Source organism: Vombatus ursinus, unplaced genomic scaffold, assembly GCF_900497805.2.
Source record: "Vombatus ursinus unplaced genomic scaffold, bare-nosed wombat genome assembly UNPS02014769.1, whole genome shotgun sequence".
NCBI lineage: Eukaryota > Metazoa > Chordata > Mammalia > Diprotodontia > Vombatidae > Vombatus > Vombatus ursinus.
The window spans coordinates 2,475,408-2,538,902 of record NW_020954547.1 but is presented as its reverse complement, the minus strand read 5'-3'; the positions used below and the strand labels follow the sequence as shown (position 1 = coordinate 2,538,902).

The 63,495-nt window shown below is 39.5% G+C and overlaps 1 protein-coding gene across 1 annotated transcript; it reads right to left on the bottom strand.

The window, feature by feature from the left end:
- Positions 1–3,324: 3,324 nt before the first annotated feature.
- On the bottom strand, positions 3,325–17,362 carry F3 (coagulation factor III, tissue factor). The gene is made up of 6 exons (XM_027862627.1): positions 17,053–17,362; positions 15,254–15,365; positions 10,418–10,608; positions 7,845–8,023; positions 6,581–6,740; positions 3,325–4,505 (listed from the first exon to the last, which is right to left on the bottom strand). Exons 1-6 carry the CDS (start codon positions 17,150–17,152, stop codon positions 4,369–4,371), a joined length of 879 nt encoding a protein of 292 aa, XP_027718428.1. The 5' UTR covers positions 17,153–17,362; the 3' UTR covers positions 3,325–4,368.
- Positions 17,363–63,495: the final 46,133 nt, after the last annotated feature.

Genomic DNA, 63,495 nt, shown 5'->3' with positions numbered 1-63,495 from the left:
CTGAGAACCACTATAATAGTTTTAGGAAGCTAGGTGGTACTGTGGATAGGGTGCTGGACTTGGAGTCATCAGGACCTGGGTTCAAATCTGGCCTCAGACCCTTATTAACTGTGTGTCCTTGGACAAGTCACTTAATCCCTATTTGGTTTAATTCCTCATCAGTAAAATGGGGACACACTGGATAAGGAAATGGCAACCCACTCTAGTATCTTTGCCAAGAAAACCTCCAGGACATGGAGTCAAGAAGAGTCAGACACAAAGGGAGGTAGTATGTCCAAATTCATACAGTTAATGAGGAGCAGAGTTAAGATTTGAACCCATCCCCTTGACTCTAAATCCAACTTTCTTTCAACTATACCAACAATTATATTTGGTCCTGCAAATAGAGATCCATTTAAATGCATTGGACAGCACAGAAAAAATTACTTCCTGTATTTTCATCCAAAGCTGTCACTTACAGGTTCAGTTGCTCCTTTGTTGGGGGCAGTTAGATGACACAATGGATAGAGTGCTGGGCTGAGGACATCAATTCAAATCTGGCCTCAGACCCTTATTAACTGTGTGACCCTGGGCAAGTGATTTAACCCTCTATGCCTCAGTTTCCTCATCTGTAAAATGAGCTGGAGAAGAAAATGGCAAACCACTCCTGCATCTTTGCCAAGAAAACCCCAGATGGGGTCATGCAGAGCCAGACATGACTGAAATGACTCAACAACAAAAAAAAACCTCCTTTGTTCCTGTTGACTGACTAAACGCTAACAAATCCTACTGAAGGGCTCTGCCCCATTTTTAATCTCTACCGAGGCTTTGTTACCCTTTCTTCATCTCTGAGGCCTAGGGCTCTCCAGCACTGGAGCAAAATTGTCTTTATCAACTTTTCACAAATACAATTGTCTACAAAACCTGTCACATTTTAAGATTGGTTTTATTGTGTTAATAAAGTTATACTACAAAAAAAAGAATGACATTATTAGGCAGGCTTTTACACGGACGGACAATATGCCCATAGTAGCATTTGTTATGCCAGATGTTTTCTTTAATAGGATTTACTGTAACCTGACTAATCAAAATGCTGTTACTGTGGATCATCTCCAGGAACACGGAAATAATTTATCACATATAGAAATCATGATAAGTTTTTTTTTTAATGATTCTACTTAAAGATACAAAATAAAATTCATATCTATTATATGTATTTGAGTCAATAGGGACAGGCTGGACCTGTGATTTTATTGGTGTGAGGAGCTCTCTGGTGAGGAAATTCCTTCTGCCAATATAAGTCAGAGCCTTCTCTGCAACTTAAAAATCTTAGAAAGAGTTGCCTAGAGATCTGAGGTGTTAAATGACTCTCCCAAGGCCACAGAACTTCAACCCAGGTTGTCCTGGCTTTAGGGCCCACGATATCATGCTGCCTCTATTTGAGTCAAATAGCTTGAGAGAATTTTGTAGTAGTTATGTAGCCCTGAAATTCTTCAGAAGGTCCTTAAGATGTAAACTGAAAGGGCAATGGAAAAGATTCAGAGGGTTCAAGTCTTACCTCTGGTACCTATTACCTGGGTGACCCTGGATAAGTCACTGAACTTTCCTGGGTCTTAGTTTCCTCATCTGTAAAATGAAAAGGTTGAGGGGGCAGCTAGGCAGTGCAGTGGATAGCGCACTGGCCCTGGAGTCAGAAGGATCTGAATTCAAATCCGGCCTCAGACACATAACACATACTAGGTGTGTGACTCTGGGCAAGTCACTTAATTCCAACTACCTTGAAAAAAAAATAAACAAAAATAAATTTTAAAAAATGGAAAGGTTGAACTATTTGACCTCTGGGGGTCAATCCAGTTCTGGATCTATGATCCTAGAAGTGAGCACCAAGAGATTTTGATTCTGTTTCTAACATGGCTCTTGGCTCACTGGATACCTCAAATATACTGTTCCTCATTACAAGAAAATGTGTATCAGATTTACACTTCATGGAATGGGTGAACTGAGAGTATGTGCAACGTATCAGAATATCTTAGGAGTTTTTGTTGTTCGGTTGTATCCAGCTCTTTATGACTTCATTTTTTTGGCAAAGATACTGGAGTAGTTTGCCATTTCCTTCTTCAGCTCATTTTATAGATGAGGAAACTGAGGCAAACAGGGTTAAGTGACTCTCTCAGGGTCACACAGCTAGTGTCTGAGGCTGGATTTGAAACCAGGTCTTCCTAACTCCAGGTCAGGCACTCTATCTACTGTACCACCTAGCTGCTCATCTTAAGGGTATCATGTTGCGTTAGTATCTTATGTGACCTTTTTACCCTACTTCCCTTCAAAACCAAAGTTTATTGAGCACAGGTTCTAAGGTTCTTTCCTGCTTTAAATCTATGATTCTGTAGAGGGATGGGATAGTGTACTACAAAGATGTCAAATGCTGGCCATGGGAACTAGATTAAAACGGAATCGGGAAATATTTAACAAAACATAAAAATGCAATTAAACATAGATAATGTTAACATGTGGTTTTCTAAGTTAGTATGTGATACCCCTCCCTCTCTCCCGGGATCCTTTTGTACATACAGCTTAGCGGCCCCCGTGTCTATCTGAGTTTGAAACCACTGCTGTAGTGGATACATGACCAAACTTGGAATCAGCTAAAGCTAGATTCAAGTCCTGACGCCAATAAATGTTGGTCGTGTGGCACTGGCAATGCTTTGAAACCTTTCAATACCCCCAGACAATTCTCTAAGGTTACAAATGGCAGAGCTGTTGCCAATCTGCATTGGTAAGGGAAGATCCTTGCCTGGAATTCTCTGTGCTGATGAAATCAGAGGGTGCTTAATCAATAATTATTTATTCAATGCCTACTAAAAGGTGTCTCGCCCTATGCTAGGTGCTACTGTTTGTCAGATTGGATTGAATAACCCAGAGAATAAAAGAAGGCAGGGCTTGGGATAGATGTAGTGCTAAAAGATGGTCAACAAAATTTAGTACAACCATCATTTGACAAATGAGGAAATTGAGGCCCAAAGTGAAGGGGGAAAGGGAATAAGTATTTATTCAGCACTTACCGTGTGCCAGGCATTTTATAAATATTATCTGATTTTTATCCTTCTAACAACCTGGGCAGGTAGGTGCTATAAAAATCCTCCCTTTATAGTTGAGGAAAGGATACAAACAGAGGTTAAGTGACTCGCCCAGAATCACACAGCTAATAAGCGTCTGAGGCTAGATTGGAGCTCAGGTCTTCCTGACTGCAGGCCCTATGCCATTGAGCCACTAGCTGCCTCTGGCGACCTCTGTCTTTAAGCATCCCCTTTCTCGAGACTGATCATAAATGACTGAAAAGCAAAATCACCTTTTACTTTCATCCCATTCACCTTTATTTATATAAAAGCATATTAAATAAATTACTGCAATATATACAAATATATATTATAGACATAAATAGAAATCCCCAAATCCGAAACCTTTCCATAAACACAGACAATAAATATAGTAGACGCTGACCCTGAGGGCCTAAAGTACCTCTAATCATAACTGAGACGGTTCATTTACACAGTAGTCTTATTACAAAAATAGAATATCTGTCAAGTGTTTAAGCAACATTATTTAGGTCTGTTAAAGTGCTAAACCTTACGGCATGTTAGAATGGTGCCCAACACTCAGGTTTTAAAGTGTCCGTAACAAACATGTTCACGTCAGTCTGGTCCATATGCAGCATTTGCAGTAGTCAAGAGTTGTGCTGATGCTTCCTTTAAGGCTTATGGAGAGTTTTCCTTCCCCTTGTGTCTAACTTTTCCTTTCCTGTACTTAGAGTAGCAGAGATAGGAAAAGGAAGAATGTGACCATCACAAACGCCACAAGTCTTACTGTTAAAATGCAGCTCTGAAAACCTCTGCCTTTCCAAACTTGCAGGATGGGATGCAGAAATCAAGATTGACATGTGATAGAAACAGATCTACCCACGGCACAGCATGCCTTCTTGCAACGGTTTCAAGTCAGCTTCTCACTGACGCTTCCAAATTCTACCCAGCGCTTCAAAGGCCTGGAGATCGGATTTCAACTTGCAAGAAGATTATAGAGTCTAAAAATCTGACAAGTTCAGGAGTGATAGTGTTAAAAAAAATAAAATAAAATAAAGTAAAATTTGAGGCGCTGGCTGTACCATTCACCAATTTCCAAAGCGAGTTAGGGAGATACCTAAACAGGAATGATGAGTGCAGTAAGAAACAGAGAAACAGGATTTTTCTCCCTTTGAACTAGAAGGCTACTTTCCTAAGCTCCACCATAGCAATTCTCCCCAAAGTAGTGTTGTCTTCCAAGTACCACCAGCTTTCCCATCACAGTAAGATGCAGCTTCTGCAGGAGTGAATAGTGGTAGTAATGGTGCCTCTGTCACGCAATGTTAAGTGGTGAGTTTTCCTTCCTGTTCCGTTTAGCTCTTGCTTTTGAGCATTTGTATAGTGTCACAGAGAGGATAATGATAAGGATGATGATGACAAAAAGCACAGCTCCAACTATGAAAAACAATTCTGAAAAGAAAAGAAGAATATTACTTGCCTAGAATCATAGTCAGCTTAGAGAAGACTTTTTTTTAAAATTCTGAATTTAAACACCAAATAGAAAAATATTTCCATATATGTATATATATATACACACATACACATGTACACACATATGAATATATATACACACATATAGTATGTATGTATATTGTATATGTGTGTATATTTACATATATATACATACATATATTCAGAACAAAAAAGACTATATAAAACCATGGATTTCTATTATGTAAAACTTACTTAAAAAACACACATATATATACACACATGTATATGGACGTGTTATATATGTACACACACATATATAATAAATTCAGTATATAACTTTCAAGTCTTGCTTGCCTGATTCCTTCTAGACTGTCTTCTTTCTCTTCTATACATTAAGAAAAGATACTTTAAATTCTTTCCTTCTTTCTTTTTCTTCTTCCTTTCTTTCCTTCCCTATCTCTATCTTGCCTTCCTCTCACTTACCACCCCTTTTTCCCAAACTGAAAAAAAAAAAAAACAAACAAAAAGAAACTTGGAATAGGCTTTCCCTGACACTGTCTATTCATGGCTGCAGCTGAGGACAGAGCTCAAAATTACCCCATTCTCCTCATGCCCAACCCAAACTTTCTCCCCTCATTTCGAAATACTTGATTTACGATGAGGTCTGACCCCACTGGGAAAAAACTAGGATAAATTACAGTGGCTACAATGGCGAAAAACCTTGAATGGGATCTTGTGATTCATTGTAAGGCATCTTGTATCTAGAAAGGATTTTTTTTTTAAACAATATTGTGGGAAGGAAGAGGAACAATGTTACTCAGGATCCTAGGTCTGGGTCATTTTGCAGATGAGGAACTGAAGCCAAGTGACTTGCCCAAGGTCACAAAGTTAAGGAGTGGCTGAGTCAGGACATGAATCCAGGTCCTTGGATTCTCCATTCAGCACACTACTACCTAAGTCTCTGGACTTCATCCCTCTGCCGTAGGCAGTTAGTAACTGTGGAAAGAGTAGTCTAAGAATCTGTTGTAAAGGTTTAGTTCTTAAAGTCAGCCTCTCCAAGTTTCATCTCCTCCATGAAACCTGCCATCTTGGCCCACCAATTCTAAACTCTCCCTCCAAGTTTCCTGAATATGTTGAATTTACTTTCTCCTTTATTCGGCATTTTAAAAATATTTGCTCTAAGCCACATTTCCTCGGCTAGGCTGTAAGCCTTCCACTGCAGGGACAGGACCTGCCTTACACATCTTCACTTTCTTCTGGTACTAATCAGCTTTTAATGAAGGCTGTAGTTGCAGAGAGTTATAGTTTCTTATGCTTAGTTCTAAACTTAACTGGAGAAAATACTCAGAGAATGCTCTGGTACCTGCCCCCAAATACAGGCACATATATGCAAAGAAACCTAGGCTAATGTTAATCCATCAACCAACAAGCATGTATTAAGTGATTACTATGTGCCAGGTTCTGGGAATACAGACACAATAAATTGGGAGTCCTTAAACTAGGGTCTATAGATAAATTGCAGGGAGTTGGTTAATTAAAATATTTTATGTATTTCAATGAATTTGATGAACTTTGTAATCCTACATATTTTATTTTATGCAAAGTCAGCTAGGTAGTTCAATGGATAGAGGGCTGTGCCTGAAGCCGGGAAGACCTGAGTACAAATTTAGCCTCAGACACTTAGTAGCTATGTGACCCTGGCCAAATCACTTAACCTCTGTCTGCCTCAGTTTCTTCATCTGTAAATTGGGGAACCTAATTCATAGGGTTGTTGTGAGGATTAAATAAGATAATATATGTAAAGTGCTCAGCACTGTGAGTGGCACATAGTAGGTGTTTAATATATAGTTGTTCCCTTCCCCTGCTTCACCAGACTGCTTGGATGGGTTATTGACATAATAAAAGCTCAAGAATCCCAGCAATAACAGTCTCGCAAGGAGATTCACTGGGGCCACAGAGGTAAAATTGAACTATGGAAATCATCCCTCTCTAAGTAGTGAACAAAGGCACCTCTTATACCGAACCTAGCTCCAATTTCAGAGCACACTCACCTTTAAACACAACTTTGTCTTGGCTGGTACAATGGATTGCACTTTCTGGACTCCTCTGCTTTGCTCTCCGAGATGGAATGACTGCCTGAACATTGAAGCAATAACTTTCTCCTTTGTCCACTTCAACCAAAAATTCATTTGTGTCTGTATTTACTGATTTCTATTAAAAGAGACAGATCATAGGACCATAAATTTAGAGCTGAAAGATCATCTAGTCTAACTGCCTTCATCTTACAGATGAAGAAACTGAGGTTTAGAGATAGGGAGTCATTAGTGCAAGATCCCACAAGGAGAAAGTAGATAAGCCAGAGTTCTCACTTAATTTTGTGGAAGCTTTTATTTCAGACAGACTAGTGTAAAGTGGTGATTAAAATTTGATCTCTTGTTACAGGTCTTAATTTTCTTCCTTTACTAAGGCTAGTGCGGGATGACTAGAATTTATTTGATACTCTTGGTCCAGGGGCTGGCTCATCTCTAGGCATCCTTGGACTTTCAACAAAAGATTAAAGTACTGAAGTGTGGAGGTAACCCATTCCAGGCTTTGGTACCAAAGTGCCAAAGGGATTATATCCAACTGAGGTCCTTGAAACCCCATTCTGAACCCCAAAAGGCTTTTCTAATAGAAAAACTTGTTCTGGGCTTTTAAATATGAACAAGAATTTTCCAGAGGTTGAATAAAATGGGAAGGATCAATCTGTGGAATCTTCAGTGTGGGCAAGAATTCAAATTTTAGACCTTTGGACAAAGGAACTTTTGACATGATCTAGTTTTAGTCTAGCCCTCTACTTTTACAGATAAAGAAACCAAAGCTAAGAGAGTTTAAAGGATCTTGCTCATGATCATATAGCTAAAAGGGGGTAGAACTGGCAATAGAACTCATGTACCCCGACTTCGTCCATTACTTTGTCTTCTATATACCATGTTGTTCCTTAACCAGTCTCCATTTTGCTCTCCCTCAAAGGAGATAAGTTGACAATCTAGGAAGCTAGGTGGCACAGTGGTTAGAGTGCCAGACCTAGAGTCAGGAAGACCCAAATTCAAATCCTGTCACTTAAAGTCATTTAACCTTTGTTTCCTCATCTGTAAAATAAGAATAATATTAGCCTCCATGTTTGTGAGGCCAAAATGATATAATGCTTGTAAACCATTTGCAAGCCTTAAAACACTATATAAATGCCAGCTATTACTAATATTTATTATTAATTTGCAATTTAAAAAGTCCTAACGGGCTCCAAAGTGAAGGGGGAAAGGGGAAGAAACTCACCTTTCCAGTACTTGAAGCCTTCCAGTAATAAAGTGTATAAGTTAGATCCTGGTGAAAAATCTGACGGAGGGTTTGGAAGGTCCCATCATGTCTTAATGATGTAATGGAATCTTGAACTGTCACTTTCAACTTTGTATCATCTTGTTCAAAACTTTGAATTCTTGGCTTGCCGAGGTTTGCTGAGACAAAGAAGACAAGAATGGTAGGAACCAGGGAATTTCAGTCAAAGTAAAAACCTGATCAGCTATCATTTGACTTTTAATCGTCCCTCCTCCCTGCAAAATATAGCCCCTTGCTGGTAAGGTAGGTAGGGCATTGGGGTAGGGAGGTCACAGTCAGGTAGGTACTTGACGACTACTTGACCAAAACCCTACCTTTTCCCACAGTATTAAGGCTCTTTGGTGAGGGCAGATAGGGGATAATAAGAAAGGGAATCAATAGGGAATGGATCTGACATGGCTAAATCCCACATATGCCTTATGTTTTTATGGCAACAGAGCCAATAGGCACTTAGGGGATCAGTGACTTTCTTTATTATTGTACCTCTGGAGACAGTTCAGTTCAGTTTTGGACAACTGTTAGTTCTATTTACACCCAGCACTGTATTCTGAACCAGAAAACTACACTAGGCATGAGATTTGAGTATGAACATATAACAACTCACTTTTAGGGGAAAGGGAAAAGGTTTTCCCCTCACTTTCTAAAATTCCCATAAATCTTTTTCTCTACCTCTTTTTATCTTGGCCACTTTTTATTAAAAAAATAAAGTAAAAAACTTTATTTGGTTCTGTACCACACTTTATCATGGTCTAGATAGCTCTCATCCACACCACACGAAACAATCACAGAATTTGGGAGTCATAAGGGATTTCAGTGACCTCTTAGTCTAACCCACACTTGAAAAGAATCTCCATTTTAATAACATTCCCAACAAGTGGTTTACTTCAATCTTTAGCCATCCCTTGAAGTGTTCTAGGGAGAAGAACCCACTAAGCCCATTCCACTTTGGGACAGATTGGAAAGTTAGCAAAGTTTTCTTGACATTACGTCTAAATTTGCTAAGTTTTCATCTGTTATTACACTTGTTATTCTTGTTTCTTCCACTTGGGGAAGAATGTCTCTTCCACATTCCTCCTTTTTGTGTATGTCACAACTGATTCTGTGACGGAGTGAGGTGGGCCACTGGAGGATTGGTGCAAGGAACTGAGGATGCCAAGTCTGTGGATAAGAAGGCTCAGTGGGGATAGAACTGTCTTTAAGGATTCCAGGGCCTGTCATGTGGAAGAGAGCCAAGTCTTGTTCTGCTTGGCCCCAAGGGTCAAGAGGGAAGAAGAAGAAGAATAGGAGTAGTCGCAAAGAGGCGAGTTTAAATTTGGACTTGATGGAAGAAGGAAAAAAAAAAAAACCTCGCTACCAAACTTCCTTAAAATTAGACCTATCCACTACCTTTGGGAGGTAGTGGGCTCTACCATCACTGGAAATCTTTGAGCAAAGGCTAAAGGACCACCTACTATGTGTGTGGTACAGTGGATTCTTTTTCAGATGTGATTTGGACTAGACAGTTTCTGAGATCCCTTTCAGATGTAAGATTCTATGACTGTCTTAATCTTTATTTCCTTTTACTGACTACATGTTTGTTCAGGATGAAAAAGCTAAGGTTGTGCTTTTTTTTTTTTTAATATCACACTTCCAGCTGAGTTGTAGATACTTAACACAATAAGTAAAGGTAAGGTAAAAAAAAAAAACCAAAAATCAGAGGGAAGCTGCAGCCCATTCATATAATAGATCTAGCTTCATTTTTCCTTAAAATATTTTTCATTATTCTTTTTTAAATTCAATTTTATTTTTTCCAAGTTTTTTTTAATTCTTCAACTAAAGCCTCCCATGACTCTTCATCACAGTATAGAGGTGACCTCGTACTTCTGGAGGCAGCTATGCCAGGGGAGCCCTGGCAGGCCACAGCAAGCTGGAAATCCTCCAAGAACAATCACCTAATAGATTGTGTATGCCTGTTGTCCAAGAACTTAATGGGGCAGTAGGGGGAGGGTCGAGGTTAGGAGGGAGACAGGAAATAGTACCTATGATTTTACAGGGGAACTCTCACTTTGGAAATTCCCTCCACCAAGGTGGATCAGTGACCTGTTGATAATTTATAGGCTTAGAGAATTGCCTGGAGGGGTGGGGCTGGGGATGAGAGATTAAGCTACTTGCCCAGGGTCCCAGACTTAGTATAGGACTAGATTTAGCAAGTCCTCCTGATGCCAAAGGTAGCTCTCTATCTGCTAGACCATGCTGCCTCTTCCAAGGACCAGCCCTGGTAAATTTGGAAAGGTTGATCACCAGAGGGCTGGCCTTGGAAAGCATGATTTTTTTTCTGTCACAGTAACTCATGACAGCTGCATCTAGAGTCATTGAAGGGTCAAAATTTCCATCAAGGGTGGAAGTACCTTCCACCTTCATATCATAGTGATATGAACCCAAGAAAAACCTTATTTATGGGGTTGCTCACTGGAGCTCCTAGGTATTTAACTAGAATTAAGGTAATAAATCCAGCCCCACTCTCCCTTACTTACTGTCTAAGTAAGGTGTGAAGTAAGGTGCATTAGCATGCAGGGGTTCTTCGGGATCTCCATCTGACTTTATGGGTTTTTCAGAAAGGATTCGAGCAATGTACGTTTCCCTTACATTTTTCATCTCCTCTGTGAGATCACATTCTGTTTTATTTGTTTGAAAACATTTCTTTTTCCAGTCTCCCCATCTGGTGCTAAAAAAAGAAAGAAAGAAAAGTAGTGATAAGAGAGAGAACATTGCTTGTTTGCTTCCAAAAAGATACGTGTGTGTGTGTGTGTGTGTGTGTGTGTTAGTTGCCATGTTGTGAAATTGGGCTGCTAATAGCTACAAAGGAAAAGAGCTATTTTCTATAACAACCCAGTTGGATTACCTCTATAATCCCATCTATTTCAGTCAAAATTGGGACTAAAGGCAGACTACCTAAGGCACAACAAAGGACCTTTTAAATATTCCATTTTAAAAATGCATATACAATAGTTTTAATTGTACAACATTCCTCTCTCTATATCCTCTTACAGGTCTTGACCTTTGCTAATTTGAGGTATGTGTGATAACACAGGGCACAAAACCAATTCTGGACCCATAGTGTGTGTGTGTGTGTGTGTGTGTGTGAGTGCGTGTGTGTGTGTGTGTGTGTGTGTGTGTATGTGTATGAGTGTGTGTGTGTGCACTCTTGCTCACGAACAATTCTTCAACTGTGCTTGGGGCATACAATCGACAAGTACAGAATGTTAAGGGGAATGGGAAAATCCCAGACATTTTCCAGTGCTGTCCTCCTAATGTTATAGAAGAGGAATTGCTAAGAAGAGAGGCTAGTGATAAGCAGAAGTCATCTAGTTCATCCAGCTAATAAATGGTAGGGCCAGAATTTGAACCCAGGTGTTTTGACTCCAGTGAAATGCCTTCTCTTGGCTCTGATGACAATCAAGGCTTCTTGGCCATCATTCACGACCCTCAAGCTCCCAAACTAGTTGGCATTGTTCTTAGTGTATTTAATTCTATTCTTTAGAAATGGGACAGTCTTTTCTAATATTACATCTCATTAGAAAAAATACAGCCGGAGCAGTTAGGTGCTGCAGTGGATACAGCACTGACCCTGAAGTCAGGAGGACCTGAGTTCAAATCCGGTCTCAGACCAGCACTTGACACTTACTAGCTGTGTGACCCTGGGCAAGTCACTTAACCCCAATTGCCTAAAAAGAAAAAAAAAAGAAAAAATACAGCCCATGTCTCTTATTCTTTCTTTTACATACATAGGGTGAGGGTGTTCTCTTGTTAAAAAATGCTTGCCAATGAGAATATAAGTGATATATTACTAACAAAGCCCAAGACCCTAGAAGGCTACTAGACAAATCATCTTAACGTGCATGAATGGAGGGTGAGAATGGTAGAGTTCCTATTGAAATGGAAAATCTTACCGTCTTTGTACATAGTCAATTACAATTCAGACATAATTCATAGATGTGATATTGAGGGGGGGGTTTGTTTTGTTTTCTACTCAGAAGTCCAATCACATGCTGAATAACTATTACAATGTTAATGTGTTTTCAGAAAACAACATCAGGTAGCTAGATTTAGTTTACTAAACCTTGGCATAAAGACAACATATAACACATTCCCTTAGAGCTGAGCCAAACAGGATATGGGGAACTAATTTAGTCAGTTTCATTTACAACTATCCCAAAATAGGCTGGTTTAGAAACATCTCTTTGTTCTTTGTATCTTTTTATGGGATCATAGATTTAGAGATAAAGGAAACCTCAGAGATCACTGAGTCCAAGCCCTCCTTTTAAAAAGGAGAAAACTGAGGCAGAGAAAAGTAAGTAACATACCCAAGGTCACAAAGGTGGTAAGTCCCAAGTCAGAATTCAAACCTGGATCCTCTGACCCCAAATCTACCATTCTTTCTACTGCAGGATATGCCCTCCCCTTAACTGCCTATGTTGCAACTCAACAAGATTTTTTCAACCAAACCAGAATGGTGAAAATGTATGTAAGCAGTGAAATCTTGCTAATTATTTAAATTAGGAGAAAGACTCATCTGAAGGAGTAGAACTTCTAAACAGGATACTAATTTACAACCAACTTTTCATTTGTAAGTCCTGTGGACCTCAGAACGCCCTTTCCCTTAGAAACAATGTTCTAGTTTGCTAGGCTAGCTCATTAAAGTCTGTTTAACTCATAAGGTACCTGACAAATAGCAATAATACCTTTCTGGAAACCACCATGTCTGATCATGTTTCTGTGGAGGAAAATCTGTCCTCAATTGTTACTTGAACACAAAATCACAGAATTAGAAGGTTGGGAGCGACTTCATTGCCCCAATCCACACACTAAAGGAAACTCCACTTTAACATGCTGAATGGATGGCCACACATTTAGCCGCTATTGCAATAAGAAAAACAGGGCAGTGAGGTACAGTGGGAAGAATACTAGTTCTAGAGTCAGAAGACCTGGGCTCATTCAAATTCCCCCTTTGACACTAGTTGTGCCACCCTGGGTAACTATTTAATACTTCTGGGCATCTAAAAAAAGAGGGGGGTCAGACTAGATGATTTCTGAGCCCTCTTCCCAGCTCTCAAGCTATGATTCTATGATTCCTGTCTGCTCAAAACTAAATAAATGCGCTCCTTTCAACTCTAAAGACACTGGCAGGGCTTCCAATGGTCTCAGGAATAGGGATGGAGATTAGGAGTCTGGGAGCTAGTGTTTAGAAAGGCAGGAGAACTAGGAACAGAGAGGGAGGTTAGGAATCTGAGAGCTAGTGTTTAGAAAGGCAGGAGAACTAGGAACAGGGAGGGAGGTTAGGAATCTGGGAGCTAAGGCTTAGAAAGAAGGGAGAAATTATGGCAGGGTGGAAACTCAGAAGGAAGAGGAGGGTCATGTGGCAGCAGTAAGACCTCCCTCCTCCCTTTCCCCACCCAGTTCTCTATCCCACCACAGTAGACCCTGGCACAGGAACAAGATGTAAAGCAGGGGAGAGTCAGGGTCCCAGAGAAGAAGAATGGGGTTTTCAATGGGAACTGGGGATGAGGGAGGAGTTTGAAGAATGGAAATCTGTAGGAGCAGCATGTAAAGAAGATAGGCAAAAGGAAGGCATTTCTAAACTGGAGTCTATCTCCATTTTTTAAAGGCAGTTTTATCATTTTAGTTATATACCATAGTAATTGGCAAAGGTCTGCTTTTTAGAAATTAAAAAGTCACCTGTGTACATTTTTCTCTGCAAATGAATTCTGCTAAGGAACTTTTAAAGTATATTCTTTGAAGGAGATAAATGACCCCTTTTTCCATCATAGTGTTTATGCTATTAATTTTCATAGTAAAGCATTTCCTTATGAAAAGTTAGCACAAAGACAGACCAGCTCAGGCTCAGTGAGATTTTCACAGATTGTGAATTACTAAAAGCCAATCCAATGGATTTCCTCTCAACTGGCATTGCCCTGAATCACAAAGTAGTCTACTGTCCCAAATTCAGAATCTACCCTGGCAAGTTTTATCCTCTTTTTCCTATTTCCCTCTTTTTTTTAAAGAAAATATATATAAGACGACACAAAAACATTTTAAACTCTGCCTTTCCCCCTACCATTCCCCTTGTGAAATACAACAAAAACAGTAACAACAAAATGCTGCCATTGTTCTAACACTGGTGTGGTCAAGGAGAATTGTATCCCTACTGCTTTCAAAAGTCTCAGCATAAACTAAAAATGGCACCTTTAATTTTAACTGGTGACACTTTTATGCCTTTGTAAAATTGCTGGAAAGAAAGTATCATCTTCCCATAATGTCTTTTGGAACATTTTAGAAGGAAAGTGAGGGGGAAAAAAAAACCAAAACGCTAGTCACGTTGCTAGCAGTATGGCTGAATTTATTTTAAATGGAGTAGAGAGGTATGTCTCTGAACATTCTATGTTTCCATATACAAAGTTTTATGACTGTTCAGGCAAGCTATCAGTCATGATCATAGCCCTGCACTAGCCTTTCCAATTTGATCTTCTACTATTCGAAAGACATGCCCTGTAATGAACGCTCTGGATTTGCTGAGTATAAACACTTATGAATCAAACATTGCCCCGGGTGATTTAAACATTCTAAGCACTGGCCCCCTCCCTTCCTCATGGTTTATACCTTGCCAGAACGTCTAGACTGTTACCCAAAAAAGGGAAATTCATGCATATCAGGTAGACTAGATGTCATTACTCCTGTAAGACTAATACTGAATCAATGCCTCCATCACCCACGGGCAAAGATTTCCCTTTCCACAACTCTCAATCCAATCTATGAAATTTGTGATCATCCCCAAAACAAGAATTATTCAATTATTAAAATTATTGAATTACTAGTAAAATTATCTGCCAGCTTCAATAAGCCCCCTTCTCATTGCCTGTTACATTGTCTATCCTCAAAGCAGCTTCACATTCCTGAAAGATCTGTGTGGTACTTTAAAAACCACAGTGAATGCTCTCTTCTTTGTCATGTACTTCCCGGCCCTCAGATAGCAGTCATCTTTATCTAACCCCTTATTGAATACAGAGAAATGGCACCTAGATGGGTCAGTGGCTAGAGTGGTAATTCTGGAATCAGAAAGATCAGAGTTCAAATCTTGCCTCAGATGCTTATTATTGTATGACCCTGGGCAAGTCACTTAGTCCATTTAGCCCTCTGTTTCTTCATCTGCAAAATAGGGATACTAATAGCAACACCTACCTCACATGAGTTGTGAGAATCAGCTCAATCAACATGTGTAACTGCTTTGTAAACCTTAAAGAGCTATATACATGCTAGCTATTATTAAATGGTGACACCCCAGAAATCTTGTTTTTATCAAGATGGCTACTTACCTTATCTCAACTGAGTAGACGTAATTGGCTGGTTTGGGCTCCCACTCCAATATAGTCTTGAAGTCAATGGATTTCCAGGTTATGTTGTGTGCTAACACTACATCTGAAGTACCTATGCACATACAAGAAAGAATAGCCATGATTTTAGTGATCCTAATGATTAGCACAGCTTCACTAACTGAATATAGACTTAAATGCTCTCTGTTTGATAAGCATAAAATGCCCTTAAGATTTTCCCCTTTATATTCTACAGCATCAGATTTTTAAAAAATGATAATATATATTTTTTCCTTATTGACTAATGGGAATAGCCTTGTCCTAATCCCATGTTTGACTCAAGGTAAGTTGTTCATCTAATAATTGATTTATGCCACAACTCACAAAAGCATACAAGGAACCTGTTAGGGAAAAAAAAAGTGCTACAGGAAAAGTCCCTACCTACACGTGGGAAAACGAAATGGTGCTTAAAAATTCAAAATTGAAAACAAAACAAAACTAAACCAAGATCTTGCTTCTGTAACTCAGATTGTAATCAAAGTTGAAATTCTGTCACGGCTGGAACTCACAACTTCGTATGATTGTTGATTTTGAGTTGGAAGAGACAGGTTCTCTTGTTCCCCTTCCTCATTTTGCAGATGAGGAAACTGAGTCCCTAATCTATAGGTAACTTGCTCAAGGTCAGCAGTAAGCAGCAGAGTTGGAATCTAAGCTGCCCTGTACCACCATTTCTTTACTGGAGCTGTTATTAAGAATTGAAGAAGAAAAAAAGAAAAAGAAATGAAAGGTATTGTAAAGACTGTGTGTGTGTAAGGAGTTAGGATTACAAAAAAACCCAAACTCATCAATTCTTATCTCAATTAGATAAACAAGGCAGTGAGACGTCCAGAGCATTGATAGGGATGCTAGCATAAGCAGGCTTGACATAAACATTTAGAATTTATCATAAATACAGTAGATATATTTCTGTACTTTACTACAGAAACTAGTTATGTCGTTACTTAACTCCAGGAAAAACCAGTGCGGTTATGTGGTATGCACAATACTGTTCTTGCTCTGTTCTCTAAGATTTTGCAATTTGATTCCTCTATGTTCTCACACTGGAAATACTGAAGCTAATTATTCATTCTTCATCCCACTCAAGGTACTCTCCAAGATTCTAGTTTGACGGCGAAGTGGTTCACATGATGTTCTTGAAAGGTAATAGGCACCGCCCCCCCGCCCGCATTCCCTATGAGCAAAACAGACAGTGCTGTAGACCCCCAGACTTTATGACTTGTGAGAACTTTAAAAGGAAAAGCTGCCAGAGCTTGAGAGTGGGTATGAGAAGGTCCAGCATTCAGGAAAAACCCTGGATCAAAGAGTTAACAATTGAGTGCAGGATTCGAGCCGGGCCTCAAGGCATCAGAAGAGAGCTGCTCCAGGCTTGGAATCCTACCTGCCAACCAAGCCACCGGAACAGCACAGCATCGGAAATGAGCAGAAACACAGAATTAAGAAAGTAGCAAGCTTCCAGTTTCAGATCTCATTCACCGGAGTCAGGCCACGGGCCACGGACGGCTCAGAGACTGCAGCCACTTCAGCTGGCCCTCCAGCCTCTCAGGTAAAGGTCGTGATAGCGCCTCCGACAGTCAGCGACCATTCCCGGGACTGGACCGTGTTCACATCTGCGTTCCCGGAGCTTGGGTCGGCCCCTCGCCTGGAGGACCAGAGCGCGCCGGGCTCCGAGTCCTCAGTGCGCTCTCCACGCGCTGCTGCGGAGCGATGAGCCCCGCCCCGAAAAGGCACTGGTAGCCACTCACCTGAAGCCAAGGCCACCTGGACGAGGAGGAGGAAGCCGAGCACGGCCGTCTGGACAGAAGCCGCGGAGGCCACCAGGAGACAAGTGTTGGGGAGCGCCATTATAGTGAGTCCGTGCTGCGGAGTAGTCCTTGGAGTGTTTCCGGGAGGCCCAAGTAAAGGACGAGAGCTCTACAAGACGTGTGCTCGTCTGGGTTGAGGTTCTTGCTGCTCCTTGCCTCCAGGGAGCCTTGTGTATGGGGGTCGCATGTTGGCTGCTCAATATAAAGGCTTGGACTGGAGCACTCCCTCTTCTGCTCATTCTCCCGCCTCTTTGGAAGTTGTCCGGCCCCTTTTCTGGGCTTGGTGTTCGGGCCACTTCCACACCCCTCAAACAGGCCCACACATCGTTAAGGTGGGCGGCCTCTCCTCGTCTCCCACACCCCTGCCCCGCCTCCTACGTCTGGGGCCCCAGTGGGCAAAGGATTGGTGACTCACCAGAGGTGATTCAATCACCGTGGGGAGAGTTAGCCAAAGAACTAGATGCAGCCTCAGTTACTACTCCGGGACTTCTAGGAGAAGACTGCGAGCTCTCTGGGCTGTACTCCTGCCGGTAGCAGATGCAGTCGGAGCCCCTGATTCATAGGCGCCAAGCCCGGGGTGGCCATCTTTCCAGGCCCGGAGAAAAGAGAAGGGGAATTCCGCATGTTGGAGGAGGCTAATTTGTTGCGGTCGATCAGTCGTATCCGACTTTTCATGACCCAGTGGACCACAGCACACCAATGCTGTCCATAGGGGCTTTCTTGGCAAAGATACCGCAGTGGTTTACCATTTCCTTCTCCTAATGATTTGGAAGCTATTTCCTGACCAGTTAGGGGGAACTAGTCCCGCAGAGAGACAGGAATATTAACTGCTTAATAAAAGGAGCCTGATCTCCCCTGCCTGAGTTAGGGGAGGGATTTCCCAGGCTCATTAAATCCTCTGACCACCAAAGTACTATAATATTACAATAATATGTACAGTGAACAAGAAAGAACTTGGGAGCCAGTAGCATCTGTTCACAATCATGAATCAGTAGCAAACATATGCTTGACTTAAACGCTAAAACAGGCCAGCTGTTTGAAGGATGTTTAATGAGAATAGTGACCAGGAGACAACCACTGGCGATTGGCTTGTTCTCACGATGAAAGAGCCATCTGTGAGATGCAGGGTTATTGAGCTGTCTAGAGCTCAGCCTTTGAGGCTCCTTCCAGCTCTTCCGACATATAATTCTGTGAGTCCTATGAGTCCCGAAACGAAATTTAAATAGAAAATTTATCAGAACTAAATGCCACTGGATTTAAGCTCTGCTTTCCACCTATTGTTTTCTAAAAGTCTCTGGGTTCTTCAGGAAACTTTCACCAAAAAGATGCAGGGGAAAGAGTTTAGGAAGTCTAGGCTGTGTGGTCCTTAAACAAATCACTTCCCTTTTGTGGATTCCAGATTTTGCCGCTAGGTGGCGCAGTGGCTAGGGTGTTGGATTTGGAGTAAGAAATAACTTGAGTTCCAACCCTGCCTCACAATTTACTAGAGGTGTGACCCGCCCCTCTCCCCAACCCCCACCCCTAGTTCCCTCCTCTGTATAATGCGGATAATAATAGCTTCGACCACACAAGGTTGTTGTGAGGAGCAAATGAAATAACTGGTTAAAACACTTTGTAAAGAGCTATGTATTTATATAAGCTAGCATTTGTATAGTACCTTAAGGTTTGCAAAGTACCTTACATGTATTACCTCATTTAATCCTCACAACAACCCTGCGTGATAGGTGTTATTCTCCCCATTTTACAGATGAGAAAACAGAGTGAGAGCCCGTCAAGTGACTCTCCCAAGGTCAAACAGCTAGGAAGTGTCTGAGGCAAGATTTGAGTTTACGGCTTCCTGATTCCAGGCCCACCACCACCACCCGTAAAATGAATTAGCAGGGATGGATATGGCAGGAAGACAGACTTCAGGAAGCTCTGTGTGGAAAAACTTCCTATCAATTGTTGAGTCCAACTCTTTGTGACCTCATTTGGGGTTTTATTGGCAAAGATACTGGAATGGTTTGCCCATTTTCTTTTCCAGCTCATTTTACAGATCAGGAAATTGAGGCAAACAGGGTTAAGTGACTTGCCCAGGGTCACACAGCTAGTAAGTGTCTGAGGGCAGATTTGAACTCAGGTCCTCCTGAGCTCTATTCACTGTACCAGGTAGGTGCCTTTCCTTCCAGTAAGAGCTGTGCAAAAGTATAACAGGGGCAAGTGGATATTTCCTAGTAATGGAGGCTGGATTCTTACTGGTCAGGAATGTTATTAGAGGAGTTTCCTTCCTGATCAGGTCAGGTAGAACTAGATACCCTCTGAGGTTCCTTCCATTGCTAAGATTCTGGGATTCTGTGCCTACACAATCTCTAATATTCTCCATATTCTTCTTTCCTACCCTTTCCTGGAGAGTTTACACCCACATTTAACCATGTGCCAACTACATTTTCTGTGCTGTTTTACAATGCTAAACCCATATTAAAAGCAACAATACAAAAAAAAATCCATTCATTAATCACATGCTACATGCATGGTGTACCTATTCTTTACTGGGTCAGTTGATATATCCTGTGATTATTTCCGGATGTCTGCCTGCTGTTAGGGAACTGGACCAGTTTCCTAGAATTATAAACTTTAAGTTGGAAGGGACCTTAGAGATCACCTCTTAACATGGGGAACCTTTTAATAACCCACCTACCATGGCCTTGGCGCTTGAATACTTTTAATGACAATTAACTGCTTCTCAAGGTTCCCTTTTGGACCTCTGTAACTGACAAAAAACAACCCTCATTGAACCAAGATGTACTTTTCTGCAATTCTTTCCCTAGTTCTGTCCTCTGGAGCTCCCCAGAAACAATTTGCTTCCTCTTCCACATGGCAGCCCTTCAAATATTACTCTTTGAAGGCTCTTTCAGTTCCTGAAACACTGGAATTTGTGAAATCAGGTTATGTTTAGCTCCCCTCTTTGCCTTTTGCTAACCTCTCAGTCTTCCTCCTCCATTCCCCTACCCCATTCTAAACTTCTGGCATCTATGCTATACTCTCACCTAAGTGGATTCAATGGACTTTAAGGCCAATGCAACTCTACAGCCTGAATTCCATTTGGAGTCCTGGAACCCTACTGAAATTTTCACATTGTCATTGGGTGGTCATCCCAATGAGAAAAATGAATTTAATACAGGAATCTGAAAGAGTAGGATAAATTCATAAGGAAAGACCTGCAAATATATGAAAACACTGCATTCCTGCTGATAATTGTGTTCATCTCTTTGTCTATGGCCCACTGTGGATTCCTTCTTTAAAGTTAATTTAATTTTTACTCTAAATTTAACAAACACCAAATAAAAATGAGCATTTCTGTGTATTTTATAGAGCAGGGGCATTGTGCATGAAACTATAAATCTCTATCATGTAGAACTTGCTTTCTTAAAGTAGTTAATCATTTAACATGTCACTTTCAAAGCTGCCCTGCTTGTCTGTGATTCCTTCTAGCCTTCTTTCTGTTCTCTGTGTTTTGACGAGTGGGATAGGGAAAAACTCTATCCTTATCTCTTTTCTCCCTCTTACCTCCAAATTGAAGAAAAAGACAAAACCAAAACCCTTCTAACCAATAATGATGGTCAAGCAAAGCAAATTACCACATTGACCATGTCCAAAAATATAGGCCTCATTCTGCGTCTTGTGAATTTTTTTCTAAACAGAAGCTATCACATCTCAGCTCTGATGCTTATTACTTCGGTGACCTTCAGCAAATCACGTTCCCTTTCTAGGCCTCACTTTCATCATTTATAACATGAGGGAAATAGATTAGATTATGATTCTATAAACTAAACTAAAAACTATATATAACTAGATGGTGCAATGGATAGAGTGCCAGGCCTAGAGTCAGGAAGCCTCATCTTTCTGAGTTCAAATCCAGCCTCAGACACTTGCTAGCTATGTGACCCCTGGGCAAGTCACTTAATCCTGTTTGCTTCAGTTCCTCATCTATAAAATGAGCTGGAGAAGGAAATGGCAAACCACTCCAGTATCTTTGCCAAAACAAAACAAAATCCGAAGAGATTATGAAGAGTTAGGTGAGACTGAATAACAAATAACTTAACATAGGTACAAAGTAGGCTGTTAATAAATGTTTGTTGGGGGGCAGCTAGGTGGTGCAGTCGATAGAGCACCGACCCTGAAGTCAGGAGGACCTGAATTCAAATTTGGCCTCAAACCAAACACTTGACACTTACTAGCTGTGTGACTCTGGGCAAGTCACTTAAACTCTATTGCCTAAAAAAGAAAAAAATGTTTGTTGGATTGGAAGAGGAAGAGGATTTTGTAGATATGTACAAAAAGAATGAATGAAAACTCATTCATTAAGCACTTATTATATGCCAAGCATTCCCCAGTGAACTAGGAATACCAATATAAAAGCAAAGGTAGTCCCCACCCACAAGGAGTTTGCATTCTAACGGAAGGAGATACACAAAGGGGAGTGTTGGCCAAGGAGGACCCCCTACCCCTCTTCTAGAAAGAGGCAGAGTTGGTTTGATAGTGGTTCAAACACTGGAGAACTGAACTGGGGAGGGGTTGCTTGTTGGGATAAGGCTGTTAGTGAGCCTGTCTAGAAGATGGTTGGGGAGTAGGGAATAGAGAAGTATGAAGCAATAGAAGCTAAATTCTGGGAGTATTTTAAGCAAATTGCTGTCAACATTACAAGAAACCATTTCCATCTAGGGTGACCACAGAAGGCTCATTGGAGGTAAGAAACAATAGCTAAGATTTATATAACATCTAGGTGTCATGCATTGTGTTAAGCACTTTACAAATATCTCATTTGATCTTCATCACAAGTCTGGAAGGCAGGTGCTATCATCATCCCCATTTTACAGATATAGAAACTGAGGCAGATAGCTATTAAGTGATTTGGCTAGGGTCAACAGCTAGTAAGTGTCTGAGGCTGGATTTGAGCTCAAGTCTTCCTGACTCCAGGACCAACTCTCTTTCCACTGTACTACCTAGCTGGCCTAGAGATAGCATTGCAACTAAGCTTTAAATATCAAGAAAGGCAGAGTAGTTAGTTGGCTGCTGGGTATGTCTGAAATGTTGGAAATGCCCTTGTTGGATTTCCTGGGTTTGTTCTGTAGGCACAGATTCTGAAGGACGCATTTAATCATGGAGAATTATTGGAGGAAATGTGAATAGCTCAACACAGCCCTTTTGCTACTTATTACCTGTGTGACTTTGGGTGCGTCATTCCCCTAGGATTCAGTTTCCCATCTGCAAAATGAAGTGTGTGTGTGTGTGTGTGTGTGTGTGTGTGTGTGTGTGTGTGTGTGTGTGTGTGTAACACTAGATTTCCTCAAATGTTCTTTCCAGATTTAAATTTATGGGCCTATGAACCACAATTTGAAAAAAATTGCCCTACAACTCATGGCAGTGGGATCCTCGACTGTCCCCTGCAAAAAGGTGACTCCAAGATATTGAGTTGCTTGGGCAGCTTAGGGGCCAGGGGGGATTCTTCCATTGTTTTTGGAGGAGCCCTGCTTACTGCCTGTCTCACTCAAGTCCTGGAGAATAGTTGAGTCCATGTGTATTCGCCCAAACTTTCAGGCCTAATTGGGCAGGAGAAGAGTTCCTTTGAGACAGCTTTTTGGATTAGCAAAGAACAGGAAAGAAAGTTGGTGCCAATTGTTTGGGAGATGGCTAATTAGTGCAGTAAGTGAATGTACCATAAGGAATGTTTGAGTATAAAGATTACAGAAAAGCGTGGAAAAACATATGAACTGATTCAAAGTAAAGGAAGCAAAACCAGGAAAACAGCATCAATAATAACTTCAATGTAAATGGAAAGAACCACAGAAAAAATGAATATGAGTGCTGAGTATATTTTCTTCCTCATCTACTGCCTCATCATCCTGGAAATCCTTTGCCCTGAGGACCTGCTCTTCTGGTTGGCACCTCTTTCCTCTGAAATACCATTTTTGGGAAGGATCCTAGCCAGGATTCACCTCACTCATGCCTCACTCTCCTCTTTTCCCTCACCTGCCATCTTGTCCCCTTCTCTAGGACTCTTCAATTACCTTATGTGTGTCATCTTCCCCCATTAGAATGTAAGTTCCTTGAGGGTATAGACTGTGTTGTTTGCCTGCATTTGTTTCTCTAACACTTAGCACACAAAACATTTTATAAATGTGGGTTTTCTCTCTCTCATATCAAACTTTTATTTCTACAATAGTTTTTATCTTTGTAATGAGGGATGATTCTCTGGGAAGCATATATGTGGAAATGAAAGTGATGTAAAAAGAAAAGATGAACAAAAATTAATCTGATTAATTTAAAGATTGTGGCATTCCAGTGTTCTTTACATCTGGTAAGATGCAAACCAGAAGCCTAGACCAGTTATGGCATTATGCTGTCAAATGTGCAGGTATATAATTGCAAAATGATACGGGAGACATGTTATTCATTGCTCTGGAACAATATTCACTATGCTGATTATTCATTAACCCTACAAAAATGGCCCAGTCAGGAAAATTAGACTGATAGCTGACTATTACTAAGCTATTAGGAAGTTACCAATGCAATGTATTAGATGGTTTTGTGAAACTGTTTTTATTTATTTATTTATTTTTTTACCTTTGTTACCAGGGATGACTCAATGGGTAGGATAATAGGGAGGAATATATTCAGAAATCAATGTCATGTGAAAAAAAACATATCAGTAAAATGAAAAAAGCTTGCAAAGTACTTTATAAACAAAATCTCACTTCAGCCTTGTAATGACCCTGTGTGGTTAATATTACTATTCCCATTTCACAGATGAGAAAACTGAGAATCAGAGATGCTAAGGCTTATCCATGTTCTTTGATCTGAACATAGGTATTCCTATGTTACATGATTCCAACTGCACCATATTTTCTGCTATACCAGACTACCTCTCCTGTCACTAAGAGTTTAAGATATACTAATATGGTCAATTTAGCCCATTTTCCATGACCAATGAATAAAGTGTACTGTGATAGAGATAAACATTGGGTTTGAAGCCAAAGAACCTAGGTGCAAATTTTAGCTTTGTTCCATATTCCTCAGGTGACCTTGGACAAGCCACTTAACTGTTTTAGACTTGTTTCCTTACTCTGCAAAACAAGAGGTTGACCACTAAGCTCTTCCTGCTTTAATTCATTTTATTTTGTTTTTGTTTTTTCACTTTATACATGTGTAATCATGCAAAACATATTTCCATATTAGTCATGTTGTAAAAGAAAACATAGACCAAAATAAAAACCCAAGAAAAAGAAAGAAAATTTAAAAAGTATGCTTTGTTCTATATTCAGATTCCCTCAGTTCGTTTTCTGGAGTTGGATAGCATTTTTCATAAGTCCTTCAGAGTTGTCTTGGATTATTGTATTGCTTAGAATAACTAAGTCATTCACAGTTGATCACCTAACAATATTGCTGTTACTGTGTGCAATGTTCTTCTAGTTCTGCTCATTTCAGTTTGCATCAGTTCTTGGAAGTATTTGCAGGTTTTTCTGAGAGCATCTAGCTCATCATTCCTCATATCACAATAGTATTCCATCACAATCATATACAGTGAAAAGTTCAGCCATTCTCCAGTTGATGGGCATCCTCTTAATTTCCAATTCTTTGCCACCAGAAATGATCTTCCAGCTTTAATTTAATTTGATTTAATATCATATAAGTAAAATTACAAGGTGGGTCAGATCTTATTTAATACATTTTATATAGCCTCACATTTCCCACCATACTTGCAAATTGCCACTGGATAATATTCTCAATCTCCTAAGATACTTTTTCAACTTATACTTTGAAAATTGCTCAAAGAGTTTGAGATGATTTACTGAAGTCTGCTAGACACAGGTGACTGAGCCCTGAAATCATACCTGCAAGAAGGCAATCAGGAAAGTTCAGGGTCCCAGGCATTAGTCAATAATGAAATAGGTTCTGATGAGAAGTCTGAAGATGATTTAGGCAGTGTACCAGGAACTTGACAGGAGCCCTACCCATGACAGATTTCCAGTGGTTTTGCGGAATTTGTCACTAAATCCTATTGCTTCAAGAGCATTTTGTGATTCACACATTTATGCTTAGGGATGTGGGAGAGGTTGGACTCTTGAACATGACTTAAGACCATGGGATCACAAGTTCAAAGATAGAGGGGACCTAAGAGCCCACCTAGTGGGAAACTGAGGCCTCAAGAACTTAAGTGACTTACCCAAAATGATAGAAGTAGTAAGCTAGAGCTAGAGCCAAAATTTTAACCCTAATCCTTTGGTTCCAAATTCAGCATTCTTTCTACTACATCATACTCCCTTCTACCTTCCATGCTCCCTTCTAATTTGGAGATTCTATGATCGATAAGAAAATAGAAAAATCATTCTAGAGGATCACATTAAAAGGTAGCATGTAGAGCCAAATTGGTAGCATGTTCCAGACCAAACTGAAGGCACTCAGAGTATGAGCGCTTGGCCTTTTGTAAGAGATTATTTATTAGCACCATTGTTGTTGTTTAGCCATTGTTCAGTCATGACTGACTCTCCATGACCCCTTATGGGGTTTTCTTGGCAAAGATATTGGAGTGGTTTGCCATTTCCTCTTCCAGATCATTTTTCAGATGAGGAAACTGAGACAAACAGGGTTAAGTGACTTGCCCAGGGTCACACAGCTAGTAAGTCTCTTTAAATTCTGGAAGATGAGTCTTCCAGACTTCAGGGCTAGCACTCTATAATCTGTGCCACCTAGCTGCCCATATTAACTCAGTGACCATGGGCAAATCACAACCTGAGTCTCAGTTTCCTCATCTATAAAACAGGGATAAACAATGTTTGTACTACCTGCTTTGAAACAACAGGGCTTGCTATAGGCAGCGAATTTTGAAAAAACAAAGTGCTCTATAAATGTGAGCTATAACTCTGTTCTGCCTGACATGAAATAGTAGGATAGTGGGTTCTGGGAAGCTGGATTGCCTAACAGCACTGATGCAATATGTGGCATACCAGGCCTTTTCTAGCATCAGCATGCATTTAGAGACTGTGTGGTATAACATACAGAAAGTTGCACTTGGGATCAGGAAGACCTGGGTATAAATCCTGACTCGGATGTTGACTAGCTTTGTCACCACGGACTAATCACTCCATCTTGCTAAGCCTGTTTTGTTTTTTTGAAATCTGCAACGCAAATGGGAATAGAAACACCAACCTCACAGGATTTCTGTGAGTATTAGATCAGATAATGAGGTTAACACCCTTTGTAAACTTTCAGAAACTACATAAAATGAGTTGTTATTTATTAAAAATTCAGCTCAAGTTGTTGTTGTTCAGTCATTTTTCAACACATCCAGCTCTTTGTGACCCTATCTGGTCACATACTAAAGGCTTCCAACTTTCAGCTCCCCTTCCCTCACTCCCCCAGTTACCTTAGATTTATGGCATCAAATGTCCTTCCAGCTCTAAGGCTATTTGGAGTGTGTTTTGTACATACTTTTACATGCACATGTTATCTCTCCTGTAGAATGTAAGCTTCTTGAGTCCAGGGACTGTTTCATTTTTCTCTCTGAATCCATAGCACCTAGCACAGTGCCTGGCACATAGCTGCTTGGTGATTATGTATTTTGAAGGGAAACCAGCCATAAATCAGGCCAAAAAATAAATATATGGGCTCTTTAAAAAAAAATCTCTGCTCTCTAGGATGAATCCAGTCATGCACAATGATCAAATAAAGGCCTTAACTTTTTCAGTCAAGGAGGAAGACCCCAGCTCTCAGGATAATGAATTCCCCAGCCCTTATATCTCCCAGGAGAGACAGATCAATCACCATAGAAGGATGCTAGTGGAGGCTCAGGCTTGGAAAATCTTGAAGGTAAATTAACTGCATAGGAAGGAAGGAAGGAAGTAAAAGAAAAAGAAAGAAGGAGGGAGGAGGGAAGGGAGGAAGAAAGAATGGAAAGAAGGAAGAGGAATCTAAGGAAGGAAGAGACATGAAGAAACCATTTTACCCAAATTTCTGCTAATTAGAAAAATATGGGAAATGCTCAGGGCTATGGAAGGGATCAAATGGGAACAGAGAGTCCTGAGAAAAAAGTGACTCAGCAGAACACATCTGTCAGGGGATGAATGGTCATGGAAACACTGGCAATCATGACTGTGTGTTTTGTGACAGCAATTACATACCCATTGGATAGCTTATGTTGAGATGAGATGAAAGAGCTGTAAACCTTCTAATTACTAATAAAATTCTAGCATCCTTCCACTGTTCTGTCCATTGCTAGCCAGGATGATGAGTTAGTGGCTGGCCAATTGTGGTCAGGCTAGAGAAACTTCCCACAGCTAAGGCCAATCATTCAGGCATTTATTTGGCTACATACATATAAGCCTATGACTGATCAGAACTGATACTCATTTCTATTTTTTTTGAATAGTAAATATAATACTCTTTATAAAATATATGCAGGAAAACATAAATTATGGAGGTAATAATGAAGTAATTTAAAACTAAGAATTTGGGAATGGTAGTTTGATTGGCTCTAAATCAATCTGTAACATAAAAAAGTTTTAAAACAACTCTAAGTTAAGCTCAATTCAACGAGCATTTATTAAGCATCTATAATGTGCCCAAGATTGCAAGGTGTTGGAGATACAAAGATTAGAAACAAGACAGTCCTTGCCTTCAAGAAACATTTTCTTTTTGGGGGCTATAAGATATATACAAAATAATAAAAGGTAATTTAGAGGGAGGTATAGGGAATAGCCACTAGGGCAGAGAGTCTTGACCTTTTTTTATGTAGTGGACTCCCTTGGCAGTCTGGTGGACCCCTTCATAGAATAACATCTTGAAATGCATAAAATAAAATACATAGGACTACAAAGGAAACCAATGATGTTGAAATAATGATGTATTTTTTCCCATTGAAGTTCATAGACCACTGAAATTTATCCATGGACCCCTTGTTGGATCCCAGGTTAAGATCCCCTGTAGTAGGGAGATCACTAAAGCCTCTTGTAGGAAGTAGTGATTGAGCTGAGCCTTAAAGGAAATAGGGGTTTGGAGAAGAAGAGGTGAGAGGAGAGCAATCCAGGCACAGGGAACAACAATGTAAAGGCATAGTGACAGGAGATTGAGTGTTAGGTACAGGTAATAGCAAGTAGATGAGTTTGGACAGAATTTAGATTGCATGAGGGGAGATAATGTGTAATTAGCCTGGAAAGATAGGCTAGAGGCACATCATTTATGTTATGTTATGTTATGTTATGTTATGTTATGTTATGTTATGTTATGTTATGTTATGTTATGTTATGTTATATTATGTGTTATATATAATATAAGGCTAGAGGCATATTATATTATATTATGTTATGTTATGTTATGTTATATTATATTGGCTTTAAATGCTAAACATATAAGTTTGTATTTTATCATAGAGGCAATTGGAAGCCACTGAAGATTCTTGAGGTGAGTGACATGGTCAGACATGCTTTAGGAATATCAGCTGGGTAGCTCTCCAGAAGATGAATTGGAGAAAGGAGAGGCTAGATGTAGGGACACCAGTTAGAAGATTATTGCAATTGTCTAGGGCCTCAACTGGAGTGACTGTGGTGAAGAGAAGGGAAATGAGGTGAGAGATGTAGGTATGGAATCAACAAGACTCAGCACCCAATTAGATGGGGGAGGGGTAAGTAAGAATGTAAAACCTAGGGTGACTCCTAGGTTGTGAACATGGGTAATTAGAAGAATGATGGTGCCTTTGACAGATACTGGGAAGTTAGGAGGAGGAGAAGGTTGGAGGGAAAGATAATGAGTTAAGATTTTGGTCATGTTGAATTTAAAATGTCTAGGGGAATTCCAAGTGGAGCTGTCCAATGAATAGTTGGAGATATGGGGTCAGAGCTGATGAAGCCAATGATGGCTGGATAGGTAGATTAAAGAGTCATCAACATAGAGACGATATTTGACCACATAGGAGCTGAAGAGATCACTGAGAGAGGTTGTTGAAAGAGAAGAGGAGAGGGCCCAGGGTACACCCATGCACATCCATGCATAAGGGTTGGGATATGGATGATGACCCCGCAAAGGAGATGGAGAAGAATCAGTTAGATAAATACGGGGAGAATCATAACAAAACAGTATCATAAAAACCCAGGAAGGAGAAAATATGCAGAAGGAGGGATTGGCCAACAATTTCAGTGCCTGCAGAAAGGGTAGGAAGGATGAAGACAGAAAAGGCCATTGCATTTAGCAAGTAAAAGGTTATTGGTGACACTGTAGGATGCAACTTCAATCAAATTGTAGGGACAAAAGATAGGCTGCAAGGGGCTGAGAAGTAGAAGGTGAGAAAGTGGAATCAATGAATGTAGATAGCTTTTTCTAGGAGTTTGTCTGTGAAAGGGAGAAGGGATGTAGGTTAATAGCAGGAGGGGATGGTGGCATCAAGAGAAAGTTCTTTAAGGATGAGGGAGATCTGGACATGCTTGGAGGTATCAGGGAAAGAGGCAGTGGATAAGCAGAAATTGGAGATTAGGGAAAGAGAGGCAAGGACCAAGGTAGCAGACTTCTAGGTGAGATAGAAAGGAATGACAGGGCAGCTAGGTGGTGCAGTGGATAGAACACCAGCCCTGGAGTCAGGAGGACCTGAGTTCAAATCCAGCTTCAGACACTTGACCCTAGCTGTGTGACCCTAGGCAAGTTACTTAACCCCAATTTGTCTCACAAAAAAAGAGATAGAAAGGGATGGTGTTAAGGATAAAAATAGAGCAGTCAGTGCTTGCAAGAAGGGCAACCTCTTTCTTTGAGACTGGAACAAAGGAAAAGAGAATGGGCTTGTGTTAAAGCTATTTGAAGTGTAGGATTGGAGAGAAGAGGGAGCTCCTGACTGATGGCCTTAATTTTTTCAGTGCAGTATGAGGTGAGAATTTCTCCTATGCAGGTGTGGTAAAAGTAGGACAAGGAGAAAAAAGAAGGATTAGAATAAATGCTGTGGGAAGAATGATAGAAAAACCAATCAATCAAAGAAGAACAAAAACATTGGTTGCTATAGAGAGGGCCCCTTGAGATTATATAATAAAAACTCAAAGTGGACCCAGTCAGCATGGTTGTTTAACCATCTGGTGAGATTAGTAAGGAGTCCCATGACTCACCCTAGGTGCCGGCACATGCCCTACTGGTATGGAAAAGCTGATTAAGTGGTTCTTAGAGTTAGCAACCTTCTACCCTTCTATCTTGCCTTTCTCTGTGTTTCATTGTGAAGGAGTGTGTGATTTATGAATCTACCGAATTGGGACTTAGCTCTGAGTCTCTACCGCATGGCCAGACCCCACCTCCTTTCATGAGCTTGCTGTATTTCAGTAAGCACCAGTCATGTAACCTTGGCATAGCAGAGTCCACGGATGTAGACAACATTCTTGGATACTGTGTGTGGCACTTGCCCTAAGCATAGATTCAGTAAGCTCGTAATTGTGGAAAGGGATTAGAACTTTGATTTCATTGGCACAGGGGAGTTCCCTGGTGAGGAAGGTACAGCTTGGCATTTCCTATGAAACTTATGGTCTTAAGGAGTTGCTTAGAATGCGGAGAGGTCGTAATTTTTCCAGGATCACACAGCTGGTATGGGTCAGAAGCAGGTTTTCCTGCTGCAAAGCTGTCACTTTATGCAATATGTTATGTCACCTCTCAATGATGCTCTAATAAGCAGTACTTAGTAACAAGGAAAAAGGCATAATAATAAAATATCTACCAAGAGGCTGCAAGCATATTGTTCCCCTTAGAAGCCCACAGAACAGAGAATCTATCTGGACTCGGTGGTACTAGGTAAAATACAATTTGAATTTATTTAGTTCCTTGTTTTTGCCCTCCTTTGAATAGGCAAGAAAGTGCTTATTCAGTGCTCTACACCCTGGATTAGGAGGCAAAAATTCTGGAGGAAACCGCCCCGGTTCTCATGGCACATGGAACAGACTTGGTTTCTTGCTGAGTTGAGGAGAAGACTGACGTTCCTATAGCAAGTGATATTCTTCTTCAATCAATCAATTAATCGACAAATACTTATTAAAAGTTCTATAATCTGCCAGGTACTGTGCCAATCACTGGAGATACAAAAAGAGGCAAAAGACAACCCCTACTGTCAAGGAGCTCACAACCTAATGGAGGAGATAACATGTAAGCAAATACATACAAAGCAAGCTATATACAGGATAAATAGGAAATAATTAATAGAGGGAAGGCACTAGAATGAAAAGGCATTTGGGAAGACCCGGTAAAAAATGGGATTTTTGTTGAGACTTAGAGGAAGCCAGGGAGGTCAGTAGGCAGAACAGAGAAAGGAGAGGGTTTTCACAAATGGGGGAAAGCCAGAGAAAATGCGCTGACTGGCTTGTCCAAATCCTTATGGACACTCATCGCCAAGCAGGTGAGTAGACTCAGTATCCACTAGGCCAAGCTGCCTGTCTTAATTGCGTGCATGTTCCTTAAACAAAACAAAATATCGTTAGTGAACATTACTCACTGGGTTATTAGGAGCAAAGTGCTCTGTAAACTGTTAAGTGCTGCATGAATGTGAGCTCTTATCATAAAGTGTTATACTTTCATACCAATAAAGTATCTATAACTCTTCACAATTGTCATATAAAATACACTTGGTAAACAATTTAACTTTACTGTGCAGATTTATATTCATTTTAAAAATATTTTATTCTTTCCCCAATTACATGTAAAACAATTTTTAACATTTATTTTTTAAAATTTTTGAGTTTCAAATTCTCTCCCTGTCTCCCATTTCCCCCCTCATTGAGGAGGCAAGCAATTTGGTAAAGGCTATGCGCAGTCATGCAGAAAAAATTTCCTATTAGTCATGTTATGAAAGAAAACAGAAAAAAAAGAAAAACAAAGAAAGTTAAAAAACCAAACCAAACCAGTATTCTTTGATCACATTCAGATTCTGTCAGTTCTTTCTCTTCAGGTAGATAGCATTTTTCATCATAGGTCCTTCAGAATTGTCTTGGATCTTTGTGTTGCTGAGAATAGCTAAATCATTTACAGTTGATCATTGTACAACATTTCTGTTATTATGTACATTGTTTTTCTGATTCTGCACACTTCATTTTGCATCAGTTTATGTAAGTCTTTCCAGGTTTTTCTGAAAGCATCCTACTGCTACTGAAACTTTTAAATTTTAGTCTATGGGAGGAGAATAAAAAAGCTCATATGGAAATCTAGCAATGTAAAAGGGTCATTGGAAAAGAATAATCAACCATGAATGGAATACAGTAGGCACAATGGGAAAGTTGGGTTTAAAAAAAAACAGCAAGAAGAGGCTCTGTTATCTTTATGCACATCAATTTTCTGATGATTTGTATTATATTTATGGGTTGAATGAATGAACACAAGAGTTCACTGTATCTATAATTTTTCAGTTAACTCCCCCCACCTTTTTTCTGTGGTTTGAATTACTTAAAGGAGTAGTCTTTATATCTTGTAAAAAGTCTTGAAGTCTTTCCTTGAACCAGAAGTTTCTCATTCATGTTAAGATCATATGAGATGCCTAAATAAATACAACCACAGAGATAATTATTAATGCTATTTGAGGCATAACACAAAGAGACAATGATTGTCAAAGGTTTTTGCCATTGTCATGGAGGAAATCTTTCATGACAATTAAATGGAAAAGGAATTCCCTATAGATAGAGAGATCCTGCAGATTCTCCTGTTTGGATAATATTATGCTAGTGCATTGGAACATTCCTTAAACTCCTCAATGAAATAGGCTACTAATCCGCACAAGAAAAACTAAATGGATGAAAAAATGCCTTTGTCCAGCCAATGACATGTAGTTGGAATGCCAGTACATCTATTTGGGACAGGCACTGCAGATGACAGTGAGTTGTATGCAACATTGAGTTTGAAGCAGAAGTGGATTATATTAGGAAATTATGTAATACTTTAATGATCCCCGAGTTGTTTCTTGATGGAAAAATTCATCATTTTAATAGAATGTCTTCCTGATGATCTTGTATGGGCATGAATTTTGGAATGTGACGATTGTGGGTGTCTTCAGGGGCAAGATAGTGGGGGCAAGCAGGTTGAGGAATATTCCTTTTTAAATGTCTTATTGATAACTTCTGTTTTTTAATGCTATCATTTTTGGATATAAACATCGCTCTTCTCTACCAAATGAACCCTCCCTTGTAACCAAGAGTAAAACCAACAGATGAAGTGACTGTTTTTACAGTGTTTAACATTACACATCAATAAATGCATACCTCCTACCAAAAAGGAGGGAGGTGTTTCATTTCTTCTCCAGGGCTAAGCTTAGACATTGTAATTCCTCAGTATTTGACTTTCTTTTACTGTTCTTCACTTTTACATTGCCAATGCAAGTGTTTTCTTCTGGTTTTTCTTAAGTCTGTCTGCATCAGTTTATACATGTTTTGTTTCTTGGAATTCTTCATAATTATCTTTTCATGCAGCTGCAGCATATTTCCAACGGTGACCTATATTCAAGAAGCATCCATCCTGGGCTATGCTGGTAAATGTTTAATAATCAACTCTCTGGAGGAAAAGAATGGCATGTACAACATACTTTTAAATTTAATTTGCATTATTAACATTTTCTCCATCACTTTCTTAAATCTAGACAATCAATGAAACAATAAATCAAGCCCTGATTTGTAGCATTTTCTGATTTCCAAGGTACAAATGCTCACATAGAAAATTTAACAATCAGCTCTTGTAAGCTAGTTCAGTCTAGTTCCAGCACACCCCTGAGTCTATCATAGATCATCATACTTGAGGGGATCCTGGAGGTCATCTAGTTTAATATTCTCATTTTTATGGGTAAGGAGATCTCTTCTTGACTTGCCCAAGATCACATAGGTAGTAAGTAACACAGTAAGCATCTGAAACTAGATCCTTGGCATTCTTTCTACTACAGCATAATACTTCTCCATCATTGAAGAAGCATGTGATTAGAAAAGAAGCTGGAATAGTCACGTAGCAAGAAAACCAATGGATGTCCTAGGGTTACCAATCGTGTGTAAAAAGAATTAGAAGAAAAATTCTTGGGCAGTGGATAGATCATGGAGGATCAGTAAAAAGTAGATAAAAATCATATAGGGTGAGAAGACATGGATGTGTTATATTCTTGACCAATGGGAAGTAATATTCACATCAAAGAGATCACAGATGCATTGAAATATTGAAGCTTACATATTACAAGACAACATCATTTCACAAAGGCAAATTCAAAAAAATCTAATGAAGTGAAACTGAGATTTGAATCTACCAACCCACAGCCTTTACACCATCTAATCCCTTTGCCACTAGTGATAGATAAAGTTCTCTGCAGAACATTCAGTCCCTCATAAAATACAACTGTCAAGCCATAGAATAACTGCTTTCAGCCTCTCAACATGTTCACAGAACCTGAATGGGTAATTTAAAAGTTTCAGCAGCAGCAGGATGCTTTCAGAAAAACCTGGAAAGATTTACACAAACTGATGCAAAATGAAGTGTAAATATTGAAATTCAATATTTAACCTTACTCACAGTTGTAAATCTACAAGTGGATTTACACTGCCTTCAAAGAACTAACATTCTACCAGAGGGATATAATATGTACACAGATAAATACATACAAAATAATACAAAATATTTATTTCAAAATAGAGAAAGAACCAATAACTGGAAGGGCTGAGAAGGGTCTTCTCTGGGGGGTGACACATGAGCCTTGCTTTGAAGGAATCTAAAGATTACAACAGGCAGAAGTGAGGAGGGAGCACATTCCAGGCATGGTGTGTGGGGGTGATATGGGAGGGGGTAAATCTTGTACAAGGGCATAACTGTGGGAGATGGAAAGTCATGTCTGGGGAAAGTGCTGTTACTCCCATTTTGTATATGAGGAAATGGAAACTCAGAGAGTAAAAGTCATTCAGTGACAGAATCAGGACCAGAACCCAAGTCTTATATGACTTCAAATTCAATATGCTCTTAAGACTCTCATATAATAGGTTACTTGTGAATAGTACTTGAGTTATAGGGTTTTCCCCCAAAATTAAACTTCATTGAAATGTAAACACGAGTAAAAATACAAGGCTCTTTCATTTTTCTGGCTACCAGTAGATCCAGAACTTTCTTTTTACATAATCAGATTTTTTTCCTCTCCTTTCTTGCTGTTTGTCCTTTGTTTTCAAAGAGGACCCATGACATCATGGGGTAATGTCTTGACTCTCAAGTGAACTGGATTTAAGTGAGGCGGAGTTGGACAAAGGTCAACCTCACTCTCTTTCAGTGTCGTCAGAGTCCAGTGACAAGACAAAAGTTAGCACGAGTGGCTATGGCCCAGGACGCTATGGATGATCTTGGTACCTTGGATGTCTGACCAAGGTCTAAGCAGTCCACACCACCTGCTTCAGCTGCTTTCATGGACACTGGAACAAATTGCTCTCATCCACCCATGCAGCCGGGGGAAGTCTTCACATGCTTGGGGTAGACATCCCCCTAACTGACTGACCTTTTTGAGGCCTGTTGTTTATCTTCAACCTGGTTTAGCCTGTCTGCTGAGATGGTTTTACCGGGGTGTGGCTGCTATGCATGCTACAGCTTCTTGGAGCCAGGCACAGGCAGAAGATTCTGTAACAGCAGCTGTCGGAGAAAAAAGGAAAAACCAAACCCTGAATATTTTGCTCATTGATATCCCTGTACTTCAGTGTTTTAAAAACCCTGGCAACCTGAAATGAATTCCTCTGAGCCTCTTGCTCAGTAAGGTACAGTGCACCCAGGGAGAACAGGGAATGCCTAACTGACTTCTTGCTTCTGGTAATAAAGCTTATATTAGTTTAGCTCAGGTGTGGGGAACCTGCACCCTTGAGGCCACATGAGGTCCCCTAGGTCCTCAAAGGGCCACACTTGAAGAAATAGAAGGTCACAGGTTCCTCACCCCGGGTTAGCCTATAATCCAACAACCTGCCTAAATACCTTTTCTTCTTCTTAGAAGAGGAATAAATAAATAAACCTTGATAATGCCTTATATTTGTACAGTGCTTTGCTGTCTTCAAATTACTCTCAAGTCCATTAACTTATTGAATTTTCAGGTCAATCCTATGAGGTAGACAGGGCAAGGATCTTCAAAAGAGTTAGGTGACTTGCCTAAGGTCACACAGCCAGGAAGTGTTGGGGCCAGGATTATAACCAGTGTCTCAAGGAGATACGAAATGATGAGAATAATAATACTTTCTTCTACACCATCACACGCTGCTTCTTATGAACTCTCTGTCACAGCAAAAAGAAGTAACTGAGGGATTAGGGAAAGGTTGCACATAGACCCATTTACCTTTCCAGGGATTCATTTGAATGAGGCTGGGATGAGTTGGTCTGAACGCTGGCCAGAGACTCAGTGAAGACTGCTGAAGATTTCTGTCCTTTTCTATTGGACTGATAATTTTCTCGAGTTCTTTCTTCCATGTTCCCTTTCAGAGATCTATCCTGGTATACCTTGTGCATGTCACTTAAATCTTCTTATCTGTAAAATGAAGGACTTGGAGTCCACCGTTCTTATAAACTCTGATTCTGTGTTTTGGTTAAAGTTTTTATCAAAGAAATAAAAAAAAGATGGTCACTTTTTCCTGAAGGTCTTATAGTTTTCTGGTACCGCTGCACCCGTTGGATCCCATGGTCCTAGGTCATGGTGGTGCTATTCGAGGGCTGACCATACATGATATGAGCCTCCAGGGCCACCAGCTGCCTCCCAGGAGCCCTCCTTCCCCAAATGGGGTGCCTAGGGTGATTATTCTGATGGCAGGTATGGCCCAGATTCAGAGAGAATTCTGAGTGAAGCGGATGGAAGTGGGGAAAGGGCATAAGCATTTACACAGTAACTACTATGTGCCAGGAACTGTACTAAGTGCTTCACAAATATTATCTCTTTCCATCTCAGATGAAAGGTCTTCCTCCTTTCCCTGCTTGGGAAGATGATTATTTCTGTGTTCCTGAGGGCAGAGAGAGATTCATCGTGGGAGGTATTAATCTATATTGGTACCCAAAATGCTATCGCTCCTTCAACATTTTTCTCTCCCTTTCAGCAGCACTGGGCGTGATTGATGTATTATGGCCTGGGAATGAAACAAATCGTATAATACTGATTGAGGAAAGACAGAGGCTATGTACTGGCCAACCACTGTCACCAAGAGTGTCCCACCCTTCATTGCCTAAGAGTAGCTGCTATTGTCCTTGTTTGGATTCTGCAGCAGAATGGGCCAGTGAGGTCACCTTGCCCATAATTCAGGTATGGGATTATCATTTATTTATGATGGCTTCTGGCATTCCTCCCAGATAACTCCCTTGGCTTCACCTCCATAGCTGGTCAGCTTCTATTCTGGTTTTATGAAGTGTCTACCAAGAACTTTCCCAGGAACCCTGACCTAGATCTAGCCTGCAGTTGAGGAAGATTGTACATGGCTTCTCAATTGGGCCTGGGACTTTCATTAGACACAGAACTAAATGCTATAAGCTTACAGGGGGAGCATGTTCCACCCTGATGTCTGCCACCAGGCACGCCTTCTCCCAGGATGGAGGATTAAGGGGAGGAGTCAGCACGGTGTAGGGCAGGAGTTCTTGACCTTTTTCATATCATGGACCTTTTGGGGAGTCTGGTGAAGCTTACAGAGCCCTTCTCAGAATAATGGTTATAAGTGAATAAAATAAAATACATAGGATTATAAAGGAAGCCAATTATAATGAAATATCATTATCAAAATTAAAAAGAATGTTTATGGACCCCTCAGTTAAGAATCACTAGAGTAGGGACAGCTAGGAGGTGCAGTGGATAGAGCACCAGCCCTGGAGTCAGCAGGACCTGAGTTCTGGACTCAGATACTTACTAGCTGTGTGAACCTGGGCAGGTCACTTAACCCCAATTGCCCCTCCTGGAAAAAAAAAACCCACTAGCATAGTGGGAAAAATGGTTTTGAAGCTAGATGACTCAGATTCAAATCCCAGGTCTTCAACTTTCTAGCTGTGTGATGTTGAGCAAATCACCCAACTTCTCTGGGCTTCACCTTCCACATCTGAAAAATGAGAAAATAGAACTACTCTAAGCCTCTAGGTCTAAGATACTAGGGTATGGTTGATTAAGCAAATTCACTCTGCATTTTTCAAGCCATGCAGCCTCTAGGAGAGTAATGACTTTTTTTTTTTTTTAACTAGACACAAATTATAGAGCCAAAGCACAGGAAACTTTTTTGATTCCAATTTAACTGTATTCTATTGATTCCAATTTAACTGTACTGGCTTTTTGCAGACCATAAATATATACTTATTTTCAAAATTGATATGTCTTTACAATGAATATTACATCCAGGTTTCTTCTGAAAGGATCCAATAGGTTTCTTGTCCTCTTATAGGGAATATGATCATAAAAACAGAGCTTTCATTTACCATCTTGGTTTGGAGCATCCAAAGAACGATCAATTTCATACTGTATTTACTCTTCCAAATCATATGCTACTTTTTATTAATGTAGCTCAGTGGAGAAAGAACCGAACTTGGAATTAGAAGACTTAGCTTTGCCTTTTATTGCCATTGATCCCATGTGACTCTGGCCAAATCACTTAGCCTCTCTGGGTCTCTGTTTCCTCATCTGTAAAACAAAGAAGTTGGATACCATGGTCTCTACAGTCCCTTCCATTTCTAAATCTATGCTCCTATGATTTCATGGCTAAAGTTATACTTTGGACAACTGGAGTTGAGTGAATGAATGAATATTTGTCAAGCTCTTATTGTGTGCTAAGAACTGTAATATATATTCAGAGATCTTGGTCATATAAACATATAAACCATTTTATTGTTAAAAAAGGTAATTTTATTGTAAATTGTCACTTGATTGTAAAATTGTTAAAATTTTATTAGATTTTAAAGTTAATTAAAAATTAAGAAATTTACTTAAAATATTAGGCTTTTTGGTTGTCTATATTTTTGCTATTTAGCATGGTGCCTGGAACTGAGGAGGAGCTTAATAAATACTTGTTGACTTGACTTAAATACAATTATTGCAGTATTAGCACATTATATAATAATTTTATTGCAGCCTCAGTACCTTAGCCAATGGTTGTTGCATGGGCACATTCACTTATTCTTGAGCATCAATCATGCAGTAAACAAAACACAGGACAGAGACAAGCTGTCATTTAATAATCTAATGAGTCAGTCAGGTGAAGCAATCCATTAATAAATTGAGTGGATGGATAAAGCCTGTGGGCAAAGGTGAGGTGAAATTGTATTTCAAAACTAAGATCTGAGTTGTCCCTCACTTTCTGTATCCAATGGGTTCATGCTGCTATGGGAAAGGCCTTCTGGAAGGATGAATTTATAAAGGCAGATCTCAATGTGAGTTACAAAATGTTTCACTTCATGTCCATCTGTCATTGCCCCTAACACCCTTCCAGCCGACTCAGTCCCTTGAATCTTTCGCTATCCTCAATTCCCATTCACTTGCCCACTCTTGAAATCCCATTTCTTCTATGAATTATTTGAAAGAGGGATGATAATTCTTCCCAGCACATGCTCACCCTTAGTTCCTCAACGCTAAGCTGCTTTCTTTATGGATAGATCCTCATTTGATTGAACATGACATAAGGTGGAATGGAGAGAGGAAGAGCTTTGGACTCAAAAAAGCTTAGGTCCAAGTCCTACCTTTGACCTATATTAGTCATGTGACACTGGGCAAGTTACACAATGTTTCATTGCCATAAGCAATTCTCTAAGACTGTAACTTAAAGATGAGTTATTGATCTGCAGCTATGTGAGGCAAAGTTCACTTCCCCGCTGAAATGGGAGATCAAGATCAAAAATACATCCTTCGGATATCCAGAAAAGGAGATGAGTCAGTCATGTAGAAAGGTCAGGGGATAACAGCTGGATCATCCATCCCATTACATCAGCAACAACAAATTATTCAGAAATCTTGATTAAAACTTCTCTCCAGTAAACCCATAGAGGGTTTATGGAAAGACCTGGATGTGAATGGCGCACAATAAGGAAGAGTGGACGGATTATGATCTGCTCTTTGCCTTGGCTGCCCCTCACCTCTTTTTGCCCAGAATACACTCCCTCCTCCCTTTCACATCTTAGGATCCTTAGTTTCCCTCAAGGCTCAGCATCAACACCACCCCATCCATGAAGTTTTCGGATGCCTTTAGCCCAGTGGGTCACAGATCTCGAGCTGGAAGGGACTTCAGCGGACATTTGATCCACCTTCCTCATATTATAGATGAGGAAATTGGGACACATTTAGGTTAAATTATTTGTCCAAGTTCATAACATCATGGATTTAGAACTGAATAGGATCTCTGAGGTCATCAAGTTCAATCCCCTCATTTTACAGATGAGGAAAGGGAGACCCAAAGATGTTAAGTGACTTTCCAAAGATCACACATATTGTAGGTGTGTGATCTCTCTCTTCCCTGACACTGCCACTACCTTGGCATAGGCCCCCATCATCTCACATCTTATACTACTGCAATAGCTTGCTGGCCATTTTCCCTGCCTCAGGACGCTCCTACTCCAGTCCATCCTGCACTCAGGTAGCAAACTGATTTTCCTAAGTTGGGGTCCTACCATGTCATTCCCATATTCAATAAACTCCAGTGGCCCCCGTCACCTCCAGAATCAAATATCAAAATCCTGAGTAGACATAGCCAGAGCCTGAGTCATCATTTCTTTTCCCATTTTTGAGAAGCCTCAAGATTGTGCATAGGTTGATAGAGCCAGAGTGAGAAAGGGACCTCAGGGGCCCTTTCATTTTATAGATGAATAAACTGAGGCCAGGAGAGGTTAAGTGGATCTCCTTAGCAGCTTCTGCTATTGATTGGCCTATCCCCGAGAAGATCAAATCTTCTCCTAATCCTTTTAGTACTCAGACATACTTTGTTAAAAAGACTTCTGTTCCCAGGGAATTTGTTACTTGAGATAACAGAGAGTTGCTAGTATCCTGTCTCTGAATCTTCAGTTCCATTTTACATGTAATGCCTAAAAAGGTTTCTGGAGGTTGAAGCTTTCTAGGTCTCACGTTATTCTTGGCCAAGGGTGGGAGTCAGAAAGATCTGAATTCAAATCTAGCCTCAGATACTTCCTGGCTGTGTGACACTGGGCAAGTCACTTATTTGCCTCAGTTTCCTCAACTGTAAAATGGGGGTAATAAGAGCACCTATTTTGCAGGGTTGTTGTGAGGACCAAATAAGATAATATTTGTAAAGTACTTGGCATGTAGTAGGCACTGTATAAATGTTAGCTCTCATTATTATTCTCATTTTCTCCTGGACAGTCACAACTTTCTTGAAAATGGAGCCTCTGGATGTACATTAACAAGAAGGCATACCCCAGGTGGATAACGGGTTGTCAAAAAGTTCACTACTTGCATTAGAAATGAAGACTAGAAAAGATAATGGGATAGAAAAATTCAGGGGAATGAGCTCCAGCCAAATTACTTCAGCATCATAAAAAGGACACTCTCCCAGCAAAATAAGTAAGCAAAGAAAGAAATACAAATTTTCTGGAGAAGAGGAGATACCATTACAGTACCATTACAAATACTGCTTACTGCCTGATATTGCTTATACCTCTGATCCTAGGTGCTCCTCCTCCTCTGCACTCCAGGAGTGCCCAGGTGTTCCCACCCACTCCTTTCTCATTGCCTGAATTGCTTTTCTTCTATCTCATCTTCTATCTCAAACCCAACTCATTCAGAACCTTAGGGTGGGGTACTATGGTGGCCTTGCTTTCTCAGCTGGAATCTCTTGGCCTGGATGGAACCAAATTGAGGGTTTTTCTGGACCTTTCTTGAAGCTGCTAAACCAGTTTTCAACTTTTTTGTAAGTCAGATCCACAGTAGCAGCCAGACAGCCTACAAAAGATCCCTTCAAGTGGCTGTTGAGATCTTTTTTTTCCCCAACCCTCAGTTTCTGTCATATCGTTTAAAATTAATACCTTGCAAAGGCAATACAACTTACCTCGAACCTCTGATAAACTTCAAATGGGTATTTAGTAAAACTGAAGGGTAGAAGCAGAGGTTAAATTCCAGCCATTTCATCAAAGATTCTTGTCTCTTTCATATCCTCAAAAATAAAACAAAACAAACAAAACCAAAGAAGTTCACAGATGATTCTCCCCTTCAAAAAAAAATCTTCTAAGAACAAATAATTCCTATATGACATTGATTATTTATAAATATGGCTAATGAAGTGTCCATTTGAAAATCTGGCAAAGATAAAGATTAAAAAATATATAGATAACTTGCCCTAAGGAAAGAATTGCATGAAGTATTGAATAAAATATTAACTAATGGAATACAGTAACACATTAAAAATTATTTGCCATCAGATGTTCAGGACTAAGAACCATCAAAACAATATCACATATAAACAACCCTAAAAAACTATGGTTATATCAATAGATAAAAAAAGATCTATAAAAAGATTTTATAGGATATAAAATCCTATGTTTATTCACAATTTTTAAAAATAAGGAAAATAGTAATTAAGTGATGCAAAAAAGATCTAAAAATTTTTTTATAGGATATAAAATCCTACATTTGTTCGCAACTTCAATAAATAAGGAAAATAGTAACAAAGTGATTTTTCCCTTGGTGGGGAAAAAAATTAATAGCTGACATACAATGGAAAACACTTAGAAACATTTCCACTAAAGACAGGCATGAGATGAACATGCCAATTTTTACTACTTCCATTTGAAACAGTTTTGGAAATGTTAGCAATTGCAATAAAATAAGAAAATTTATTAAAGAGGATTGCATTGTAAATGAAGGGGTCAAAACATTATTTGCAGAAAACATTAAAGCATATCTAGAGAAATCTAACTTTCACAAACAAAAAAATAATTGAAATGATAAGTCTAACAAAATTACAAGATGCAAGATGAAACCCAAATATGAATTGAATTCTCATATACTAACAATAATAAATTGGGAAATGATCACAAAAAATAAATTCCATTTATAACAACAAAAACCACTAGATATTTGGAGATAACATGCTTAGATATGTGCCCAGTCTTTATAAAGACAAATATACAACTATAAGGATAGAAATAAAATGTGCCTACATTTGGCAGTACTTGCCAAGAATAGAGACAATTGGGAGCAGAGAAATTATTTAGTGTATAGGTTAATCTGCCTGGATTCCCATATTTTTGGGTCTACCATGATTTTTGATTCTTGAAGGGTACTGTGGGAAAGAGAAGATGGAAGACAGAAAAAGAACGAGAGAATCCATCTTTCTGAGTCACATGGAAGCACAGGGCACATTGAATTGTGAAGGAGGTATGACCTGGCATAGGGGATCCCCATTCCATGATCCACCATGAACAGCAATGACTAAATAAAAATGAGAAGTTTTCCTACAACAAAATCAAAGCAATTAAAGGAAATTGCTAACTAGAGAAAGTCTTTGTAGCAAACTTTTCTGATAGAGGTTGGATACGCAAGATACGTAAGGACTTAATCCAAATATATTAGAATGAGAGCATCTCCTCTAGTAGGTAATTGGTCAAAAAATATTAAAAGGAAGTTCTAAAAAGAAGAAATGCAAGCTATAAACAACCATATGAAAAATGTTTCAAGTCATTAAAAATAAAAGAAATTCCCATTAGAACTACTCTAAATTATATGTTATACCTATAAGATTACTGCCTCTTTACATAAAAGATTACATCTAATAAACCTATGGAAAAGAAAATTGGCTGGGTATATTGGTGTGTGCCTCTACAATCCCTGTTATAGGGAAGCTGAAGTTGGTGGATTACTTGAGCTCAGGAGTTCTGAGCTACAGTAGGTTAAGCTAATTTGGTGTCCACACTAAATTGGGCAACAATGTGATGAGCCTCCTAGACTGGGGGACCACCAGGCTGCCTAAGGAGGGGCAAAATGGCCCTGGCTGGAAAAAGAGCAAGTCTGGGGTATATAAAGCAATGGAATCAGGCCTAGGAGTGGCCACTGCACTTCCTGCCTGAGTGAGATAGAGACTCAGTTTTTGTTTTTGTTTTTATTTTTAATAATATTATTTTCCCTCATTACATGTAAAAACAATTAACATCTTTTTTTTAAAGTTTTCAGTTCCAAATTTTATCCTTCTCTCCCTCCCTCCCTGTCCCCCTCCCAGAGACAGTAAGCAATCTGATATAAGTTATACATGTGCAGTCATAGAAAACATTTTCATATTAGTCATTTTGTACAAGAAGACTCAAAAAGGAAGAAATTTAAAAAGAAAGAAAGAAGGAAAGAAAGGAAGGAAGAAAGGAAGGAAAGAATAGTATGCTTCAGTATGGTTCAGACGACATCAGTTCTTTCTCTAGAGGCAGATAACATTTTTCATAATGAGTCTTATGGGATTGTCTTGGATCATTGTATTGCTGAGAATACCCAAGTCATTCACAATTCTTCATCACATAATATTGCTGTTACTGTGTACAATGTTTTCCTGGTTCTGCTAACTTTGCTTTGTATCAGTCCATATAAGTCTTCCCAGGTTTTTCTGAAATCATCCTTCTTGTCATTTCTTATAGCACAATAATATTCCAATACAAGCATGTATCACAATTTGTTTAGCCATTCCCCAATTGATGGGCATTCTCTCAATTTCCAATTCTTAGCTACCACAAAAACAGCTGCTATGAATATTTTTGTACAAATAGGTCCTTTAGGGAAATCCAGTTTTAACAACAACAAATAGCAACAAAAAAAGAAAACAAAAACTACAAAAAGGCTCATCATTTAGTACATGCGTTTGAGAACACTATTAGCAAAATCACAAAAAACAGATTTCAACTCATACTACACATGATAAATTAGAATGAATTCTAGCTAAGTTGCAGTTTTGAGCATAAAAATGATGAAAAAATTATTTATTTATTTCAATTTTGGATGGCAATAAAACTATACCTCAGGGACTCCTTTCTAATAAGATATCACCCACCCACACATTAAAATTATTCAAGATTCCTTAAAATGTGTAGCAACAGAAATAACCTTTTTTGAAATTATATAGAGAAAAAAAGCATAACGGAAACAACAAAGTACACCTTGTGACTCTGAACAAGGAACAGTAAATGGGAATGAAATGATAAGAAATCTAGTAGGAACTCAGAGGAGGAATTGATAAGTTGTTATGGACACTTTATGTGTTTAAATTCATCTACTCCGATGTAATTGTAAAGAAATTTGAATTGGTTTTATTGATGTTAAATATTAAATTTACCTCAAGGGACTTATAGGGGAAAAAAATATGGGGGGTTGAGGGAGGAGGAAAGACAACAGAAGCAAGAGCAGTCCTAAGAACAATAAGTAGAAGAGCACTGAATTTGGGGTCAAAGGACTTGGGTTTGACTCCTAGCTCTGATAACTGAGTGTGTGACTGTCACCTGTGTGAACTTGAACCTTTCTGGGACTCTTTTTTCTCCTAGAAAATGAGGAGGTTGACTCATGACTCTAAGACTTTTTTCTAGGTTTAAGTCCTAACATCCTATGATTTCTACCAGGGGTAGACAGGGAAAGGTATAGCTCAAGCTTGGTGTCTTTGTTCTTCCTTGAGGCATTAAGAATATATGGTGGTGGGTATTTTGGTGCGAAAGTAATCAGGGGCCTTGATTGGGATGCAATGCTGGTCCCGGCCCCATGTGCTCATGACTGATATGTCCAGGATAGCCCCAATAATTACCCTAAGCTTTAAAGGGAAAATGGAAGAGGCTGTTTCAGTCTCATGGTGTCTACTGGCCTAAATGCCAAGCTTCAGGGGTTGATTATCACTGGAGATTTTTCTTCAGTGGGGGAAAAACAACCAGGCCCTTAGACAGTTATAGTTAATGGTTTACGGTGTCTAGGCCAGCAGTGGGGAACCCGCAGGCTCCAGGCCACATGTAGCTTTCTAAGTCCTTGGGTGTGGCCTTCTGACTGAGTCTAAGTTTTACAGAACAAATCCTTTTATTAAGGGGATTTGTTCTGTGAAGTTTGGATTCAGTCAAAGGGCTGCACTTGAGGACCTAGAGGGCCACCTGTGGCCTTGAGGCCACAGGTTCCCCACCCCTGGTCTAAGCCCTGCCAGTTGAGAGCTGGCTTTTCTCTCTTTTCCTCTTGTTATTTATGGTCTATTGGAACACTCACCTATTCAACCTTGGATATGAGCAGAGGCACACACACAGCAGACCTCACCTGACCTATTTAAAAAAAAAAACACGTAATTTTTCTTTGTTGATTTCTTTCCTGTGTTTATTTATCTCATCTTCTGGTAATATGTACAGATAATCGTTTACTCTTTGCAGTTCTGTTGATATCATCTGTTTTCTTATGTAAGCTACTAAGGGGTGGGGGTCAAGTATGTTTAACTTGCATTGTATAGCCCAGAGTACACAACCAGGTGCATTAGTTAAGTAAATATTAGTTGATAAAGATAATAACAAAGATCCTAAAATCAGAAGTTTGGGGAAGTTAGTGACAGATGTTTTGCATTAAGATTGTTTGCTCAAAGTGCCTCCACAATTCTTTCTTGACCAAATCCTCAGCTGTGGCCGTGACACAAGACTTCACCTTTCGATCTGGCTTCTCTTCCAAGTGATTAATTCCTGTTATTCTTAATGATAAATGAGGGCTTACTGAGGATGTTATTTTATTTAGTAATCTCTTGGGTTTTGTACTGCACCTTCAGAAACACCTTTTGTCATCAGTTACATTTTTTATGTGGGAAAAAAAAATCAGTCGGTGATAATCCACATTTGAAAAGAGTAGCCCAGGTATGGGATGGTGAGAAATGTGGGGGAGGAAGCGTGTTGAGCTTTGCGCTTCCCCATCAAGCATTTCTTTACTAATTTCAGAAGTACAAAGTAAGTGACCTAGCAAAGAACTTGAAACACCTCATTACTTGAGGCACCACTCCCCAGATGTGCTATGAGATAAAGAGGCATGTGGAAGAGCTTGCTATCAAACCCTCCATTATGGATACATTGGGAACCTTGCTTTGAGAGGTGCTAAGGTACATTGTTTTAATACAGCTGAACTTGCCCTCCTGCTCTGGCAGAATGCGGAGGAAGAGTTGCTCTAGATTTCATTTTTTCAATTCAACACGTGTTTTTAAGTATCTATGACATGCCATTGCACGTGCTAAGTCTAAGGGTACAAAGGTGGGAAAAAACAACACAGTCCTTTCCCTCATGGAGCTTATAAGCCATCCAACGAACCTTTATTAAGTGCCCACTAAAGGAAAACTCTGTGCTAGACACTAGGAGAGAATTAGAAGCAGTGGGTGTAAGTTACAAACAGGCAAAATCGCGTTTGATGTAAGTAAGAGCTTTACCAACAATTAGAGCTATCCATTCAGAAGCAGGACTGCTTTCGGAGGTAGAAGGTTTCCCTTCCCTGGATATCTCCATTTGCTGAGCCTGTTGAAGAGAGGATTCTAGTTCAGGTGTGGGTTGGGTTGGTTGCCTTCCGAAATTCCTTCAAACTGAGATTCTTTAACTCTGTGAAGGATAAATCATTGACATAGAGCAGACGAAAATGGCATTTCTCCTCTCACTCTGTTACTTACCCACTCGCTCCCACCTTAGATAGCCAAACTTTTTGATGGTATGAGACCATGAAGAACTTGAAGAGAACCATGGATCTCAATTCCACATTTCCAAAGGAAAAAAAATTTTTTTGATCCATTTAAATTAATCAAATACTCATAAGTTTTATGGATTGTACAACATGGTCCTAGTACAGAACTAGATACTTCAGGATACAAAAGACCCACAAGAAATGAGCCTAACCCCTAAGTTATGTTAAGCCCTTCCCTTGATGAAATACTATGTATTTCTTTTTTGTAGATTTTTTATTCATTTTAAACTTAAACACAAAATGAGAAAAGAAAAAAAAACATTTCTATCTACACAACAGAACATAAGCGAGGATTCAATATATTCAATGTTTCCTTGATGAAACACTGTATATTTAAAAAAAATCGATATTGACTATGAATAGAAAGTAGTCAGAATAAGCAACCTGCTATAATGGACAAAACACTGCATTTGAAATACAAAGAGCTAAGTTAAAATTATAGCTCTGCCGTCTCCTACCTGTGTGTCCTGGATAGATCACTCTACCTCTCCAGTTCACTCAATATCCTTCACCTCTAAAATGAAGAGGTTGAACCCGATGACCTGTCTTGATCCTCCATGATCCTGTGAAGCCACAGAAGCTCAGGGTTCAAGAAAACCTTAGCAATCATCTTAACTATCCTGGATAGGGAGTCCTTCATTAACATCCCTGAAAAGTGGCCATTCACTAGCTTTTTGAATCACGAGACTTGGGATCATATCCTGCCATTTGTATAATATTAGGCAAATCACTTAACCTCTCTGGGCCTCAGTTTCCTTATCTGTAAAATGAGGGGGTGGACTAGATCGCCACTGAGGATCTCTCCCACTCTAGATCTATGGTCCTGTGATCCTTCAATTGTGGAGAGCGGGAACCATTTACCTCCCAACGTAACCCATTCCATCTTTTGATAGCTTCTAATTATTTCAAAGTTTTTTTCTTTACATTTAGCTTAAATCTCCCCTTCTACAACTTCTATTAATTATTCCTAGTTATGCCTCTGGGGCCAAGCACAACAAATTAGTCTTAGGATAAGACTAATCCTTCTTCCATGTACTTGAAGACAACGATCTTGTCTCCTCTAAATCTTCATCTTCAGTTCCTTCAACCCATCATTTTGTGGCATGGTCTCTAGTCTCCTTGCCAACCTGGTTTACCCTTGTTTGGACATGCTTGAATTTGTCCATATATGATTGGAAAAGGAAAGGTGTTAATTATGAAGAAAGAGAAGATAACATATGGACAGACTAAATGTTATCACTAGTACTCATGAGATGAGTAAAGACCTAGAGGAAAGCTTTGGTGCATTGGGTAGACTGGCTGTATCACATTTATGGGAGGACCTAGAAAAGAGTCACACGGACAAGAAGCAAGGGTGCCCTGTTGTCTGCACCTTTGAAGGGTGTGCCCACATCAATGAGATCATGATGCCACTGAAGTATCAAAGTAAACGTATTGCATATATTTAGAGGAAAATGTCTTAATATATAAACATTAATTTAGAGTCATGCATCTTCATGGGTTTCCATTGAAAACAAATGTGTGATGTAATGTTGATCCATTAGAAGTCAAAATTCTAACTAAATCTTAAACAAAGGCTAAAATTCTTAATTTTTGCAACCTCAAACCATTCAAGTGACATCAAAGATTCAATCAGATTTGATGCCATAAAGTGGTCAAAGATGAAGCCATTTGCAAAGTGGGTCCCTTTTCCATCGGAGCAGAGATAACACCGAAGACCTAGAAGAAACATCAGAGGCCATTTAGGTCAATGCTTGCCCTCCAGTAATCCTTTCTACAAGACCTTCAGCACATAGTTGTGCTCCTTATTTTTTTTTTAAATCTAAACATAAACATTACACCTCCAAAAGAATATTTCCATATTCAGAGAAGAACACACAAAAAAGCATTGTATAGGAAATAGTGAAACTCTGTTTCATGCTGCTTAGTTTAAAAAAAAAATAGTACAATACATTCTACAAGTTCTTTTCAAAATTATCCCGTTTGTCCATGCTTGCTTCTGAATTTTCTTCTGTTCTTGTCTGCGCATTTATAGAAATTTTAGAATGACCCTCTTTGGGGGAAGCATCGTTATTGCTAACCCCTTCCTCCTGCTCTCCATCCACTGAAAACTCAGAGAAAGAAAGATAATTAAGCAAAATGAATCCACAAAGCAGCCATGTCCAAAAAATGTGTGTATCTTTCTGTACCTTGTCTCTATCATCTGTCAAGGGGTGAGTAGTGTACTTTATCCTAGGTCATCTGGAGACATGACTGGTCTCAACCATTGATCAGGGCTCTGAAGCCTTTCAAAGCTGTTTTTCTTTACAGTTGTTGTCCTTGTATAAACTGTTCTAATGCTTCTACTCACTTCATTCTGTATCAGTACATATATATTCTACCCAGAATTCTCTGAAATCACCTTTTTTTGTCACCTATGACACAAAAGTATTTCACTGACAATGAAATTTTAGCTGTTTCTCTGTACTCTTTATCTTGAAGACCTCTCACTATCTCTAGATGTAGTGATGATACTTTTAGACACTTCAATCATTAGCAATTTTTCCTTACCATTAGGCCTAAGTGGTGTTTGTTTCAGTTGTTTTTCCATCATGTCTGACTCTTTGTGATTCTGTATGAGATTTTCCTAGCAGAGATACTGGAGTGATTTGCCATTTTCTTCTTCAGTTCATTTTATAGATGAAGAAACTGAGGAAGACAGGGTCAAGTGACTTGCCCAGCATCACACAGTAAGTGTCTGAGGCCAGGTTTGAATTCAAGAAGATGAGTCTTCCTGATGACAAGCCCAGCACTCTTATCTACTGCACAAATCTAGCTGCCTGCCAAAGTGGTCTACTCAGCCTTAATAGAACACCCATGGCTCATACTCATTGCTCTCTGCAGCTAGAAAGATCCAATCTAATTCCTCCTCCCCTAATACCTTTTCAGACAGTTGAAGATGAAAATCACATCCATCCTTACCCTTATTGCTAAGTCTTCTGTTTTCTGAACCAAATAATTTGTGTTCCTTTATCCGTGCTGCCTGTGGTATATTCTCCAATCTTCTCACCATCCTGGTTACTCTCATCTGGATGAACTCCAGCTTGTTTTTGTCTTTCCTATAATGTGATACTTAGATAGAAACACAATTCTCCAGATGTGTCCTAACCAAAGCAGGGTATCGTGGAAAAGTACCTCTCTTTTCTTAGGCAGTAAGGTCTTTTAATACAGCCTAGTGTAGACTTAGCTTGTTTGGGCTACCATGTTACTTTGTGGATGCCAATTAAGCTTGCATACTATTAAAAAACCTCATGTCTTTTTTCTTTCAAAATTTTATTTTTTTTTAATTCTGAAGTTAGGCACCAAAAATTTAAAAAAAGAGCACCTTTGTATATGCAGTAAAATGTATAAAGAGAATTGTATAGAAAACTGAATCTTTATTTCTTATCACTTACTTTTTTTAAAAAGTATATAATAAATTCTTCAGGTTACTTTAAAAACTGTACTGCTGTCTGTGCTTCTTCCTGTCTCTTTGTGTGTATTTTATAAAATGTTTCAATTGCCCTCTTTTCATCACTATTACTAAGAGAAGGGGGGAGATGATAAGCATTCATTAAGTACCTGCTATGTGACAGGCACTGTGCTATTATTATCTCATTTGATTCTCATAACAACCCTAGGAGATAGGAGTTATGATCCCTATTGTACAGTTGAGGAAACTGAAGCAGACAGTGACTAAATGACTTTCACAAAGTCACATGGTTACCCCCCTCTACTTCCCTCAATTTAAAAACCAAGAGAAAAAAAAAACATAAGGATCATCAAACAAAACAAATCCACACAGTGACTACGTCCACAAATGTCTATCTCTTTCTGTACCGTAAGGCTACCATCCTTTTCAAGAGATGAGTATCATGCTTCATTGTAGACTTGCTGTAGATATGGTTGGTCATGGCATTGATCAGAATTCTTAAGTCTTTCAAAATTCTTTTTCTTTACAATGTGTTCTTTTATACGTTGTTCTGGTTCCTTGACTCTGCATCTGTTTTATAATTCCTAGGATTCTCTAAAATTACCTCTTTCATAATTTCTTATGGTCCATTAATACTCCACTATATTCATATAACACAATTTGTGTAACCATTCTTCAACTGATGGGCACCCTCCCTTAGATTCCTATTCCTTTGACCCTGCCTTCCTTCTCCCCTCCTCAAACACTCGGAACAGAACCAATCAACCCCCAGATCGCGTTTTTCTTATTTAACTTCAGTACCCTTTTGTAGACATTAAGATTCTGAAGGGACGCTTATTTTTTCTTCAACTTTTAGAATGTTAGCTCTACATCATCACATAGGCCCTTGCTATTGTTCCAATAAATTTACCTTTGTAGTTTTCTCTTAATTCTTGTGTTTACATTTCAAAGTTCCTACTCACCTCTGGTCTTTTAATCAGAAAAACTTAAAATTCCTCTATTCCTCTAAAGATCCATTTCCCCCCTGTAGGATTACAGGGTGATGCTAGCTTTGTGCGGGTAAATGACTCTTAATTTTTAAGGCACCATACTTTGTCTTCTGTAATATTGTATTTCAATATTTCCCTTTGTTTATGATAGAAGCTTCCAAGTTTAAGGTGATCTTGACTGTATTGCCTGAGCTGCTTTTTTTCTGGATGCTTGCAATACTTGGTCTTTGATATAGTTCTGGATTTTGGTTATGACATTCCTGGGACTTTTACTTTTGGGGTTTCTTTCAGGAGATGGCAAGTGAATTCTTTCTAGCTTTACTTTGCCATTTGTTTCTAATAGATCTGGGCAGTGTTTAGAAAAGGGATTCTAAAAGCTTCCTCTTGGCTCTAAACTTTATAATCCTTTAAGTCTTGACTCTTTTCCCAGATTCTTTCATTTCTATTGACTCCTCACCTATTTCAGGCATATCTCTTGAGGGGAAAAAAAATACACACCTAATTTTGATCTTATGTAAGCATTGTTAATTTGCTTTTTCAGACTACTAAATTTGTCTATTTGCTAGTGATTCCTGTTTATAATCCTCTTTGTTGTTTAGAACTCAATCAATACTCTCTGTCAGGGAGTCCCAGAGTCCTGAATCACCTAATTTTCCTTTTCCTTCATTGGAATGTACAGATCAGGCTCAGGAATGCAGGGAGGGTCTTACTGCAGTGGTTTTCTAAGGTCACTGGAATTCAGAGTAATTTCCCCATCAGGATTCAGGTTGCATAGTGTGGGGGAGTTGTTGCATAACCATATTCCCTTAAATGGAGCGAGCTGAGCTCTGGGGGGCTTAACTGGTCAGAGTCCATTGGCAGAGTGCTCCGAGCCCACACAAAGTTCCTGTTTCATCTTTTCTTTTTCAATGGAAATCAGGGCTGTTGTTTTTGAACTAGCCACCTAATTCTTATCATTAGCATTCCCAGTTCAGGCTGTGGCAATAATTGCACTGTCTTTTAATTATAGTAATTACAGCAGAGCTTTTGCTCAAAGTTGCTTTCCCACAAACACTGATGGATTTAATTCATTTATTTAAACATTTTTTAAGTACCAGTACCTTTCCAGCTTCATTAATTAGTCTACAAATATTTATTAAGCTCTTACTATGTGACAGGTACTATGTTAAGTTTGGGGTGCAAACCAAGACAAAAAACATAGTGTCTGCCATCAAAGAGCTCATATTCTAGTAAAAGATACAACATGTAAAAAATGGGCACAGACAACATATAGATAGAAGATAATCTTAGAGGAAAGGCATCACAATGATTGGGAGTGGGGGTAAGGGGTACCTGAAGAGACCTGGACGATAAGTTTGGAGAGGTGAAGACGGGGAGTTGTTATACATTAATCTCCTTCATTCAATCTATGGTCCACCCAAACTAGGCTTTTTGCTACCCACCTCCTTACCTTAGCACAGGTCACTTCCAATGCCTGGAATGTTCTCCTTCCTTACCTCTATCTCTTAGAAGTGTTGGTTTTCTTCAAAACTTGGTTCACATGGCCCTTCCTCATCCCCCCAGTTGCTAGTGCCTCTATCCTAAATTACTTTATTTTTATTTTGTATCTACTTATTTTTATTTGTGGGATCATAAATTTAGAACAGGAAGGACCTTAGAGGTCATTGAGATCAACCTTCACATTTTACAGAGGAAGAAAACATTTTCTTTTTTTAAAAATTAATTTATTTTTGGTTTTCAACATTCACTTCCATAAGATTTTGAGTTTTAAATTTTCTCCCCCTGCCTTTCTTGTCCCCTCCCCAAGATAGCGTGTAATCTTATATAGGCTCTACTTATGCATTCATATTAAATGTATTTTCACATTAGTCATGATATAAAGAAGAATTAGAACTAGTGGGAGGAACCATGAGAAAGAAGAAACAAAATAAAGCAACAAAAGAAAAGGAGAGCAAATAGTACATTTCCATCTGCATTCAGATTCCAAAGGTCTTTCTCTAGATGTGGATAGCATTTTCCATCTTGAGTCTTTTGGAGTTGTCTTAGATCCTTGCATTGCTGAGAAGAGCTAATTCTGTCAAAGTCAGTCTTCACACAATGTAGCTGTTACTGTGTACAATGTTCTCCTGGTTCTGCTCTTTTCACTCAGCATCAGTTCATATAAGTCTTTCCAGGTTTTTCTGAAGTCTGCTTACTCCTCATTTCTTATAGCACAATAGTATTCCATTGTATTCATATACCACAACTTGTTCAGCCATTCCCCAATACATGAGTATCCCCATAATTTCCAATTCTTGAACACCACAAAAAGAGCTAGTATACATATTTTTGTACAGTGAGTCCTTTTCCCATTATTATGATCTCTTTGGGATATAGCTCTAGAAGTCGTATTGCTGGGTCAAAGGGTATGCACATTTTTATAGCCCTTTGGGCATAGTTCCAAATTGCTCTCCAGAATGGTTGGATCAATTCCCAACTCCACCAACAATGTATTAGTGTTCCAATTTTCCCACATCTTCTCCAACACTTATAATTTTCCTGTTTTGTCATATTAGACAATCTGATAGGCGTGATGTGGTACCTCAGAGTTATTTTGATTTGCATTTCTCTAATCAATAGTAATTTAGAGCATTTTTTTCATATGACAATAGGTAGCTTTAATTTCTTCCTCTGAAAACTCCCTCTTCATATCCTTTGAACATTTACCAATTGGGGAATGACTTGTATTCTTATAAATTTGACTCAGTTCTCTATATATTTTAGAAATGAGGCCTTTATCGGAGACACTGACTGTAAAAATTGTTTCCCAGCTTTCTGCTTCCCTTCTAATCTTGGTTGCATTGGCTTTGTTTGTGCAAAAACTTTTCAATTTAACATAATCAAAATCATCCATTTTGCATTTCATAATGTTTTCTATCTCTTGTTTGGTCATAAATAGAGGGAACTATTTTCTAAGAGGGGTTAAGTGATTTGATTTAGAGGCAGTTAAGTGGCTGGAGTGTTGGATTTGGAGTCAGAAAGACTTGAGTTTAAATCCAGCCTCAGGCACTTACTAGCTATGTGACCCTGGGCAACTCATTTAAATGTCTGTTTGTTTCAGTTTCTTCAAATATAAAACTGAGATGATAACAGTACCTACCTTGTAGGGTTGTTTTGAGTCTTCTGACTTCCAGTGCTCCATCCATTCCCAACACTCTATCCTAAAACAAACTTGGCAAGTGGTTGTTCTTGTTTGTCTTCCATTTTTGAAGAGAACCAATGACATCATGATGTTGGGGTAAAATAGTGGATGATGGGTGATGTCCTGACTTGTGAGTAAAGTGGATTTGTGAGGCAGAATTGCACAAAGTCATCAGTCTCGCTCTTTCTTCCAGAGTCATCAAAGTCCAGTGGCAAGACAAAAGTGAAGATGATTGGTGATGGCCTGGGATGCAGTGGATGACCTTGGGATCTTCCAAACTCCAAATGTTCTACAGCTCCTACTTCAGCCGCTTGCATGGCCATAGGAACAAATTGTTCTTATCTTCCCATTCCATCAGGGGGAAAGTCTTAACATGCTTGAGGTAGACATCCCCTCAAATCATTGACAGGCTTGAGGCCTGTCAGTTACCCTCAACCTGGTTTAGTCTGTCTGCCAAGATGGTTTTACCAGGGTGTGGCCACTGTGCATGCTACAACTTCTTAGAGCCATGGGTGAGAGTTGGGTGAAGGTGGACACCAAAGGTGGATGAGCAGCTCTGAAAAGGGCTCAGCAAGCCCTCATAGCAGAGGTGCTGGTCCTCCCTGATCACCCTTTACACTCCCAATACATGGTAGGATCTCTGAAAATACTTGTTGATTGATTGATTGACGCTATATATAATATCCTCCAATGAAGTCATATATATTGCTTAAAACTGGATCAATTTCCACCCTGAATCCTAAACCATTGAATTATCCTTTTCCTTCATAGCACGGGTTCCTAATGTGGGGTTTATTAACTTTTAAAAAATTGATAACTGTATTTCAGTGTAACTGGTTTCCTATGTAATCTAGGTATTTTATTTTATGCATTAAAAACAATTATTCTGAGGAGACCATAGGCTTCACCAGACTCTCAAAGGGGTCCATGACCCAAAAAGGTTAAGAACTTCTGCTTTACGACTATTTACAAATAAGATTCTAATGCCTCTTTATGAGGTGAAGGTGACCTTTTGTTATTAAAGGCTTTGCCAGTAGAGTTCAGATTCTACCAAACTGGAGGGGATTGTAGGACTGACCAGGTATAGTGACTTCCTACAGTGCAGGTCTGACAATGACATCCCTTTACTCAATAGACTCCAGAGGATCATCATATCACTTCCAAGATCAAAAACAAAATCCTCTGTTTGCCTTTCAAAGCTCTTTGTAAAGTGCCCCCTTCGTCTTTCCAGTCTTCTCATATGTTACACCCTCTACGTACTCCTCTCTGGTTGTCCTCCACGTCTGGAATGCTCTCCCTCCTCACTGCCTCCTGGCTTCCCTGGCTTCTTTCAAGTTCCAGCTAAAATCCCGCCTTCTACAGAAGCATTTCCCAATTGCCCTTAATTCTAGCACCTTTTCTCTGGTGTACTTAGCTGTTTGCATGATGACTCCCCCGTTAGACCATGAGCTCTTTGATAGCAGGGACTGCCTTTTGTCTTTCTTTGTATCTTCAGAGCTTTGCATGGTGCCTAGTACATTTGTTGTTGCTATCCAGTTGATTCAGTTGTGTCCAACTCTCCACGACCCCATTGGGGGTTTTCTTGGCAAACCTACTGGAATGGTTTGCCGTTTCTTTCTCCAGCTCATTTTACGGGTGAGGAAATGGAGGCAAACATGGTCGAGTGACTTGCCCAGCATCCCACAGCTTGCAAGTGTTTGAGGCTGGATTTGAACTCAAGAAGATGAGTTATCCTGACTCTAGGCCTGATACTCTATCCCCTTTGCTACCTACCTGCCCCTACCTAGAATAGAGTAGATGCTTAATAAATGTTTATCGACTGACTGACTACTATCTGAGGGCCAGAGAAGCTCACTTTTAGGCTGGATATAAGGAGAGTACATTTTCAGCCATAGCAGTCTTGAAATCCATCTACTATGTTATAGAGTGGTTGCAATCTGTATTAGTGATGGTTGTGATTAGACTAATAAAGTTATAAACTCTTAAAGTTTCAGAGTCTGTGCAGCACATGGTGGTAGGTGCTGGGGGGCGTACAAAGATGAATCAGGTCTATTTCTTCCAGTTTCTACCAGTGAAGAACTCAGACCATGAGAGAAGACATATGCATGAGTAAATATAATTCACATTTGCATATAAGCACACAAAAGCATGAACCAGTTGCAATACATTATAAACAAGGAATTAAGCAGAAGTGGCGTGACAGATGTCGTTAGACAAACAATTGACCAAGAAAAAAAGAAGATAAATCAGTCACTTTGAGAGAGTGGAGAAAACCAACTGTGAACTTAAACCATTGGTATTCAGGAAATTATAGAATTAGAGGAAAGCTGCCAGCAAACTGGGTGGACCCTGTGGCAAATCCGTGGGAAGACTTGGACAAGAGTCACATGGGATGGGCAGAAATGGATGGGTTTCAATCAGAATCTTTGGAGGGAAGGTCCACAACAATGAGATCGCAGATCTATCGGAGTGCTAGGAGGCACACAAAAACTATACAGAGTACTATAATAGCAGAAAATCAATCAGTCAGCATTTACGGAGCACCTCCTAGGTGCTAGGCACAGTGCATGAGTCATGTTTATAAAATATGATAAATGAAACAATCCTTGCTCATAAGGAGCTTAGATTGTAGTTTAACTACTTTGTATTTATTTACTTTATATGTATTCTGCATACATATATATGTATGTATATATACTTATACATATACATATACATACATATATACACACACATATACTTATATACAAGTATATGTATAAGTAAAAAGGGCAGCTAGGTGGTGCAGTCGGAGTCAGGAGGATCTGAGTTCAAATCCGACCTCACACTTACTAGCTGTGTGACCTTGGGCAAGCCACTTAAAACCCCATTTACCTCAGTTTCCTCATCTGCAAAATGAGCTGGAGAAGGAAATGGCAAACCACTTCAGTATCTTTGCCAAGAAAACCCCAAATGGAGTCATGAACTGTGGGATATGACTGAAATGACTGAATAACAACATAAGTACATACGTATATAATATATGTGCACATACACACACAGAGAATATATATACAAAATGAATCAATACAAAGTAGTTCAATTCCAGGTATTTGTAGAGGGAGGACTCTACCAATTGGGAGAGGATTAGGGGTAGTTTCATGTAATTGAGGGCATTGGGGCTGGATTTTGAAGAGTAGGATATCAAATAAGCAGAAAAAGTAGAGGAGAAATTTTAGGTAGGAGGACAATCATGAGTAAGGAATGGAGACAAGGACTTAAAGGGTTTGTCTGAAGATAGCAATAGCCAGCATTTATACAGCACCTACTATGTGCCAGGCACTGTGCTAAGTGCTTGATAAACATTATCTCATTTGATCCTTACAACCACCCTGGAAGGTAGGTGTTATTCTTATTCCCATTTTACAGTGGAAAAAAACTAGGATAGATAGAATTTAAGTGACTTGTGCAGGATCTGAGTGTGGATTTGAACTCAGCTCTGATTCCAAGCCCACCCTATTGACCGTGCCACCAAGTTGCCTCTAGTGTAGTTCCTTAGCTATAACACAGAGCCCATGAGGGCAGCATTTAAGAGCCCATGAGAGCTAAGATTTAAAAGATACTTTGAAGCCTGAATATGTAAAATCATGAATGCTAGGCTAAGACGTTTGGAACATTGAGGAACTATTGAAGAATTTTGTTTAGAAGGATAAAAAGACCATCCCTATAGCCCTCCAGTAACAGCAGCAGGGCTCATTGAATGGAATGGGGAGCTGTGACTAGTCTGAAGTCTTTGTGGTCGGAAGAGATTTTCATTTATTTAAACTATCTTCTCTCCACTGTGTATAAATTGGTGTGGTTTTGCCATGGCAGATATTTCTTGCGAATTTGTTTTGATTTCTATATTCAGAGGTAATTGATATTTCCCAAACATTGATGATCTAAAGCCAAACAGTTTTGTTTTACTCAGTGTCTGGATACTCAGTTTATAGGCTCTAAATGAGTCTTTCCCAGAAGAATGTTTGTTCTCAGCAGGCTGCCGAGTCAGTGAAGGCTCCAGTGTTTTCACACAGGTAAACAAATTAACATTTCCTTCCCACTCTAAATCCTATGGTTCTATGTTCTGAATTGCAATGGATGGAATCTCCTCCCCCCATGTTAGTCAGTATTATTTGGGACTTGTGTACTTGTACAAACTGGTGTGTCTGTGATTCCCAGTTAAAATGGGGTTGCTCAGAGGAAATGTGTCTGTTTCCTATTTCGATAGATCTGGGAACTAAGGGTGAGGACAGAAAGTGCAGACTAGTGAGACTGACTTAAATTTCTGGCAAAATTCTAGAATAGATCATCAGTGGGATGGTGGACCCCTAGGAAAAGAGAAGTGGAGACCCCAAAGTGCTGGCATGGCTTTATAAAGAAAGAACAGGTCATGAATGCAATGATCATCTCTACGCAGATGATTGTCAGGTCTATTTATCCACTTCCAGGCTTTCTCCAGATTTCCAGTCTTGCATTTCTAACAACTTATTGGATGTCTTGAACTGGATGTCCTATAGACACCTTAAAGTCAACATGTCCAGAGCAGAACTTAGTACCTTTCCACTCACACTCTCTTCTGAACTTTTTTATTACTCTTTGAAAGACGGGGCACCATAATTTTCCTAAGCGCCCATGCTTGTGACCTTGCGGTCCATCTCAACTCTTCACTTGGATTCTACCCATAAATTCAATCTGTTGGTAAGTCTTGTTGTTTCTACTACCACAGCATCTCTCCTATACATCCCTTTCTCTCAATCCCCACAGCCACCATCCAGCTCACCACTGGACTATTGCAATAGCTTTCTGGTGGGTCTCCCTGCCTTGTTTACCTACCCAGTGACCAAAATGATCTTCCTAAAGCATAGGCTGGACGAAGTCACCTCCTTACTCAATAACCCTAGTAGTTTCATATTACCTCTGAGATCAAATATAAAATTCTCTGTTTGGTTTTTAAAGCCCTTTATAACATTGCTCCTATCTCTTTCATCCTTCATTCATTTATTCGTTCATTCTTTAACAAGTGTTCATAAGGTGCCCCGTACATTCCCATCACTGTACTAGGCACTGTAAGGGATACAAATGACATAGAAGACATGATGCCACTTTCTAGTAGCTTTCAATAGAAACAATTAGAAGGCAACCTTCAAACAAGGGCCAGATGGCATCTTAAAGTGTCTGGAATGCTTTAGGGACAGAACTGGTGAATCCTCAGACACTTCCTATCATTTCAATAGGGTTTCATCATTGTGACTGGGCAAGTCACTTTTCTCCTCTGGGACCCTCAGTCTCTTCATCTATAAAATAAAGGGGCTGGGCTTGATAACCTCTAAGCCTCCTTGCAGCCCTAAATCTATGATTCTGTGTCATATTTCTTTTCTCTCTCATCAAGAGATAAGAACCTTGAACTTCCTGGCCATGATTCTTTTTTTTTTTTTTTTTTTTTTTTTGGTAATGTATCAAGCCTGAGAGACCTAAATGAACTGAGTCTGGCAACCAGAGAACTAAGAATCATATTTCTCTTAACTACCTCATGAGGCAGACAAAGTTGAGGCTCACACAGTTGAAATGAGTTGCCTATGGATACACAAATAAGTGTCGGAGGCGAGATGTAATCTCAGCTCAGGTCTTCCAGACTCTTGCTCCAACATAACTGGCACTCTGTTAAACTTCCCAAGTAAAACTTAAACTGCAATTAGTCATTTAATTAGTCAATAAACACTTATTAAGCACCTAGTATGTGTCAGGCACTATGCTAAGTACCAGGTCCACAAAAAACAAAACAAAACAAAACAAAAGTCAGTCCCTGCCCTCAAGGAGCTCATGTTCTAGCAGGGGAGACAGCATGCAAACAACCATATACCGGGTGAATTGGAGATAATAGACAAAAGGAAGACATTAGCAATAAAGGGCAATCACCTCCTCTAGGAGGTAGGTTTTTACCTGGGACTTGAAGGAAGCCAGGGAAGCCAAATAGCAGAGAAAAGGGAGAAAATCCAGCCACAGGAGATAGTCAGTAAAAATGTCCAGAGTTGTGAGAGGAAATATCTTGGGTTTTTCTCACATTTAGTTATTTTATTTTTAATTTATGGAATAAAACAAGCATTTCCATAAAAAAAAATAAAAAGGATGATTGCACGTGAAACTGCAAATCTATTATGTACAACTTGCTATTCCTTTTAAATATATAATAAAGTTATCATGTAAATGTCTTTTTTTCCCCTTCCTCCCTGCCCTAGAGATAGCTACCATTAGACACAAATAAGTATGTATGTACATATGTATGTATATATATATATATATATATAATATATGTAAAATTATTTTATACAAGCTATCAGTTCTTTCTCTGGATGCAGATAGCATCTTTCTTCATATGTTCTTTATAATTAATTTGGATATTTATAATATAATAGTGATGGAATATCCTGTGTGAGAAACAGCCAGGAGTCCAGTGTCACTGATCATAGATTACTGGGGGGACTAGGAAGTGGAAAGGTAAAGTGTAAGAAGACTGGAAAAGTCGGGGTGGGGGGAAGAGGTTATGAAGGACTTTGAATGCCAGGGGATTTTATATATGATTCAAGAGGTGATAGAGAGCCAGTGAATTTTATTGAGTTGGGGGAGGGGAGGAGGGAAATACTATGGACAGACCTGTACTTTGGAAAAGTCACGTTGGTATGACTAGCTTCCAAAAGTGCCATTCTTTTTTTTTTTTTTTTTTTGGTTAGGCAGTGAAGTTAAGTGACTTGCCCAGGGTCACACAGCTAGTAAGTGTTATGTGTCTGAGGCTGGATTTGAACTCAGGTCCTCCTGAGTCCAGGGCTGTTGCTTTATCCACTGAGCCACCTAGCTGCCCCAAAAGTGCCATTCTTACAAGGCGGCTCAGACCCAGGTCAGATTTGGTTGATGGTCTGGTAACATCTTGCCATATGCCCTGAAGCTGACAAGCTTTCTCTCCACCTGAAACATCATCCTGCTGAGCAAACCTTCAGAGATTTCAGAGCCTCGTGAAATTCTATTCAGGATAGTTTGTTCCTTCCCACAGGCTCTGATATAAATTCTTTTGTTTTCACAGACCCGCAAATAAATGTTCTTCTGTTAGTTTTTGTGAAGCATACACTTGTAAGAGGAACTGGTGACCTGCATAGAGAGTGGTGTCAGCTAGGAGTTTTCTAATTTTCTGGTTGGGAGCAATAAGAAAGAGAATTGTAAAATCCCCCGAAACTGTACCTAGTCCTTCATGTTAAGTGAGAGCTTTTGACACTAGAAAGGCTAGCAAGGGAGCAACAAACACTATGTGCCAGGCACTGGGCTAGGGAAGCCCTGGGGATACAGATACAAGCAAAAAGATAGTCTGCGCTCCAGACGCTTACATTCGAAGATGCGATGACAACACATAAAAGGAAGCTGGGGAGAAAATACCTGTGTTGGGGCATGATAGCAAAGTCTGGAAAGTCAGAAACACATTCAGGAGGGGAATGAAGCCTGTCCAACTTGGACCTGATCCACAGTGAAGACCTTGGAAGGAACCCAACAAATCCCATGCACTGGAATTATCTCTGATCATAGGTCTAGAGCAGATCTCCTTATTTTACAGTTGAAGAAACTGAGCCCTGAGAGGTGAAGTGACTCCAAGAATTTAACCTAAGAACCCCAGACATATTCTGTGCTTTCTCCAATTGTACCACATTGCCTCCCAGACTCCAGGGGGCTTCCAAAACTTGAAGAAAAGAAAGGGGAAAGAAATATGCAAACAGAAAAAGCAGGAAAAGGGATAAATGAAACCTTTTACACACTGTAGCTTTGGAGATCTTCTAAAAGTACTTGTAATTGTATCTCAGGGACATTTGTAGCACCATTTACAAGTGAATGCTAGTTCTAAGTCTGGTAGGTTTATGTAATCTCTTCAAATCCTTGCCAAATAATGAAATTTAGCAATGAAAAATGCCTAAATAAACACATGGCTTTACCTTAAAAGGTCCACCCCAAACCACCTGGATCCCTTTTCCCCAGACTCTCTATTCCTCCCTTCTCCAGATGCGTAGTTCCTTTTCCTTTTTTTCCTCTTGACCTCACAGGTACATCAGGGGCATAAACTGGCCAATGAAGAGAGCAA

What these genes read in the sequence shown, in the direction of transcription:
- F3 (XM_027862627.1), bottom strand. Translation starts at nt 17,152, where the DNA reads ATGGCGCTCCCCAACACTTGTCTCCTGGTGGCCTCCGCGGCTTCTGTC. An exon ending in GTCTACTCAGTTGAGATAAG is followed by an intron (nt 10,609 to 15,253) that starts GTAAGTAGCCAT and finishes TTCTTTTTTTAG; the next exon opens with CACCAGATGGGGAGACTGGA. An exon ending in AGACAAAGTTGTGTTTAAAG is followed by an intron (nt 4,506 to 6,580) that starts GTGAGTGTGCTC and finishes TTTTCTTTTCAG; the next exon opens with AATTGTTTTTCATAGTTGGA.